This window comes from Diplotaxodon limnothrissa, linkage group LG1, assembly GCF_057381915.1.
Source record: "Diplotaxodon limnothrissa isolate DT_005_m linkage group LG1, D_limnothrissa_male_GT1.1, whole genome shotgun sequence".
Lineage (NCBI taxonomy): Eukaryota > Metazoa > Chordata > Actinopteri > Cichliformes > Cichlidae > Diplotaxodon > Diplotaxodon limnothrissa.
In genome coordinates, this window is record NC_140596.1 from 12115634 (window position 1) to 12187722 (window position 72089).

At 38.6% G+C, this 72089-nt stretch overlaps 1 protein-coding gene and 1 pseudogene across 3 annotated transcripts; one reads left to right on the plus strand and one right to left on the minus strand.

Moving 5' to 3' along the window:
* Positions 1-6731: 6731 nt before the first annotated feature.
* On the plus strand, positions 6732-59493 carry igdcc4 (immunoglobulin superfamily, DCC subclass, member 4). Of its 3 annotated transcripts, XM_085365633.1 has the most exons (21): positions 6732-7063; positions 29002-29073; positions 32018-32332; positions 37554-37695; positions 38985-39118; positions 44199-44333; positions 45151-45303; positions 46658-47068; positions 47153-47317; positions 48014-48151; positions 48717-48893; positions 49995-50207; positions 50475-50573; positions 50731-50917; positions 52029-52156; positions 54602-54772; positions 54906-55034; positions 56169-56271; positions 56377-56557; positions 56787-56915; positions 57597-59493. In XM_085365633.1, the coding sequence occupies exons 1-21, from the start codon at positions 6997-6999 to the stop codon at positions 58113-58115; spliced, it is 3768 nt and encodes a 1255-aa protein (XP_085221759.1). In that variant the 5' UTR covers positions 6732-6996; the 3' UTR covers positions 58116-59493. The 3 variants fall into 3 exon arrangements, with proteins under 3 accessions (XP_085221759.1, XP_085221835.1, XP_085221916.1); XM_085365709.1 differs by lacking the exon at positions 29002-29073; XM_085365790.1 differs by lacking the exon at positions 29002-29073 and having other exon boundaries at positions 6975-7063; positions 32023-32332.
* Positions 22308-26769, minus strand: LOC146639454 (uncharacterized; annotated as a pseudogene).
* Positions 59494-72089: the final 12596 nt, after the last annotated feature.

The following is a 72089-nucleotide window of genomic DNA, read 5'->3' on the forward strand; positions in this document are numbered from 1 at the left end:
GTTTCAGTCTGTTCACTTCATTTTCAACTCGACATTTTCAGAAGTCATCACATCTTTAGTATAGGCTGCCCCCGACACTGTTTGATACAGACGACTCAGTTTGATACGCTGAACTCAACAGCAAGACTCAGGCAGGTGAAAAGGTGTCCTCCAACAGTATTCAGTAACAGGAAACCAGTCAGCGGAGGCAGACAAAGAAGGAGGCGGACGAAAAAAATGTGTCCTTCAAGTATCTGACATGATGCATCTCGGGTCAGAGTCAACCTTGGTGAGTTGATCACACAATGTACAGTAAATTCAATTTGATTTTTCTCTGTCTGCTTTTTCTTAGGCAAGTGTGGGCCAGAAAATATTTTTTCACAATAAAAAATATGTCAAGGTAGCATACTGTAATGGTAGTTATTTCCAAAAACAGGGCTGATGTAATAGTAATAAATTCTAACCGTAGTGTGTTGTAGATTTAGTCTTTATTTAATTCTTGAGAAGTATAAAACAGAACAAAAGACTGTCTTTGTGTACCTCTATAAAAGGCTTTATTTATTTCCTAATTAAGCAACAAAACCACTAAAGTGATTCAAACAATAATACCAAAGTCATAAAATCAACTGAAGTTAGCTGATACTGAAAAAAATGGCATGATTGCAGTCATGAAATGAGTAAGATTCATAGATGCACTGAAGAGGGACAGGGGGTTGGTGTTACAGAGGAGGATGCTAGGAATAGGGTGAGATGAAGGCAGATGATCCGCTGTAGCGATCTCTAAATGGGAGCAGCTGAGGAGAAAAATAAGACTGCATTTGTAAGAAAGAGACACAGAAACTGCTATAATCTGTCAATCACATGCTGGTGTGCTCCTGATGTCATTTTATAACAAGAAATTTTTACAAAATTGGAAGGAAAATAATTGGTGTGTAGTTTATGACAACTTTTATTCTGAAAATGACAATATAATAATACATTAATGTTTTCCTACAGCACAGTAACTTGTCTTTTGTAAAAGCTGTGGATAATACCACAGATAACTTGTTCATGAGTGTAATAAGTTGTAAAAATGAACACTAAATAAAAAGTGCAGACATCAAATAGAAAACATTCAAAAATCAAGATTTTCTTTTAGATATACAGGATCCAATTTTAAGCTTGTTGTTGTGATGTTATTATTACAAGTGTGTTGTACTGTTGTTATTGGATAATTTACTTCAGAAAATGATACCTATATACTGTTTTCAGCCATGTTGCAGCTAACCCTTTAAAGGAAGCAGTTATATGACACAGAAAGTGCAACGCTGGATTTCCAAATTTAATTTAGGGTATGTCTTGAACTGTAGTAGCTGTGTAAATGAAAACAAATTAGTGTTAGCTGTCAGAGCCAGCAGACAGATCTGCCTTATGCCATAAGAGTCTAAATTAGTGTTCTCTTTGCAACAAAAAAGAACTGCAATATATCACCATATCATTAAAACTAAATTGTAATCAACTGCCATCACTTGTCAAATCAAGCCCGCTAAAGATGTAAAGCTAATAAGCTGTCCCTTCTCACGTCTCTCATCTGACACTGTCACTCTCCACACCTCTGTAATTTTTTGTCCTCTCACTTCATTAATATTAATCTGAAGCAGTTTCAGTCTAGACAAGCTTAGCGAGGGGGTTCTAAGGCCATCATGGTATTGGGCTTTCAAAGAAATGTACAGTATAGTCGACTGTGAGTGGTCTCGTTTTCCTTTTTCTTTGTCTGTTTTTGTCTCTCCATCCCTCACTCTGCCTCAATCATCTTTATTCTAACCCAGGCTCATCCTATTAGTCCTGTCATTAAGATGACATTAATATCATGTCATTAGGATGAGCTTTTTAAGAAACAACCCCCCCCATAATCTTCAGCTGAGATTTTGATTCCGTCTACCTTTTGAGCTAATTAAGAGAGGGGCTGCTTCCTCTATGGAGTGGTGGTCAGATTTCCCTACATGAGATTAGCCAGCGGGATACTGTTGCAACACAGTGGGCAATTTTTGGGGAAGTCATGTTTTGTCATCAACTTGATTAGGGTGTAGATAAAAGGCAGGATATTAACTAGATAATAACAGAGATAGGAGAGAAAAACGTGGATAAGAAGCATAAAAGAGGAAATGAAGGATCCAATGACATGTTATCATAAATGCTTATGTTGAGTGAAAATTTCTTCTCTGCTTCCTATATTTGTAATTAAACCAAAAGAAAACCATAAATATGACAAACATTTGTATGGGTAAATAATAGGTTATATGTTATTCATTTAAAAGTGTGTTTTATTTTCTGGAAAAAAAAAGTAACCTGTTAGACTTTGTTTCAATTTTGTGCTAATATTTCATTTAAAAATGTAACTAAAAGGTGGAAGTATAAGCCTTCACCACCACACACACACACACACACACACACACACACACACACACACACACACACACACACACACACACACACACACACACACACACAGCATAGTGCACTTTAAATTGGGCAAAAATGAGTGTCTGTTGTTTGACACTCAATATCTCTGCTTGATGTTCTCAATTGCAACTCAGCGCCAGTGCACCCTGGTGTCATTGTCCTCCAAAAGAAAAACCATTTGCCCAGTCAGCCTCTAAGCCCATGTGCCACCGTTGTCTTAGTTTCTATGGAGACACTTTCCTCCAGACCAAGCATGTGGAGGGCACCCCTCCAGTGGAAGGAGGTGGAATAGCATTGTGGTAAGGCAGTCATACAGCAACCTCATTTACAAACATGAACCATGGACTGTAACATACAGTGTTTGTTCTCTAAACATTTCACTGTAGTTGATTAAACCCAACTTGAAGTGGAAGACATACTTGCATGTACAATTTCGTTAGTTGTACAAATAATATAAAGGTTTAGTTGAATCTAAAAATTATATGAAGGCAAAGTTAATCGGAGAAAAAGGCAGGAGAAGTCACAGACAACTGTAGTTTTTGAAATGTAAAAAACACTACATATATATGTACTATTGACATGGACCATGCAGTAAAAGTCTGGGACTGACGTGATCATTTGCCAGGAAACTCCAGATGGGGGCACTGTCTGTCAGTCTTTCTCTGGTATTTCCTTACCTATTCAGGAGACTCTCTGCTGTCAGATGGAACTGAGTGTTTCTGACCTTGAAGACGATGACAGACAGTCACTGTGGGGGCAACTGTACTCAGCATTTAAATACACAAACCACACAGCCTCAAGACTCCAGCCATAGTGGTCTAGAGACAAGGACATGAACAATGTGGGAAAGAAGCAAAGTAATGTTTTTGTCATAATTGTTCTAACTTAATTAAAACTGCTTTCATTTCCTTACTACTTTCTTTAATACTGGCATGGTTAAATAAAACTAAACAGAGCCTTGCTGTAGAAAACAGGATCATTTTCTGGCCTTTTTAAATACTTCTTTGATCAAATGACTCCTAATTAATACTACTACTACTACTACTACTACTACTACTACTACTACTACTACTAATGATAATAATAATAATAATAATAATAATAATAATAATAATAATAATAATAATAATAATAGAAGCAAAAAAGCAATTGTGGCGGTAACTGACTGCTACACAGTCTTATTGATTGCTGTATATAATGAACCACAAAACAGCATAGCTCACCCTGGTAAAAAAAAAATGACAGTAATAAAATAAGCATTTGAAATAACTGAAATAGTAGTTTCCAAATCTTTTACTTGGTCATATAAATGCATTTTCATAAAGACCAAAATACATATTTATCACACAATAATTACTTGTAATGGTGCATACATCATCTTGGCATATGAATAGTTTACAACCACATTAGCTACTCTGGACCACAGAGTAGCTAATGAACCTTGTGATGATATCAGTATACATTTCTTTGAAAAACACTGAAGGAAGTGTATTTTTTTCCCTAAAGTAAAAAATACACTTATCTTATGTTCACACAGACTGGATATGGGTACCTATAATGGACATGCAACAGCGGTAAATTGAGCAGTATTTTTTTCTTAATAAATAATAAACAGGTTGTCATCATGAGGCAGGCTGCATAAATAAGCCTGTAGCTCATAGACAGAAAAGAGAAAGCCCCCATTGTTTTATTTTGACTTTTGCTCTAATACACATTTAGGATGATATATTTAGTATATTTGTCAGGCAACATTAATATACTGGTAGAAAGCAAATTAAAAAGAAATCCTAAATATACCATACATAAAGTATAAGCATATATATAGAACCTTATTTTAATGGTGACTACAATACTAATGTTAATATTACAAAAAAAACCCACCAAACAAACAGCATTGAGGTAGTTTGATTAAAAAAAATGCCAACCTGGAGGCAGTGTGCGTGGACTACCTATTAAAAACAAAAAAGGTTTTCCAATAATGTAAAAAGAGCAGTTAACAAGATGAACATATTGTGGAGTTCAGCGCAGTTGCTCAGCTCCTCACCAACCAATTACAACACTGTCTGTAGTAGAAAAACCTAATTTGCTTTCGCAGAAACACAGCAAAGGCAGCCTACCTCTACTGCCAAGATAAACTACTGAAACCTCTTGTTGTTGACTTAAGCCAGACAAATTTACTGTCCTAATTGGTCTCAGTGGGCAACGCATCAAAAGTGTAAATAATTTCATCAGCAGCTGGCCTGCTCTGTCTTTTGGTATCCTGGCTTTTATTTCATAGTGAAAACTAACTTGTGCCTGCTGGAACGACATTCTGTAATAATTCCCAGAGCACACAATTTTCGCATCAGATAAAACTACTTAATGAGAGGATGACGTTCAATCACAGAGTAACTAGTCTCAGTCTGAGTGCGTGACCAGCTGTGTCTGTTGGGTAACAAGTTGCAGATGATGTTTCAGTTGTTGCTGCTGCATGTTCTTTTGGTTTTGTGGTTTAAGGGAATCAGGTTAAACTTAAGGAAAAAGAAAAAGCAAAAACATAGGTTAAAGCAAAGGGGATCATCCCTTCCACCAGGTAAGACTTATGAATGTTGAATTATGCAACAAACAGGTGTATTGTATAATCATGTTTTGCTAAGCACACACACACTGCTTTCATTTGATAAGAGGTCCACATTCAGCACACATACACAGTGTCACTGATGGAGGCACATATCCAAAACTCTTAATTAGCAAGAAGCTGGTAGTTTGTGTTCATCATTTCAGAGCAGCTGGGAAGGAAAAGGGAAAAGCAGGGAAATTGCAGCTTGACCACAATCACAGAGGACACAGCGGTGCTATTAGTTTTCCAGTGCAATCACATAATCCGATGGCCCAGACATTTGCTTTAATCAGACACCTGGGAAATACATCCATCCCATTTCATTTCATCAGCTCAAATCAATCTCCCATCAGTATTAAATGAATACACTGAGAGCAGAAATCTGGCTGGGCAAGATATTATTACCAAAGGGAAGTCCTTCATTACAGCCTTTTATGATTGCTTGTCTTTCCTCTATAGAAAGAATCCTTTGTATATATATTGTAGATCCTGTTTGAGAGTCAACTATATCTTTGAAAGCACACATTATGGAATAAGCTGAACCCACAATGAATCACGGTGGTATTTCTTTTTCATTCAAGCAAGCAATTTAGCAGTTTATGTCACATCAAATGTTACATGTGGCGCTATGGATTTTTACAGTGTAATTAGCAGCTATAGCGTGAACTCGGACTGCTGTATAGCCACATGTAACAGGTAAAGCATGTGCTTTTTATTTATGTTTTTCCTTCAGCGCTTCTCTGTATGGTAGTGTATGTGCGGATGCTGCTGGTGTCAGTGATGCTGAGCGCGCTGCACGAGGCGAGTCTTTGTCTGCTCCGGGAAGGCTGGGCTCCAGCTGGCTCCTGCTATGTGTTTGCATGCAGAAGTCAGTGGTTCCCCCAGTACCCGGAGCAGGAGGCGAGCTGTTTGATTGATTGGGATGCACACCACCAACGCCCCCTCCTCCTCCTCACCTCCTCCTCCTGGCTGCACTTGCTTTGGGTGCACATTTGTCTCTCCAGCTCTCCATTTTTTCTTTACACTGACCAGCTTTATCACACACGGGCGTTCATTCAGTAGGTAACAAAGGTGCACGCGCACACACACACACACACACACACACACACACACACACACACACACACACACACACACACACACACACACACACAAGAAATGGAGAAAAATAATTAAAAACGAAGAAATACTGCGTGCATGAATGACTGAGTGTAGATGTTGCATGATTAAGGTTACCGTTTGATGTGTATTTTGATGTATGAGCGCACATAAACATCCCAAGTGGCTCCGACATCGGGTTCATTCAGGGCAACGCATTAGCAGTCATTACAGATAACCACTTAGCCAGACCATTCTCCACACTTGGTGTTTCTCTTGCAGAGACTGTGGCATAACTCTAACGAATTCATCATTTTAGACAGAAAGAGAGAGAGAGAGAGAGAGAGAGAGAGAGAGAGAGAGAGAGAGAGAGAACGCCTGGAATAAACATGTATTTCGAAAGATTTGATGTTTCAGGTGCTTTTCACAACGCATTCGCTCCGGACCAATAAAGTCTTAGTGGAAAGCATGGGGCTGAAAAAAGGACGAAGTAAGGGTGTGTTAAAATCACCGACAGCTTTTCAGGACTCCAGCGACGACCAGCCAGCCAGTGTCTGGTGAACGTGTGTGTGCGTGAAAGTGCGCGCACGTGTGTGTGTGTGTGCTGTGTTAGGACCCGCAGCCAACACACACTTAACATTCGTTCGCAACATGGCGTTGAAGCGCCGAGAGACACGACGGCTCTCCCCCGACTAATGCAACCTTATTGTTAGGAAAACCAGGGAGACTGTTAACCAAAGAACCCTAAACATTCTCAGAGACTCCTTTACGCACCGGCGGAGACAATAGCGGATTCCAGCATATGAATGTCGCTATAACGGTATAGCTGTTGTATAGACTCAAGCTGCTACCCCACTGGTGGAAATCAAAGGCTGTACATGGCGGTGGAGAGTACAATTTGGCTGTTCTGTCTTCTTTCGCTGTTTTGTGGTCCATCCAAGCAAGGTAAAGCGCTCACTTAAATCTTCTTCTTCTTTTTTTCTTTTTTTCTTGTATGGTGCATGTGTGAGCCAGCGGACCTCTCGTATTACTCTGAAGTGCAGTTACTCAGAACATAAGTAGACTGCGATAACAGATATGATCTACTGGGTGAATCTGCACCTTGCACAGTTTGTGCAATATCCCCTCCGTATTCAGTGTTCACCTCATTTTGGCCTCTCTAATCCCCACGATGTAGGGGTGTTTTGTTAGGGTACTTCATTGGTATCTCTCTCAGGACGCGCTGGAAAGCTTTGGCGATGGGAAGTTGCAGCACATTGCCCAAGGAGTAGCCACAGTGTTGTTGAATGTTGCCACAGGGCGGCCAGGGGCTTTGAAGCGACCGTGGGAAGTTTGGGATCCAAACCAGGGAATCGGACTCACAATAACAACATGTGTGATGGGCTTGTGCGTTCAGAAATAGAATTATGTCCTGCAGCACACCACTATTTCATGTTCTGCTGCTGGGGGGGGGGTAACTTTTTCTGTTACGGTGCACTGATGTGCGCAAGGGACGTTATGGTTTTCCCCTCTGCATGGCTCAGAAAAGTTGAGGGAGAGGTTTTTGAAGACAGTGTAACATCATCAAAAGTATTCTACATATTTATAGATTGCCGTATGATGTATAGAAATCTAAAGATGGATGCATCATAATGAATATGATAGCTGTACAGCAAAAAGTTTATTTCCTAATAACTGCTGTGGCTGGTTGAAGAGGAAAATGCTAACAGTGGTGGCGATGAGCCGGTGAGAGACTGTCTGGTCACCGGATTTACATGACAAAAGACCAGCGCAGAACACGAGTGGCTCTTATAAAGTAAAATGCTTACCAGTGGTCAGGAAACAAAAAAGATAGAACATTTGATTTCCTTAAAACCTTTTATTCCAAAGCCCAACTTTCTGATTTTTGTCTAATGACTGTCTAACATGTCAGAACATTTCTGTATGAAATCACTGAGGCAACATTCAGCTCAAGAAGAGCATCATATCAGAATTTCATAATCTGTTTCCATCTTGTTCATCAGAGAGTTTGGATTATAAGATAAACACATGGACTGAAACTGAAATTCTTGCAGAGGATTGGAAATCAGTGGGTACTGTAACTCCTAGTCAGACATGAGAAAGTATGTAACTCCTGCCATGTATGTATGTGCGTGGCAGTGTGGACAGATTAAACATTTTGGGAGCAGGTTAGAGTGGCATGTGAAAGTTTTTTTTTTACAATTAGTCAAATCTATAAAAATGCCAAAGACAACACAGATTGATAGGCAGAAAATTGTATTTTTGCAACAGCAAAGTGATTCTGAAAGTGTTATTTGCCACAAAATAGGCATGTCTCAGCATATTGTGGATGCTGTGAAAGAGAAAAAAAGGAGAAGAGGCTGAAGCATCCCAAATTACAGAAGAACTCATATGAAAATTGTTGGTAACAGGTGTTAGGGAGGAAAAACTTTGGTTCGAGTCATCATCATGAATATGTACAGAAGAGGTCAGGAGAGAGGTGTAGCAGTAAGTGTCTACAATCATCACTGTGCAAAACACAGTGGAGGCTCTGTTATGCTTTGAGGCTGCATTCAGTCTCCATGTTGGGGTATTTTGATCCACCATAAAGTTCCATCTGGAAAGTGGCACTAATACACAAGCTATTAATATCACCGTAAACTTACATGAAAACTATGCCTCTTTCTTTACTTTAGTCTCAGCTTGTGTAGTTTATCCTTTGGTGGGAGTTGCAGAAAGGTTTCCTGTTGCTGCTGTGGTATGTTATGGCCTGCAGTGATTGCTACCAACAGTGATGAGAAATAAGGCAGTTTGGTGCTTGGTGGATTGGTGTGGCAGTGAAAAGTCAAGTGTAATGGAATGCATGTATATGAGAACCATGCTTGTATCCAGGCAGACATCACTTACCTCTGAGATACTGTAGTTTCAACACACAAGCTCCATTACTCATTCTTCAATTATGTACACGATGGCCTTAAGAAGCAGGCCACTTAGAGGTGTGCCTCCTTGACTTCCATCTGATATAGCAGTAAGAGGTCAGAGGGTACAAATGCTATAGAGCTAGATTACCAAGCCTCGAAGATTCCAGAATATACAGAATAAGGAATAACTTCTGTTGAGATCTTCTTGACAAGAGAGTGAGTGCCACACTTGTGGGCAGTCACAGTGAGATGATGAAATCTTTTGCAAGTAAATACTGATTGGTGTGGAGGTTATGTATGATAAGAGTTGGGAAAAGGTTGATTTATTTGTACAGTGATATCAGCAAAGTTATGAGTTTGGACATTTTGGGATTAGGCAGTTCAAACATTTCAATAAAATCATACATTTGTAAGTTTTTTGCATCAATTGCATCAACAAAAACCTCACATTTAAAGATCCATTGTGATATTTAACATTTGTCATCAAATCCTACAATTGTAATTATTAGCACTGCTGATAGCAACATGCTTTAAAACAGCGGTCCCCAACCCCCGGGCCTCGGACCGGTACTGGTCCGTGACTCGTTTGGTACCGGGCCGCGAGAGTTGAGGTTCAGGTGCGAAATGTATGGTTTTCAGGGTTTTTATCGGTTTTCAGCGTTATTTTGTTATCGTTTTTATTGTTTACTCGGTTTTCCTCGGTCTTTTCACATGTGTTATGAATAAATTTTCTTTTTTTCGGTACAGGTATTAGTTTTATTTTGTTGTATTTATCCGCGACACCTTAAAGGCCGGTCCATGAAAATATTGTCGGGCATAAACCGGTCCGTAGCGCAAAAAAGGTTGGGGACCGCTGCTTTAAAAGGTTTCTTATTATGTGTTATTACCAAATAATTATACTTTTTGTCATCAAGATAAGTAAACAACTCCGTCATTTTCCCCTCTGTGTGAATTTTGCTATGTTTAGGAAGTACATTACTGTATACATTACTGTTGTGGATGATGGTGTTTATGGGACCTGAGGTTGTTCCTGAATAGAGGTTAGTGTTAATTCTGGGCCATGGATAGAATGACAGAAGCTAAAGGGGTATGCTTGAGGGCAAGGGCCATGTCTGCATGTACAAATTAATTGTTTTGTACTTTCTAAAGATCAAAGGCAAATCTGTCAGCTTCACTTAACACATCAGAAGCAAATGAATGAAGCCAGATTGCCCATGTGTCTGTGTGTTCACAGTCATAGAATACTGCACAGTTATTAATAGACACAATTAAACAACATCCACAGTCCTGAAAGACTTTATGAGCAAATGAATCTGACTATTGTAATGCATTTACCCTTTTTTATAAGCACTTGATGAATATAAACACAGTGAAAAGGGCATAATGAAGCCTAGGCACTGACTAAGAATGACATTTGAGTTAATTTACCATTTTACAGGTCCTATTAAATGGAAATCTTTGCACTAGGAAGTTTTGTAATGCTTCTCCACTTTGTCATATGTAGTTAGACATCCTACATCAGTCCCCTGCACTTGTTACAGAGTAGCATAAGCCTTGATTAGGCAGGAAAGTTGTTTTTTTTTTTTACATGTTCTCTTCTTATATCAATCACCATTATTCTTTAAACTGCTTGTCCTGATTTTTATGGGTGAAAGCCAGTGTGCCTGCAGGACAGAAGTCAGCACATACCAAGCAAATGTGTAAACACAGAGGTAGACACAGTACATTCACAGTACAAACTGTATCACTGATTTGGATACATTGACCAGAAATGTTCTAAAATTTTGCTGAAGTATGCTAGAGAATTGTTTCCTAACTGCTGGACCCAAAGTAGATTGTGAGTGGCTCATGAGTTTTGGTTCAAATGAGTTCCAAGATTTAAAAAAGTTGTAGGGCTTTTATTTTGAAGCACTGTTTTGTGTATATCTAGAAGACTTAAGGCTAATCAAAACAAGGTGTATTTACATCATGTACTGTATCATACCCATTAAACTACCCAGTCAGATTAATTTAATGATTTAATTCATTTGACACAATTTATGGAGCAACTTTATCATTTGAAGTTGCATCATCTGGTGAATGTAAGCCCAACTTTTAGTCTCTTTTAGTTTAGTTTTTAGTTTCCACTCACTCAAGAAGAAAATGTTCCTCTTTGTTCACCAAACCACGTGTCTGCTGTTTGGTGCTGACAAGGTTTTTAGTGCTTTCTTGTCAAATCCAAGGATGTGCTTCAGCTGAAAACAATTCTGTGAGAGCAGTAGAAACAAAGTTAAGCAATAGAAATGTTGACTCGACAGCTAAACAATAAAGTTAAACTTGCTGTAAAGCCTGTAAATTGAAGCCTAGGGGAGCTGTAGTTTTAGCTGTTAATTCCTACTGACTGCATAGCTCCTATGACAGCTCGGCACCCTATAATGTCAATTAATACATTTAAAAAAATGATTGGTTAGAGTAATTTTTTTCAACAAACAAGTTGGCCAAGCTATAGTTGTTGGGCAAACGGTCCCACATTTAACTCTATATTACTTTGGTATACAGAGAAGTTTGTGGTTAACTCAATGAATGTTAGGTGCCCCCAGGTCCTGTGGCTGCAGAACAAGCTCAAATGATCACCGGCACCATGCTTGACAGATGGTATGAGGTGTTTGTGTTGATAAACTGTGCTTGGTTTTTATCACACATAGCATTTTGATTATGGTGAAACTTTGGTCTCCACTTTGGTTTCATCTGTCTAAAGAACACATTTCCAGAAGTCTTGTGGTTTGTTCAGATGCAGCTTTTCAGACCTAAGCTGTGCTTTTCTTATTTTTAGAGGCAAATATTGAAAGCAAGTCATACTTGTTCAGTGTTTTTCTAATTATACCATCATGAAAGTTAACATTTAACCTGATGAGGCTTGTATAGACTCTTTGTTTTATTTTAAAACAACCTGATTTTTTATTACAAATAAGTTCAATCAAAGAAGATAAAAGAGCCTAGGTTATTTATGACTGACTAAGAAATATGAACCCTGAGGTTACGGAACCACTGACCTAAAGTTTACAGTGAAAAGCTGCAGGCTTCTCCACTTATTAGACTTTGCCAAAACTGGCAGTAATTAATGTGTGTGGTTATTTTATAGTTACCACAGCTTTCTCATCCCTGTATTAACCTAATGTTACCTTATATAGAAAGCTACAGTAGTAATGTTGACCTTACTAGTGCTCATAAAGGAGCCCCCAAAACAACCGTGTAAGGAGTCGTGTAAGAAAAACTGTACAAATAAGCAAACATCTCTGATATGCTCTTGGCATACCTTTGAAGGCTCCAAGCCAGCCCACCAGCACTTCCTCATTGTAGATGTCTTATTTTTGGCTTAGTTCAAAAATCTCTGTAGACTACCTGAATGAGCAATCTTTAGAAGAACCTCGTATGCTGAAACAGAGGATGGATTTATTTCTCTAGGAATCATTTGAATTGTCAGTTTCACAGTTTCAAACCCCCCCCAAAACAAATAACAGATTTTTTCCACCAATATGCTCAGGTCAGACAGAGTCATCTCAGCAGCTTGTTACAAAGTTAATATTTTCACGATAGAAATTTTACTGCAAAACTCTTATTGCTTAAATGAGTTTGCGGTGCTAAGAATAGTGGTGGGAGGGATTTTTTTTTTAAGTCAACAGTTTATTTCACACACTGCAACAGGGTACTGTGGTGCAAAGTCCATTGTCTAGCTTAAATGTCATGGTGATGTAAAGTTACACAAAGGGGAGAGATTTTCAGCTTGGCACTGACTCACAGTAAGAAGTCTGTTATGAAGTTTGCAGAGTACAGATTGGGGTTTTTTTTTAGATATAAAATTCACATTATAACTCCAATCACAAAGTTCCATTTCCTGCACAGGGAAGTCATCACCGTCACAGATGTTACATCACTGACTGTGATGAAGTTGAATGACATTTTTCATGACAGTCCGGGTATCATGAAACAACACACAAAATTCTTGCCAACTCAGATTAAAAAAAGGAGACAGTTTCATTATTTCTTTAAAAGATTATCCTGAGTTTGCTGTTAGGTTGAGCAGCTCACAAAGATTTGGCTGTCAGACACACACAAACACAGGATCTCTAGGTCTTTCTTCAGTTCTAGGTCATTTTTTATTTATCACTGCACTATTTGTCGCACTTTTGAGTTGAATCTGGAGTTTTTTTGTATCCAACTTCTATCACAACTTTAGCTGAAGTGGATGATTTAACGTACGTACTTCAAAAAAACATAAAACTTTAAGAAACCCATGATTTATTTCCTGCAAGGTTGTTTTATGATGGAGTCGATGCTGACCTGCACTTTTAGGTCTCCTAGGGATGTTCACCTATGCCTCTCCTAAACTCTAGCATCATCTTTAATGTATAGAGTGCATTCACCTCTGTTTTGTTGTAAGGACACCTTAGAGACAGTTGTTAAACCTGCAGTATAATGGCACCTACAAAATATTAAGCACTGGTTTTGGAGATGGATGCAAGCCATCTGGAGAAGGACTTTAGCAATTTGCTGCACTGTTACTGCTATGGGTGGAACAGCTTTAACATTATTATAAATGTCTGTGCATACACAATCTTGTATATACAATCTTTCTTAAAACATCACTGTTGTGCCTTCATGTAATTGCATGAAGTTGCAATTTCTGATTTAATTGTAAATTATGTAAAATAGTACTTTTAAGGACAAATGTTCTGGTTTTCTCTTTCAATATTTCTGTGAATATATGTATGCAGTTCTCTTGAGAGGTACAAATCTAAGCATGTTGGACAGCAGTGCTTGCTGAGACTACCTAATTATACATTAGCGTTAAATTAAGTATCTGCGCGTGTGTGTGTTTGCTAAAGGTACATAAAGTGCACCCGGTGTGTAAGCGTGGGTGTGTCAGCTGCGATTTGTGTGTGCATCCTGATCCCGTCCCCAGAGAGCACATGCTAAATTAGGATGCATATTATTTAAAGATGCCCTGGGCTGGGTTTCAGCTGGGTATATTTGTGTAGTGAATATGTTGATTTTTTTTATTTGTGCTGCCCTGTGTGTGCCTATTCATGCTGCCAGAAAAGCAATCTTAAGCACAGAAATCTTTGCATGAAAGGAGAGGAAGCCTTGAGCTTGATTTTGTCTGCTATGCATTCAAATGATTTGCTCTTTTGGGTTGGGTTGTTATTGTGAGAATGTATTTTGTTTTTGCTTTTGCTCAGTTATGAATAGCGTGACCTCTTAAAACATCTAATAACAAGACCTTGTAAACTAATGAGGTGTTAATTTCACCAAGAATACATATGTGTATTATAAAAGAACAGTTTATAGATCAAATAATATTTGCTTTCTCTATCTTGAGCCTGCAACAGACATCAACGTGTGAGATGAAATTATATGATTTTACTTTAAGTGTCCATAGTTTCTCTGTCTTTTTCCATTTCTGGCTTACGTTACAATATGGTTAAACCTAATTTTAGATAGTAACCATTTAGGTTATAGAATATTTTCTTTCATCATCTGAAGTAGAACATACAGTATTTGTTTTATTATATTTAGTCATGTAAAAAAATTCACAACTTACAGTAAAACATATATTGTGAAGAGCTCAAAGTAATTTTCTCTTATATAAGCTTTTCCAGTGAGTTTTACCTCCGTTACATATGGAAATCAAATCTAAGTAAATCAGGCTCTTTCTGATTTGTTGTCCAGCAACACTACTACCTACGGAGCCCCCCAGGGGACATGGGAGAAAAAAAAATTACGGAGGAAAAAAAAAAAATTAGGGAGAAAAAAAAAAATTAAGACGGACTTTTGCGAGATCTCGCAAAAGTATTGCGAGCGCTCGCAAAAGTATTGCGAGATCTCGCAATAAGTATTGCGAGCGCTCGCAAAAGTATTGCGAGATCTCGCAATAAGTATTGCGAGCGCTCGCAAAAGTATTGCGAGATCTCGCAAAACTCCAACAATGGCGGCAGCTACTTAGTTGTAATATTACTCTTTCTGGGTCACAAAATACACTTTTAAGATATTTTGAGGCGTGAATGTAGTTGTGTAAACGTCAGATACCTGCTCGGTTTACAAGACATCACATATTTGCAAAAGAGCTCCGACGTTTTTGGAGATCTGACACCCACTAGCTCGAAGCTAACGGGCGGTCGAGACCTACTACAGCCGGGAGGAACACCGCTTTCCCGGCACATCGTGCCTCGACCTCCCGGTCGGCTTCGAGCTGGCGGCCACTAGCTCGAAGCTAACGGGAAGTCGAGACCTACTACAGCCGGGAGGAACACTGCTTTCCCGGCACATCGTGCCTCGACCTCCCGGTCGGCTTCGAGCTGGCGGCCTCCGAAGAATGCGGCTAAAACTTTTGCGAGATCTCGCAATACTTTTGCGAGCGCTCGCAATACTTATTGCGAGATCTCGCAATACTTTTGCGAGCGCTCGCAATACTTTTGCGAGATCTCGCAAAAGTCCGTCTTAATTTTTTTTTTTCTCCCTAATTTTTTTATTTTCCTCCCTAATTTTTTTTTTTCTCCCATGTCCCCTGGGGGGCTCCGTAACTACCTGTTATTATAGAGACTTTACTGCAATGCTATATAGAACTGGTAATTTTATCCTGTTAGCTTACTAGGTCACTGAGGTTTACCTCATAGTGTAATTGATATACATAATGGAATACGAGCTACTCAGGTCAAAGTAAGTGACTTAAGGTGTTGTGCAAACTTGAACCTTTAGCCACACTAAATGATGACCACTAGATCGTAGTTCTACTTATCACACTGGCAAGCTTCTTTTTATTCCTGTGCTCATTTTTATGACAGTGTCAGTGGTCGCGTTGTGCTCACTTGATTAACCAACCTGCATTCACATTCCTTCCATTCCTCCCGGCTGTATGCTTGGTCACATGAGAGTGGAGGAGTTACACTAAAGGTGGCCATGTAGGTGGGAAGATGCTGGTTTATCTGTAGAGTTATAGTGATACTGAGTGCCTACCACGGTGGGAAAAGCTCCACTAGAAATTCAAAGCAGGGCTGAACTTTAGTTCCTAGATTACTCAATAATATATTCTGCCATCACACAATAGAGAGCATACATTTAGGAATCTCTTGAACAGTCATTTGTGAATTCATACTGAGTATTCACACCCTTTAGTTCTCATTCAAATGCACTATATTATTTAAAGATCACAGCACATCTCTTCTGTGACGGAGATGTCATTGCTGAGAATCCTGGTGCGAGCGTAATCCGTGACGCTTGCTCAGTGCAGTCTGTCCTTCTTCAGTGCGTGTATCAGGTAGCGCCACATAACAGTCTCATTCATCATCATGACATAGTGTGAGATGCTCAACCCTGATCCTTGTGCATGAGCATTTTAATGTAACATGTGCTTCACTTGAAAAAGAAGCATCAAAGAAAGAGTTAGTTTTTTCGTGGTTGTGTTTTTTTTTAACTACCTTGCAGGTGTATCATCTCCTGTCTGCATTTAGTCTGTTTTCATACCATCACCACGGATGTTACCATGAAGTCCTCTCCTGTAAGTTTACTGTCTGCTGTGTGAATAAATAGATCCCGACTTGGATCTCCCGTGTTACTCCCATGTTGGTTTTATTGCTTGCTTTGTTGACTCATGCAAGAGGGTCTGGCACTTGACATAGCCATGTGGAGGCCCCACGCTGCTGGGAGGCCCCACATGCAAGAAAGCTGCTTTGTGATTGGAGGAAGCCAGAATGGGATGAATGAGCACTGTACATAGAGCAGGAGGCATGAGGGACTGCACCGATACGCCCCCTCTCTCATTCTTTATCCTTTATTCTCTGTTCTGCTCCCATGTTCGTCTCTTTTCCCTTTCAATTGTCGTTACACTGGTTGTGAGAATATGTGCACAGCAAACTATTTTTAAAAAGTATACATGTTAAGCTTCATAGCTCATCACTTTATAAAAATTTCAGTGCTCCTCAGTTACCGCATGAGGTGCAAAGAAGTTGACAAATAGAGAAAGAGGTGTTAACTTAGAAGTTTTGAAACCATTTAGAGTTGAAATGATTAGGTGATTAATTACTTAGCCAAATGATGGTTTTGTGATTTTTTTTAAACAAAAATCACAAAATCTCATCAGCTTTTAAGTTTCTGATTATATTTAATGTGGTTTTTTTTTAAATAAAATTGGAGAAAAGCACTAAGAAAGTCTCTATTTTGATTAGGACGTTCTGAAGGACATTGCTTGGTGTTTGTTTTTTAGCACAAACAACTAATCTTATTAACTGAATAGAAACTCATTAGTCATTACATAACATACCAACTTCCAGGTGCTGGTTTAGCTCACTTGGTTTAACAGGTGGCACATATGCAATTAAAGTAATGAAGAAACCTGGGTTTGAATTGGCCCCGAGGCCATTTAACGTGTCTTCCACTTAGATAGTTGGCTCTGAGTTAAATAATTATACAATTCAAACTGAGCAGAAATCCAGAGTTCCCTATGGAGCATCAGAATATACTTTACTGAGTTAGATTTGTGTGTCTGCTTGTCTTAATTCTTTAATTCACTGTATCTGCTTTTCAACAGTGAAGTGACCATGTATCTGTGCCCATGATTGGGTGTGAGAAGAACTTTAGTGTATCGTCTTGGGAGGAAACACAGCTGGAACAGTTAACACTTGACACGGCAGCTGTTCACATTGCTGAATGACTCGTGACCTCACTATGGGTTCAGTGAAATACTGAGCCCTCTATACGTACAATTGCTTACCTAATAAATAGTTTCAATTCGAGAAACGAGCAGATCAGCGGTCTCAACGACAATGGATTGTATACCATGATCCAGATGCAGTCTGTTCTCACAGTACAAACCTAATATAGCCAAAGCAGTTTTTTCGAATTACACTATACCAAAATAAAAGCCTAAATATTTAGACAGCACTAAAGTGCATCTGTCAGTGAGATTTTCTGTTTTTGCTATTACACAAGCATTTCTACTTGCACACTGAAACCTGAGAATGTCTGTCTCCCTGCAGGGTTTATCACTGGCTGCTTCTCCGCTCAGATGATCTCTCAAGCTGCGGCTTCAAAATATTGATTTCTTCATATGCTGGATATTTTTTCGCCAGAAACAAAGCAAGTGGTGGGGGTATTGTTTGTACCTCGTATCTATTGATGGAAGTTAATTGAATTGGCAAAATAAGGTACCACTGAAACTAAACACTAGTATAAAGGAAAACCAGCTTGGTTTGAGGTTTGGGTTCAGCCATCCAGGCTTACCACACAAACACACATACTTAGTTCTACTCACTGAAGCCTGCTCAGTGTTATTGTTATTACACCAGGTTCCCAGTGCACTCAGCCTGTATTTATTATTCAGTGCACAGTAATGTCCTACAAATCATTACCATGTATTGGGTTTCCAACACAAGTACTACCCAGTTGCACATTATATATAAACATCACTAACCAATCGTATCAATTATCTACTGGTTTGGTACAAAGAAAAGTGGCTATCGTTGTTTTTTGTGCTGTGGTTGTCTGTCTTCACAAACGTGTCTTAAATCCTATTTAGCTGCTCTGTGTCACTTTACTCTCAAAGCTAAAATAACGTCTGGTGAAGAAAAGTGGGTAAAACTTCTCTCAACTTCGAGGCAGGCAACTGAAGCAACTACCAATGAGAGCCAAAGACGCCGCTGACTGACATATAAGAGTGTGGCAAGTACTTTAGAGAGTTACCTAGGCAACAGGACTCTGAGATGACAGTGACTGATCTTCAGTGAGAAAGCAGTGAGTGACTTCCTAACATGCGCCTTTATGGGCACTAATTTAGTCCTTCATTTCATTTTGAAATTGTGGGTTTCATATACTCTCATTCTTTGTATCTTATTCTTTATATGCTGGATTTTTTATTGCTTCCCATCATCACAGCTTTGACGTCATGAATTAAATAACACAGTGAAATTATATTTTGTTGACTTGGCTTGCTGTGGGTTTTTTGGTATTGTGAAACTCTCTCTCTCTCTCTCTCTCTCTCTGTGTGTGTGTGTGTGTGTGTGACAGAACACTGAAAGATAATAATTACAGATTATTCAGAGGTTATGTATCATTGCTAGGTTAGGTTGTAGCAGTGATGTAAGAGAGAGACATTGCAGTGAAAGGATTCTGAATCCTGAAACCTTTAAGTGATTTATAAATAAGCATTGCCCTAAAAATGTAAAGAACAAATTTTATTAGTCGTTTTCTGAGTAAAAATAAAAATGTCAAAAAAAAATTTGACCTTGCTGATCTCTTGATCTCAAAGCACATTAAAGGCAGGGATAAAACAACAACAAAATGCCAGTCTTTTAAAAGTGGAAATTAATGGAAATTAAAAATTGTAAGTGCTACAATAACATACAAGGATTTTTTTTTAAATTGTTATTGTTTTTTTTTTTTACAATTTTAGGCGGTCATTTACTATTTTAAATAATTCCAACAGTTTTTTTTTTAAAGAAGACAACAGCTTTTAACCACCAATGGTTTCTTGTGAACCACATGAGCACACAAATGAACATGTCATTATTTTTCTTCTTGAAGTCCTCATAAGTGGTTATCAGAACTTTTAGTGTGGGTTTGTCTTGTACTTCTTTAACGGAGCTCCAAGTGAAAAACTCCACAAATTTATCCTTCAAACACTCCTGAAATTCAAAATATCTTTTAAATTCCTGAAATGTACTGGGGATACTTGAAGGTAGAACCAGTTTGTGAGTGTCGTAATCTCTTAAAATAAACTTTTGCTCTGTTGGGGTATTCACCACAAAAGTGTAAGTGGCATGAGAAGTACAGGCATGAGGAATTTTGCAACTTGAAATATATTCTGCAGCACAGCACAACAACTTTAACCTTGTGTTATCTAAGAGGGGAGGCACATGGGGTGCCTCAAGGTTTCCAGCTTTCTTCCTACTAGAATGTAGACAGCCAGAGCATAAAAATCTGTAAGATCTCTTTGCTCAACGAACTGCAGATTCCATGTTTTCTGCAACTCATAGCTCCTGAGGCTCAAGGTACAGTTTGTTTTGTAGTCTGACAAAAAGGGAGTTTGTCACAAATCAACATTAACTGTCACACTTCTGCAAAAGTCAGGCAATTTTGCTATATAACCACAATCCACTAACATTTCAACTGCATGGTGCCCAAAAAGCACACATTAATAACATGCATAGTGACAGCTGGGAATGTGGTGTTCAACAAGTTCTCCAGTCATACTTTGAAAGTACATTTGAAGAGATTTCTTTCATTTTTGTGACTTTTAAATCATGAATGCCTTTTCTGCAACTTTTCTGGTGTTGGTTAAATTCTTTGTTAATACTAGAAAACCCCCATGCTACATGTGGGAAACAGGGAACATACAACCATAGAAACATTATAGTGTGAGGCTACAATTCATTATGTTGTGACACACCTTGTAATGTGACATTCCACTCTGTGCTCAACTGAAATTTCAAATGAAGAAATATTTATGATTATGGAGTTTGGATAAAATATTTGTATACAGAGTTTAGATGTTGACCATCACAGTGCCATAGGCAATGTTTATACAAAGTTTCATCAAGATGGTGCACTCATCTTGGAGGAGACAGGGAATATACAAATATATATAAGACATTATTAATATTATTATTATCCTCCCACATTGCTTGACACAGAGACATCATTCTTGCACCAAACTGATTAGCTCGGGGGTGGGATGACTTACTTTTTCAGACACATGTAAATTATTTTCAAATTGTTGCCAAAAAAATAAATCCCTCTCCATTCAAGTGGATGAGAGAGCTATTTGTGGACTAATTAATAAACAGAATGGCAGAAGCAGAAAAATTCTAATGGAAAAATTCTCTTTAACCTGTCGGTGAGGTGAAAATTTATACTCTATGACAATAATTTTACCCACAAATCATTGGAAAAAATTGTTTTCTTTCAGACGTGGTTTCTCTGGAAGCCAATAGATGTAAATTTTGGGATATAGAAGATTTGAGTAGGAGGAGGGCAATTTAAGTTTTCCATATACTTACGTAATAATTTGAGCAATAACTTTTGGAGAAAAGAAGAAACAATCTATTTTTTTCATAGCACACCTGAGCACATTTTTTTTTAAATCACAGCTAAATAGAGCAGCTTTAAAGCAGGTGGATACAATAGACAGTTTGGATTTTATAAGGCATTTTGTGAGTGCCAAGCCCATTTTCGAGACAGTCGGTTACAGTGCACACACTGAATGCCATCACCATGGAAACTTTAACTGCTGCTCCCCTGACACAGGTGCAAACCAGTGACAGTTGATGATCTGATTCATTTGAATATTATCATTTGATTTGCTTGAATCTGCTCTCTCTGTCTCTTTCAGTTAGAAACCGTAGTCCAGCTCCCTCCCTGCACAATTTGTCCTGTGATATTGCTTAGCAGAGCATCATAACAACTTGGTAACACTGTCCTAAGTGTACTACTGTGAATGACCAGCAGTAAAATATATTTTGGCTAACAAAATCATGTTTAACTTTAGGGTGTATTTCAATTGTTTTCAGGTCTGCTGTTGAACAGATTTTGTGAAGAGAAACTGAAGCAATTCTTTTGATCAAAGCCACCAGACTCCACTGAAAACAACAACAACATGTTGCTGCCTCAGTGCATTGTTTTGTTTGTGTGACTGGTGTTTTAAAACAATAATTCTAAGTCAGACTAATGTGTGAAAGAAAGTCACAGAGCCGCACATCTTCTGATGTAAAGTTTGCCCTTGTTTTCAGTTCAGTCGTGTCTGGTGCGTTTAACTGAAACACAACGGCTCTATAAAAATACCAACAAGGGTTTTCTGAGAGCAACTAACGCAATGAAAGTATTCTTAATAAATGCCACAAATTTCAGTTTCTCTCCGTCTGAGACAAATGGTTAGGCAGTGCCTGAAATGGACTTCTACACAGTTTCAGAATTAAAGTAAGCTAAGTAATTCTAGCTAAGATCAAACTACAGTTTACAGGAAAATTAAGATGAATCAACATAATTTCAAGTATTTAAGCTAAATCCTAGCTGCTCCTGTCTGCCTCTTTCTCATGCACATCCATGGATGGACGTCAGCTAATATTACATTACATAACATTACAAAGACACAAAGCATGTTTTTAAGAAAGGCAAATTTTAAACCCCAAACTGCACTATACAATACAGCAGATAATGGCAGTACCAATAATCTTACCACAATAAACTGTATTTCCCAAGAAACTGCAGAGCTTAGTTGCATTTTAATCTTCTAAAACTTTTTTTTAGCAGAGCCCTTGATGCTAGTGACGATAACAGCTGGAACAGTAGGGCCTTAGTTCTGAGGATTTAACGCGCAAATGTCTATATCTTATGCTATGGACGGGATTATTTATTTATTAACCTTTATTTAACCAGGAAAATCCCATTGAGATTAAAAACCTCTTTTTCAAGGGAGACCTGGCCAAGATAGGCAGCAGCAGGTGTCTCACAGTTACAGAAATTACTCAAACACAGGCAACAACAACACACATGCAACAATAAGTGAAAGAATACAAATAAAATAAAATAAAATTCAATAAAATTCAAATAAAAAATAAATAAATAAATAAATAAATCAGTTAAAATGACAATCAATCTAATTGAAACAGTTGCATGTTATGGACTTGGCCTCAAGGATTCGTAGTTTAGATTTAAAAGCACTTAATGAAATAAATTCAGTCATTTTCCATTCCTTCTGCAGTTTGTTCCAAGCCGAGGGTGCTAAATGGACAAAAGCTCTTTTACCAAGTTCAGTTCAGGCAAATGGAACAGAAAGCAACAAGTAACCATGCGGACGAAGAGAATACCGACCAGCATGTTTCATTACAAGCAGGGAACATAGATAAGAAGGCAGCAACCCAAGTATCGCCTTATATATAAAACTGTATAAATGAGAGTTCCTCCGACTTACCAAAGTAGGCCATCCTACCTGAGAGTATAACTCACAGTAGTGAGTCTGAAATTTACGGTTAGTGATGAACCTCAGAGAAGCATGATACACAGAATCAACCATTCAAAGACATTGAGCAGAAGCATTCATATATAGAATATCACCATAATCCAGCACAGGCAAGAATGTTGCAGCAACAAGCCGCTTCTTTGTATTAAAAGAGAAACACAACTTATTTTGAAAATAAAATCTCCGTTTTAACTTCAGGTTTTTCACAAGATTCTCTACATGTGGTTTGAAGGTAAGCGAGTCATCAATTAGGATTCCCAGATATTTATAGGTGTGAACCAACTCTATTTTATTACCTTCAAGAGTGGTTACTGATGGGATTGTTTGGGCTCGTCTCCTTGATTTGGAAAACAACATGAGCTTTGTTTTGTCTGCGTTGAGAACAAGTTTATGCTGAAGTAATGAGTGCTGGACAGCAAAAAAGGATTTCTGCAAGGAGTCAATGGCTTGGACAAGAGTTGAACCACAGCTATAAATAACTGCATCATCAGCATAGAAGTGCAAGTTTGCATCTGGCACATGTAGACTAAGATTGTTTACGTAAATGATAAATAGAAGGGGACCTAATACAGAACCCTGTGGCACTCCGTTGTGCACTGTAACAAAGTCAGAACATAGACCGTCAGATTTAATGCACTGAGTCCTGTTACTGAAGATGTGAAAAATGTTGGTATAGGTTTTCAGCAGGTATATCTGGTGCTCCAAAAACTGACCTGCTCAAGGCTGTACCCTGAGCAGTTTGTTGTTGTATTGGTTTAACTTTTACTCTGTCTTTCTATAGAACCTTTTTATGTCTGCTTTTTTTCAGTGTTAACAGGTAATACTCCCCTTTCTGCCTTTCTCCAGTTTCTTTTTTTTTTTTTTCTTTTTTTTTTTTTTGGCCTGTCCCGTTTGGCTCTTTTGCCATCAGAATTGTTGTCTAAAGGCAAAGAAAGATGCCCAACGGATTTACTTTACCAAACTGACCATCCCAGCCTTGCCGTAATGGTCCATTTGATTCACCTTTTATTGTTTATTTTATTTTCACTTACTGAATACGGGACAGACTTGACTGGGGGAAAGAAGGGGAGAAAGAAAGAGGGAAAGAGAAACAGCTGAGAAGAGGGACGGGGGAGAAGGGCAAAAGACAAAAACCAACAGAACGGGCAGAGAAAAAAAAATGCATATATCTCCAGTTTCTTTGTTTGGTGGTGGTATCGGCTGACGGATTTCTGGTATTTTCTTGACTTCATTAGTTGTCACATTACTGCATTGCTGAGCCCTCACTGCAGACACCCTGTGTGTTTGGATGGCCTTCCCAGTCTTGCATCACTGGGAGGTGGTGTTGGATGCATGGGAGGATATCCTTCCGCTGATGTTTCTTTTATTGACACATTTCACATCAAGAACTCCACCGACTTCACCGACAAGGTACAGAAACTTACCCTGGACCCAGATGAAACCATGGTGTCCTTTGATGTAGTCTCTCTCTTCACTTGCATACCCACCACGGAGGCAGTGGAGACTGTCAGAAAACAACTACAAGAAGACAGCTCCTTAGAAGACAGGACCAACTTCACACCCGAACAGATCTGCACACTGTTAGACCTCTGCCTCACCACTACATATTTCAAATACAACGAAGGCTTCTACAGACAAAAACATGGCTGTGCCATGGGCTCCCCCGTGTCACCTATTGTAGCCAACCTTTACATGGAGGAAGTGGAAAGGAGGGCTCTTGGCTCTTTTAAAGGGAGAGTACCCAGCCACTGGTAGAGATATGTAGACGACACCTGGGTCAAAATCAAGACACAAGAAGTGGAATCCTTCACTGCACACATTAACGCTGTGGATAAAAACATCAAGTTCACCAGGGAAGACACAAAGACACAAACTGTTTGCCTTTCCTGGACTGCGCCGTGCACATTGAAGAGAATGGCAAACTCAACATTGAAGTTTACCGTAAGCCCACACACACGGACCAGTACCACCTCTTTGACTCCCATCACCCTCTGGAACACAAACTTGGGGTAATCAGGACCCTACACCACCGGGCAGAACATGTTCCCTCTAAGCCTGAAGGGAAAAAGAAGGAACACACACATGTAAAGGAAGCACTTAAAACATGCGGTTATCCTAATTGGGCGTTCATAAAGTCAGCAAAGATGCACAGAAAAGAAGATCAGACACCAGCGAGGGAGGATAAGAAAGACAGACGCAACAACATTGTCATCCCCTATGTAGCCGGTGTATTAGAGAAACTCCGGAGAGTTTTCTCCAAGCACGACATCCCAGTTTACTTCAGACCCAGCAACACACTCAGACAAAAACTGGTTCACCGGAAAGACAAAACTCCAAAATACAGACTTAACAATGTGGTGTATGCTGTACAGTGCAGCATGGAATGCCCAGACCTCTACATCGGAGAGACCAAACAGCCACTTTTCAAGCGCATGGCACAACATAGAAGAGCCACCTCCACGGGACAAGACTCAGCAGTTCATCTGCAAGTTCACTCTTTCGAGGATGCCAATGTTCACATTTTGGACAGAGAGGACAGATGGTTTGAAAGAGGAGTGAAAGAAACCATCTATGTCCACTGTGAGCGACCATCGTTGAACAGAGGCGGGGGTTTACGACACCAACTCTCTGCCATCTATAATCCGGTTTTGAGTTCCCTCCCCAGACGCCTTAACGCCCACTCACATCCTGGGCCATCTGACCTCGGGAAATCGCATGATAAGGTGGGGCCAGGTTTCACAATAAGCTCACCCGAAACCCTGGCTGATTGGGACCCACACCCGTTTTCACACCTTGGCTCATGTGATTAGGTAGAGGATCATCAGGGGGTCCTTTTGTCCCTCTTTGGGGGAATACTCCCACTGGGTTTAAATCTGGGACTCTCCGCCATTTGACCTTAGAACTGAAGAAGCTTCTCGGATGAGAGGTGAAACGTCTTCAAGCAACTTAAAGAAGTCCAGACGCTTTTCTTTGCAAGCTCCTTTGACTACGATGACCTGGATGACTGAGAACCTTCACAGACACATTTCTTTTGACTTTTTCTGACCACTTTTTCTTCAGTGGAAGGCGCCAAATGGGAAAGCATCTTCTTTAAAGCTCCCTGCCTCGGATGGAACCTGTGCTGGAAGCACATCATTTGTCTCTGTCATCCACGTCTTGCCTCTGAAAAAATTGGTCTCTGTAAGAAGACCATTTGAGAAAATATAACGTTAGTACACCAGACAATTTACCCAAATAAAAATCAATAGTAAAGTTTTATTATTTTAAGTGATGCCCTAATATTGTCTTTATTCCTGATAACTTCACGTTAGACTTATTTTTAAAACCAACATTGAAATGACATTTTTTGTTGTGTTTGATTGATGATGAAGAAGAAGCTTTACTTTTTCATTTTCCATTATATTGAAATAAGGTATTATTGGGCTGAGAATGTGTCTGAAAACAGTAAATGCAGATATTTAAAATATTCAGATGTTCACTGAAAGATGCAATCTTAAGAAGATTTTTATACCAGATTCTAAAATGTCAGGCACATAAGTATGGGAAAATACTGATCGATCTGATTAAAAATTAAAAAAGGCTTTGGAAGTTGCACGTTGGAAGTGGAACAAAAAATTTTCGGGGTTAGTTTCAGGGAAAGACTTTGCAAAACTAAGTAGCTCCAACCAATACTGTTTTATAATTTCAGTAATTTCGGCAGATTGTGAAAGGAGTGCTACTCTGGAAATGCACTCCAGCAAGTGTCTCAGTCCATATGGACACATGATCAATGACTTCATTCTAAAGCTGGTTACGGTTACTATCTATGGTTACTAAAGACTTTTAGTCCGTGTGACTTAAGTTTATGAGTTCTTAGATCCCCAAATGTGTTGAAGTCCCTTCAAAGATTTTATGTCAGGAATCTCACTTGGAATTTTTTCATGATGTCACTGAATTCTTTTGATTTTATCATTTTCTTTGCACCCTAGGTTAAAAAACAAAACAAAACAAAAAAACCCCAGAAAGAATGAGGAGGGGAAAATGTCAGTGGCCTCCATATATAAAACCATTCCTGTTTTTGAGGCACGCCTCTAGTTCATCTGTTGTTTATTTCATTCATTCATCTACATCCCTAGATGTCACCACTTGCAGATACAAGTGGTGGAAATGGGCTTTCTCCAAAGGCTGTCTGGCCTTTAGACATAGGGTGAGGAGTTCAGCCAAGTGAGAAGGGCTCAGCATAGAGCCACTACTCCCCCACATGGAAATGAGCCAGTTTGGGCATCTGGCAAAGATGCCTCCTATGTGAGGTGTTTTTGGAGATGTCCCTCCAGATGAAAACCGAGGACACGCTGGAGAGATTATATCTCTCACTGGCCTGGGATTGCCTCTGTGTTCCGCTGTAGAAGCTGGAGGAGGCGGTTGGGGAGAGAGAAGCCTGGGAATCCTTGCATAGGCTCCTGCCCCTGATACGCAGCCCCAGATAAGCAAAAGAAAATGAATGGATGACTGGACAAAATCAGAAAATCTGTTTACATTAAGCCTGATCACATCTTACAAGTAAAAGAATGAATAAATTAATGTTACAATGCATATTTATTTATTTATTTAATAATCATGTAATTATAATTTTCCTGACAGTTATTGTTTATTGGCTTAACACCAAAGCAAAGACCTGTACATAGAGCTTAGGGTTTGTTACTATTCCATAAAGACAAGTGTAATATAACAGGTGTTTGGATATGGACAGCATTATACACGCAGCATTATTTTGTTCATTTTCATTCCAGTCTCTTTGTTGGTATCTCTGAGTTCCTGAACAGCCTTGGGTATTGTGTAGCTTGAATTTAGAAGCTGTGGAAACCTGAGCTGCGGCCTCAGGGTCATTGGGTGTCCAGTCTCTGTTGACAGTGAGCTGGGCTGAGTGAAATATTCGGAGTGTTGGGTCACTCTCCTCCCCTTGTTGCTTTCATGCTTTCTCCTTCTGTTCTTCCAAACATTTTGTGAATAGGTGATCCATTAACAGAAATGGGCCAATGGGATAAATACTGTGGACTGCCCTTCTAACGTCTCCATTTCCTCTGCCTTTTATTTCTTTTCTCTCACTGAATGATAGTCTTTGTCAGTGTGTCTCTCGTTTCTCTTCTTTCTTCTTTGTGCATCTGATTCTTAACAGGATTACAAATCAGCCTTTAGCCTAGCAATTTCTCTGTTTATCGTAGTGACACTTTATGTCACATTATCCAAATTACAGTATCTTGCTGTTGCAATTAAAAAGGCATACAAAATTCAGGCGTGGTGTCAAAAGGGCAGTGTATCATTTATGGCCAATAGTTTGCATCACTATTTCTTTTCACCGTGTTTGTCTCATTTATCTGTCTCAGTTTCATTCCCTCTCAAACTGTTGTCCTCTCTCCATTTAGCTATGAACATCTTGGCTTGTTGCCATCACAATCCATTCACTACAGCTCAGCGAGACTGCACAGCCGCTACTATATCCCAGAGTGCACCCTGTTCTTTCCAACAGCTCCCACTTGTACAGTAAAATGGCAGAATGGCCACTTCACAGATCCCCCCCCCCCCCCCCCCCCCCCCTCCTCACTACATTGTGTCCTCATGAGACACACACAGTTACTGAGTTACTGAGCAGAAGCGCATACATGTGTGAGTGTGTTGTGGGGCAAATACATGTTAGTTTGTCTGTGTTTATGACACATGGGCACATATCTAGGACATGATGAGGTTTCTAGTGCAACTGTGTTGTTTTATTCCCATATGAAATATCATTTTTTTGAAATATAGAATAACTGTTTACTGTGCCTACTTCTTTAAAGGATAGTAGGTCATGCTAATTCTTTGTTATGCAATTGCTACAGCTACCTTTTGAGATTAGGCAGCTATTGAAATAATTTTATGATACAAAATGTTTTAAAATGTTAAAGATAGCTAAACATTTTTAAAATGAATTTCCTTTCTTTCTTGCATATTCCTCATCATACCTCAAATCCATTTTTTAGGGACCAGTGGGATAATATCTGAACATCTATATCTGAAACATCCTCACCTTGCACCAAGTGAAACCATTGGCGGTGAGCTGGAAAATGGTTGCTAACATTTTAATGACTTAATGAGACCTAATTAGTTGAAATGGGATAGGGAAAGCAAGGGGCCACGGAGGTGATCTGTGACTGTGCATGCTGACTTGCACACATGTGAGTGCACGACACACAACAATATGTTGATCTTTTTGAGTTGTTTGCATGTGGTTCCTGCATGTGTTTTGGGTGCATGGTTGTGCATGCATGTTAATGTCGTCTCAATGGCAGATGTGTGTGTATCAGAGTGCTGTGCAACAACCTTTCTCAGCATTACCCAGCCTCTTCATCAGGAAGTGTCTGTGGGGGGTCAGGCCTCATTTAATCAAAGAAAAATTCCATCTCCCATTAACTTAATTAATCCAACAGCAGAGAAAGACAAGCTGAAAGAAACCTGACTGTGTGTGAGTGAGGGAGAGAGTCTTTTAAGATGAATTCACAAAGCGTGGTAATAAGATCTGCAGAGAAGATGTTTAAATTATATGAAATTACATCAAGACATACATTAAGTCATGTGTCTGGATAAAAATGTAAACATAAATATTTATTTATAGCATTCATTTATATATTCATTTGCTAGTTTGAAACCACTTACATAGACAGAGCTTAGAAAAAATGCTTGTGTGAATAGGTGTGAATCAGTGAACGCGGCAAGTTGAGCAAAATGCTTTGAGTGCTGAGATAGAGTAGGAAAGCACTATATAAGAACCAGTTCATTTACCATTTGCCATTCAAAAGAGAATGAGTCAAATAAAAGTAGCCATCGTACTGTAATGATCACAGTATATGTATTTATGTTTGTATGGTCCCCACCTTCTGATAGAGAAGTGGATCAGTCTTGATCAAACTTTGCATTAACATTGCCTAAGGCACTGTGTTCACAGTGCACACATTTGTTGATGTTTAGAGTGCGCATGCTACTTTTGTTTTATTTATGCATTTTTGGGAATGTTGTGTACTTTAACAGTCAGGCAATTTTTTTTTTACTCTTCCCAAGTGACTGAGTGTCTGCTGATTATCGATCAAGTTACTGAAATAACCATAAAAACCACTATAAAAATGCTTACAGTCTAGAAAGTTTTTATCATTTATCCAATGATAAAAAGACTAAGTGAGGACGGGTGAGCACCATCATGTCATGGAGACACTTCATCAAGCAACCCATTGGATATTAAATTATTTATAGCCATGATTCAAAATTGATGTTTCGATATTTATTTATTTATTCTTCATTTTATATATTGATATTGTTCAAAATATGACATCTCGCAAATTTGTCATATTTGTCAGTTACTGACTCTTAAGTCTTTATTTTTTTTAAATGGAAAAATGTTTAATTTGCCAACATTTTACCTAACACCCAGACAAAGACCTGTATGCACTTGTGGCGTTTGGTCCCTTTGTCTCTGAGCTGTATATACATCTTCCTTCATGGGGTTATGTGATATTGACTGTAGGGATGGAACAATGGCTTGACATGAAAAATGTAATTACATGCAGCAATAAAATCGTTAAACTTAAAATGTCTGTCACATTTTTAATGATCAACAACTACTGCTGCCCTAGTAAACTAGTATGCAACAGTCAACTTAGTGACCTAGCCATCACAATCTAGTCCTTATCGAAATCTCTCAGATCCTTCTGCTTGTCCATTTTTCCTGCTTCCAACTCATTGACTTCCAATACAGCCTGACAGGTGCTCCTGTAGTAAGATGATGAATGCTGTTTAATTTTATTAGGCTTTTTTGTGGTTGGTTTGTGAATATGTATGTTCTCTTTTCTTTTCAATTATTAAAAACAAGCAATTAAAAAAAAAGAACAAAACATGTTTAAATGTGACCATTTTGGATACTTATACTACTATGGAAGTTTCACTTGCTCCACTAAATGCTGTGCAGTATTGCTCTACTGAAGACATAAATGTCATCTTGCTACTTCTTCACGGAAGCAATGTGTTTCAGCATTATTGACCCTTGCATTTTTTGGTTTTCTCTGTATGTTTCTAATGCACTCCGTCTACCTCATAAATGATAATTATGTGCTATCATTTCTTGCAAAAGCTGATATTCCTTGAATCTTCCATCTCCAGATCTCTTGACCTTCGTCTCTTTAATTCTTTTTCTCCTTAGATAGCTTTTCTGTTTTGTTTTTTTTTGTCTTGATCTTGTTATTTATACAAGTATTTCAAAGGACAGGTTTTTGTGCCTACCCTCTCCCCTCCTTTCTCTATAATGAGGGGGTGTGTTGGGTGAGTGGATGGTGCTGGAGGTGGTGGGGTGAGGCAATAAAGAAAGGCCATAAAGTAAACCATGCTGATGCACAATGGAGGGGGAAAAATGTTCTATGAGAATATTTATTTACTTTCACCGTTATCTGAAGCTTTTCTCTGATAAGTATGTAGTGTTTCACATTAAATCATTGTTTCATGACAATTTGTTTTGCATGGAAAATTTATCATCATTTAACATTCCTTTGACTACAGTTTATACAGCATTCAGCTGCTCACTCTGACCTCTCACTCCAGGACTTCCCCTCTCTCACTGACTTTAATGTCCTGCTGCTGACATACAAATCCCTTCATGCCCTATGCGCCCATTTCATTTGCAGAGTTTCTCCCCCTCCTCCTCTGGGCTTCTCTCTGTCCCCAAAACACCCTACTTCTGGTATGCACTACCCTACTCCATCTGTGCTGCCAGTGCTATCAACTCTTTTGAAGTTATGGTGAGGGACTACGCTATAAAACGACTTTGCCTTTTTAGAAAGTAAAACTAATCAGATCAGTGAGTATAGTTAATGTTGTTCATAGCATAGCTGTGATGATGTTCACAGAGCAATAAAAATACAAGAATGCCATTTATTTATTAGAATAAAAACACATTGAGGTTTACTAAAAGTACAGAGCAAAGTTAACAACCTTGTCTTCCTTTGTTCTGCATAGAAAAGCTGGTTTCCGTGGAGCTGAGCTGCGGCGCTGGACCCAGCCATGTAGTGTTGGAACCAGGTTTGCCCCTCTTGCTGGACTGCAATCTGGGGGCCAGTGATACACCCTTCAATGTCTCCTGGCTAAAGGATGGACAGCCACTACTTCCAGAGGGGAATGACTACCTTCAGTATTTGGTCAATGGATCCGTTCTCCTGATGCCAACGTCTAGGGATGGCCAGTCTCCCCATGGTGTGGCGGGGGCTTACAGCTGTGTGACTGGCAGCAGCCTTGGAGCGCTGATGAGCCGGACTGTGAATGTGCTCCTAGCAAGTAGGTATCCCTGGTTACTTTTAAGGGCTATGGTCAAGTTAGTTAAGATAGTTAAGTTTGCTGAAGACTCAGAATTTTCATTTGGTACATTGTGAGAGAATTGTGATCTCTGTGTCTGTACATTTTGTAGAAAGTTTGTTAATAGTTTACTTTTTCTTACCAGTAAGACTATTTTGATTAAAAAATATATTAGCCATAGTGTCTGTCACATCCTAGATATTCTAAAGACTGAAATCAGAGACAAGCAAAGATGCAGAAGTCGAGTTTCTTCTCAGACTGATTTAATGACACACTGCAGCGTGCTAAAAAAAGACTCTTGTGAAATTTTGCTCATTTATGCCAAGATTTACTTCCTACCTGAGTATTAATTAGTGAATTGTAGTGACATCTGTTTCCAGTCTTTAATCTAAACCAACATGACCTATTGTAGCTTCAAAATCATCCTAATTATGTGACAGCACAGTCTCACAAAGGCATGCACATGTCTGACCACTTCTGACTATACCTGAGAAATGGTGAAATGATTACACAAGTGTTGTTGTTTGTCTGCGAGTGTTTGAATGGTCAACATGTTTAATGCTGCAGTATATTCAATAAAACAAAATAAGAATATTGGTATCCTTTATGCATCTGCTTGCTGTAGAATACATGGATACACATGTATATTGAAGAATAGCAACTGAATTTTTCTGTTTTATCAAGGGAATTTCTTTTGCATGGATGGGCATTGACTTGCTTCTCTTCGGCCTCAGATAGGAAGTAACAAGTGTCTTGGGATGAGGTATACTCTGCAACAGAGTAAATGAGGGGGAAAGGATGGAAATAAAAAAAGGAAGAAGAGAAATATGGGGGTATGAAAAATGAGAGTACAGGCTGTAGTTTTTAATCGCCCCTCCAAAGAGGCCTCTTTCTCTCACTCTCCTAAGTGGTAGTCTTTATTTAGCCATTAGCTTTGTATAAAATGAGACAGTATCCTCTGTGGATGCCCCTTCTTTTGTCAGCTGTCACATGCCTATTTATAAGGATCTCTTGTTTGACAGACAATGAGGACTAAAGGGAAGGGAGGGGGTATGTTGGATGAATGGTGGGAAGGCAGACAAGGCTGAAGAGAGTTTGTGATGATGGTGAAAGGAAAGGCTTCTGAGACCATTAAGAATGACCTTCAGTTTGCACGCATGTGTGTATAGGTGTGTGGTGTCTTTATTAAATTACTTGCGAGAGGCTATGAGATAGATGTGACCACTGGGAAGGAGGATGAAGCCGAAATGCCTCAGCACTAACATTGAGTGGATATTCTTAGATCTTACAGTACGGGCCTACATTGGTAGGAATGACACTGAAAAACTGACTGTAGCTGAGACTGCATCTGTGAAAAAACATTAAGAAAACCAGCTGCTTCGGCGTTCCTGCCGAAATATATGATGTGTGTTGTTAAGGCAGACACAGTAAAAGAGATTTCCTTCTCTGTACATACAAATCAATGTCACATACAAATCAGCCTCTAATTCCGTCTTCTTTAAATGACAGAGGCAGCATACTGAGTGCAAATCACATTTTTCAAATCCATTCACAGGTAAATTATGATGATGGTTAAAAAAGCTGCTTTTTGTCTTAATTTGAGCAATTAACCTTTCTTATTATGAGACTTCTGCGGGGAATGTCAATATTTTCTAACTCTAGCTTCTGCAACCCATTTCAAAAAACAGTTGATGTCTTAACAAGGAAAAAAAACACACACAATTTTATGTCTTGTTGCAGGCTTCAGTTGTGGATAATGTCTATGAATGTTTTTCGTATTTAGTATTTTTCCTGCCTGTAATTGCATGATTTTAAAAGGTGTCTTATCATAAGTCGACTCGGTATTAATGCAGACACCCCATGCCAATATGAGCAGTGAAAGAGAATGTGGAGAATAGCTTTTCAAAGCTCGATAAGAAATACTAGTTCAAAGACATCTAGCATTACAACAAGAACTCTACATTGAAAGGCTTCTACTTAATGAAAGTCATTGCAGAAATACTGTAAAGGGCTTCCTTTTGTCACTACTAGTGCAGTACCTGCTTTCAAAGGCATGTTAGAATCAGCAAAAGTAGATAACACCGTCATTTGAGTTTTCTTTGGAGCAAATAATGCTATCTAAACTTCAAAAGCGTCAAAGAGAAGTCTGACATCATCTCATCTCTGAGATCACATGTCAGGTGACCTATCTATGGCCATTTCATAGATGATGTTGCAGAACAGGAAAGCCCCAAACGACTTCAAACACAACACAGCACTTACTATTGTCCCTCAATGCACCCACCAAGTCTGAAGTGGATCAGATGGACAGCTGTTGCAACGGACAAAGAATACTCACACGTACAAATACACAGACTTCTTCATTTATCAGAGAGGTTGAAGGACATTTCTGCCTATTTGTTAAAACAGACAGAAATGCACATGTTTTACAGCAGCTATTGCAAATATCTGTTGAAGCAGGAAGGGTGGCATGCTTGTTGAGTTGTGGTAATCAGATTTAAAGTTGGGAAGCACACAGGTCACAGGTTGAATTATCTGGTTTCACAAGGGGAGGAGGAAAATACTGCAATCTGATAGCTCTGGGGCCAAAGGGTAGGGCAGGGATAGAGGGATGGACAAAGACAGAGTTGGGGTAAAATCACCAGCAGCAGTGACAAAAAAAAAAAGCCAAGTACTGAGATGAGATAAATGAGAGTGAGAGAGCAAAGAAATGTGAGATTTTTTTTCTCTATTTTTACCACGCACATTGAGGGGTTAAAGTTTACATAGAGCAATGCCCAAGGATTTGCCTGAAAATGTTACTTATATAGAAAGACTTGGTCATATTTCGACCCTATGATTTGGTATACCACCTTTAGCTGGGAACGTTACAATGAAAAATTTCCCAGTGTGTCAGGACAAGTCCTTTCAGTGTTAACTCCGCAGCATCTGACTCTGTGATCTGTATGTAACTGGATGGATCTGCCTTGGAATTTCATCACAGGTGTCAGGACACTCATGGAGCTCTGGGGAAAAAAGGCTAATATGAATATACTCTGACACAATGGACGTAGAAGCCCAGCAAGTCGCCATTGTTCGATCCCAGCATGAGTAAAGTGTCGTCTCTAAACACTCGTCTCCCCCCCCCCTTGCATTAATGTTGAATGGCTAATGCACATTCGCTTATCAGCTGTTGTTCACCGCTCTGCAGAAACCCTCCTGTGCACACATACACTTGTGAACATGGCTGCATACAGTGCTTCAGAAATGTAATCATAAGCTGTCCGTGTGCAGGCATTAGAGAACAAGTAGCAGGGCACACCGGCACTTAAATTTACAAATGTACACACACCCACGCACGCTCATTGAGCGTGTCATCCTATCAGGCTGTCTGGCAGTGTTACAGGTTGTGTGTGTTTACATGAGAGAATCATGCTGTAATGGCTGGAAGTGGCAGAGGTTAATCATCAACGGCTCTTCCATGACTTGCTACGCAACAGTCAGTGTGAGATTTTCTGAAATGAATCAAATCCATTTTGCTACTATGACCAAGCATCTCTGTCAGCCTGTGTGTACTCATTGAGAAACTTTGTTCCCTCAGCACAGTGGGAAAACACAGATGGACAGTTTGTTGACATGACTAACAGTTGGAGTGATAGGGCCTAGGGTGATTTTGGATAGCCTGTCCAGTGTCTCCTCCTCAGCTTACAGTGGTTTGGAGAAAATCTTGTACAAAAAATCAGGATGGTGTGAGTTTACAAATCTTGAGCCTACCATGTGATTGGCTGCAGCTATGGCTATGGTTTAAGCTTAGTGATTTTGGTCATTTCTCTACATTTAGTTAGCAGACTTATGTTAACTTATGTTTCTCAACTGATACTGGAAAGGTTACAATGCTAAAATCCATCTAGTCTACTAAATAGTTTAATTTGGGTTTGTACGAAGACCTTTGTTATTCCTAGATAATTTAATGAATCTACTGAACACAACAATAGACCTGTCATGTCGAAATTTTGGGGTTTGAATTTAATTTCTTAATATTTATTAGATGGCCTGGCATTTGCCTTTCATGTGATAAGTAGCAGAAATTCTATTTTTAAATACACAGTGGAGGGGATAAATGTAGGACGTCTATCTTCAGAATATTTCAGAAAACTTTATTAATAGCTGCTGTTTCACACATTCACACATTTATGTTTGTGACACTTTTGGGTGATGTTTACATGTTTTGAGGCTGTGCAAATCCAGTTTGGCAATTAGTTCCACAAGGAGAAAGTGTTTTATGTAAACCAGAAAGACTGGCTGATTAGATGCCTCTGCTTATTTAACATTCAAAGAAACACATATGATATTATTATGATATTACAGTAAATTTTTACAGCCTATTATGTGGTTAATGTAATTACACACTGGATTTTCTAGCCATTTTATGTTTTGGGCATTTTTATTGTCCCTTGTGCTTATTTCTTTGTTTCTTACTTTTCTCCTCTTAGAGTTGCCTTCCCCGACTTCTTTCTCTGCACTTTCCTTTGATCCACCCCCACTCCCCTACTTCTCAGTCAGGGCTACAAACTAAGAGGCTGGGACAGCCAGTCTGTTTTGTTCTCTCTTCCAACAGCCTGTTGGGGTCAGAGGTTAGAGGCCCTCAGACGGTACTCACTGCTGCCCCCTGGTGCTCAGCTTTACATTCAGAGGGAAGCATTCCCGTGTCTGTGATTGTATAAAGACTGAAAACTGGAGTCCTGCCAAGAGTCGACCTGGACAGACAAATAGAGCCAAGCCTGATTAAGTCCCTAAATTTCTCCTAATCAGGACATTCAAGGGCATTTAAACGGCCTCAACAAGTCTTTAATCAAATTACAAAAATTAAAACAGCACCACTGAAAGCCCTACAATGGGTGTAATACAAACACTGGAAGTCTTAAATACAGACTGCAGAAGTGACATTCACGTACAATTCACATTCACTGGGTTGTCTGAACAAAGCTGTAAATAGAATAAATGATGAGGTTAGTACTGTTTGTATTAAGTTACGACTTGAGCTATCAAGTGTGAGCTATCGAGTGTGTAGATCCCTTGCACTGGTTTTGCAGCCATGGATAAGTGCACTAGGTATGCTGAAGATATGCTGGAGAAATTGTGGACCATGGCCAGATGTAATACCAGGTGTGGGCAGACGCTTTGATCAATAACCCTCTGAACTATATCATTACTGTACCTGCAGGTCTGTCGAAGTTCCGTCTGGAGCCATCTCCACAAAAAGTGCCCACAGGAGGGGCTGCCCGCTTTGAATGCCAAATTGAAGGAATACCAACCCCTGTTATTACCTGGGAAAAAGATGAAGTAGCGATTCCTGAGGGAACAAGGTAACTATGGAGTTCTGCTTTGGCTTTTTATTGTATGTTAAATATTCCCAATGATCTGCATTTTGTATATGATTTCATATTGATTTACTCACTATAACTGTGTACAAGAGTGTTTGGATGTTGCCCTCCATTTGAATTCTTTGAGTTTGGATGTTGCTGCTAGTTACTAAAGACATGTCAGTCTTTTGTTCAAAACAAGAATGCGAATTTTGTTTGTCCCTGAATGTAGCTGCTTCAGTTTTTAATGGAAATGCAGAATGGTATGGTAATCATAAAGGAACAGCCACATCATGATAGCCACATCCTTGAACAGTCTCTCTCCCAGTTTTCTCACACATATATTCCCATTTAATGGATCACTTAACAATATCGACATTTCTCCTGACCCTGGAATTTGTTTCCAGCCTTATTACGTCAGGCAAAGTGTTAATGGCTGCTGTAGCCTTGCTTGACCCACAACCAGCTTGCTCCTCATAAGGTCTTATTGGTGGGACATGGCTCTTCCACCTCAGGCTCTAATAATGTCGTTAAACTAAAATCAACCAAAAAATGGTTCAAGCATCACTAGCTTTTCTCTTTCATAATATGTGTGTTTAATGTTATTTATCTATCCAAATTTTCTCATTATAAATGATGCTTTCTCTTATTACCGCTTTCTTTTTGGATCCTTTGTTTTCTGGTACCTCTTATTATTCTCCTTGTCTCCTCTTCTTATCTCCTTTACACTCGCCTGCTCTTTTATCCTTCATGAACAGACTACCGCTGGTCACATTATGGTCAGATTAATAGCCTATGATAACAGCTATAAGAGGTGGTGTGATGGCTTTATATTGCCTGGGTTCCACTGGTCTGGTTTGCCTGTCTGAAGTAATGACCTCTGTAGGGGAGGGAGAGGCAATGATATAAAATATGGGAAGTATTAACAGTGCAGAGAGATTCTGTATGCAAAACACATGTTACACATATTACAGTGTAGCCATTAAAACAGCCTTCATTTGGGGTATTTTGTGATACTATGAAAAGCTTACATCCCAAAGTTCTAGAATTGCAGTTATTTTGTGTTGTCTGACTCATCTCTAAAGTGGTTGTACACAAAGGTACTTTCTCCTGAACAAAGATGGTGTCTTATGGGGACTCAGGAGCAGCAACCTACAAAGCTGATCACCTGAATGCTTCATCCTATGGGGCACTAAGCCATTTATATAACCTTATCTTTCATTCTCTCTGCTATTCCTTCTAAATCCTTCTTTCTCTGTCATCTCTGTCTCTATTTTTATTGTGTGCAACAGATTCATTTCCCTTCCTAATGGGGTGCTCCAGATTCTGGAGGTGACCAAGGATGATGAGGGTGTCTACCGCTGTGTTGCATCCAATTCTGCCGGGAAGGACATCAGTCATGAAGCCAGACTCTCTGTCACCACAGGTAAGGCCTGTTGCAGTCCTTTATAGTGTTTGGATTGACAGGCAGGTACCACTGAGAACTCCTATCTTTCCATTCTTATGAGTTTTGGCTTAAAATTCATTGGATATATTTACAGCTAACAAAATGACACTTGAGGAGTTTTCATGTCATGTGAGTTTATAGCTGTAGTGAGTTTTAAAGCACATTTTGAATTATTATATTAATTATAATTATTTTTTTACATTTCTTTTTTCTGCCCAAAAGTCAATTTGATGTATTTAAAGTCTTCAGCTTACGCTTGTGTGAAATGGATATGCATATTGGGACATGATTGGCTTCTGACATGACAGGCTCAGAAATCATAATGGTACATCATGCTGATGTCTCAAGGTGATCACAGAGAAACTTGTCACCTTCAGCAGATGAATTAGCAAACAGCCTTCTAGTTTCAAACTGCACCAACATCAATCTGTAGAGTGAAGGTCACACATCCGAGTGATGCACTTTCTATGGCAGCAGCTTTACACTGTAATGGAATGCATTACAAGAAAGTACAGTGCATCTGTTGGTGTTGAAAATACATTTCTAAATGATATTTTTACTCTGATTATTTCAGGACTGTGGTCACTTTAAATCTAGGAACAGCTGATACTATACATATACAGTAAACCAACTAATGTCAGTGAATAGAGACTGCACATCATATAGCTCTGTGCATTAATTTTTTACACGATGTTTCCAACCTATTTTCGAACCATGATCTACTTTTAAAATTACCAATCTGCCAAGATATGTCAATCCAATCAGAGAGCCCTAACCAATACTGATTGCCTACCAACATGTTTAACATGCACACAGTAAATTTGAAAGCAGCACAGATACAGTTAAGTCTATAATATGTTTGACAAGAACAGCTTCACTTGAGTCATAATCATTATTTGATTGCAGAGAGTCCTCCATTTTCAGAGGCTCAAAATTAATGCCGACAAGCAATTTCATGGCCAGGTGTAGCCTGTTACTTTGTTATTTCATGAGAAATGAAGCAGTAATTCTAATATGAGGTCCAGAGAGATGTGCAAGTGAGGAACGCTATTGTAAAAACAAACAAAATCAACCTATCAGAAAGATTCTAAAAACTTTAGAGAGGCCGAATCAATGATCTGGAGGAATGCAAAGCCCAGTTCTGGTCTTTCAGACAAGAACTCAGTTTCACAATGAGTTGATATGAAACTGGATTCACAACAAGGTGCAAACTACTGATTACACTCAAGCACATAATGGCCAGATTAGACTTTGCCATAAAAAAACATCTTAAAGAGTCAAAACTATGGTTGGACAGAAAAAAAATAACCTGTGCCAGAATGATGGGAAAGGAAAAGTATGCAGAAGGAAAGGAGCAGCCAATGATCCGAAGAATACCGCAGGATCTGCCAAATATGTGGTAGGTAATGCTATAGCATGGGGATGCATGGCTGCCAGTGGAATTGGGTCATTAGTGTTTATTAATGATGTGACTGCTGAAGGAAGAAGTAGGATGAATTCTGAAGTGCACAGGGCTATACTCTCTGCTCAGATTAAGCCAAACTGATAGAACAGTGCTTCACAATGGATAATGACCCAAAGCATAATGCCAAAGCAACTCAGGGGTTTCTCCGTCATTAAATATGAGACTTAATGCAGAAAGACCCACAAATAAGCAGTAACTGAAGGTGGCTCCAGTAAAGGCCAAGCAGACCATCTCAAGTGAAGAAACACAGTATTTGGTGATGTTCATGTGTCGTAATCTTCAGGTGGTCGTTGACTGGAAAAGCTTTTAAAAAAAATCTTTTCGGTTTACAACGAAGCTATTTTGAGCCTCTGAAAATGGATAATTGCATAAAATTGTATAAAATGGCTGTAGTTCTGAAATAATTGAGGTCATTTTTTGAGTGGAGTGGTCAGTGCGCCCCAGGGTGGCTGTGGCTACAATGTAGCTTGCCATCACCAGTGTGTGAATGGGTGGATGACTGGTTGTGCTTTGGGGTCCTTAGGGACAAGTAAAGCGCTATTCAAATACAGGCCATTTACCATTAATGTTTTCTTAAATGCTTGTTCTCTAAGTTCTCTAAATGGAATGTAAATATATTTCTCTGTCTTACTTGAATCCCCGGTACTGAGAGGAGGCAACTACTCACTTGTAGTCTGGATAGGTGCTCTTCCATCATTGTGAAACTGCATGAGTTGATGCTCTTCTTGGAAGATACAGCATATTTACACAAATGTGTTGATCAAAACCGATTTCAAATTCAAGGCACATCTTCTAAGGTTGGAATACTTTTTCTCTTGAAGTAGATTCTAGAACTTTCCATTAATACCAGCTGACCCGAGTGTTATTTTGCAGTGTGAGAATCTCATTCTCAGCAGAATTACCCAGTTAGAAGGGTGATACTGCTTTGCAGGTAATGCAACATCAGAACCTGCACCACTCTGAAAAGGCAAATAACTGTTTTCAAACCAACTAGGCTGGGTGCATAGTCAGTAAATTACTTCTTAGATTCAGGTAAAATGTTCTGAACTTGACTCTTCATATTATGTATTTTGTCCTGATATTAAAGCTACACAGGCAACAGCACTGCAGCCCACTTGAAATCAATTGTAGCTTGCTTTCAGATTTGTTTACTGAGCTGATCATGCTGATTACATATTTATCCTCACCCTGCCACTCTAACTTGAACTCACTGAGTAGGGCAATAAGATCTTGCAGGAACGCTATATTCGAAAGCAACTAGTATCTGCCTAGAAGTGCATATTACGCATGTGTTGAAAGATTAAGAATTCTTGGATTTAAGGCAAGAGCTCAGTTCTTGGCTAAATCATTGCCAAAAACTGACCTCTGCTCATCCATCTGACATGTACAGTAGTAGCTCCGTATGCCTCTTTCAACTTAACTCCAAGTGACGTTCAAAACAACCCTGTCGCTCCAACACAGCGTCTGGTATAATTCTGTTGAATTATACAACTCTAATCAAGGAAGTCTGGGGAAAAAAAACACTGTGATGTTTGTTGAAAAGAACATTACTGCACTGGCACAGTCTAATCAAAAAGCATGTTTAAATGTGAAGATAAATGCTGTTTTATTATTCTTGGGACTGTTTTATAATTCTTGTTTTTTGTTTTTTTGTTTTTTTGACTTTATCTTCATTATTTTCAGTAACTAATCTTCAGTGGGTCAAAGCAAAATGGTTGTTCTGAACTGATGTCTAAGACTAAGCTTTTGTGTATAATGTCAAGCACTTTAAGCTTATGTTGTGTATGAAATTGCATGCATTTGCCTTGCCTGACCCATCTGTTAAGGTGAAGATGGGTATATCTTAGGTCTGTGAGTTTAACCATCCTATTGCCTGACCCATTTACTGTGTGTTCTCCTTTTTCTTTGGATAGTAAGTCTCTTTATCGTTTACAAACCCAATTCCTAACAAGTTTGGGTGTTGTATAAAATGTAAATAAAAGAACAGAATGCAATGATTTACAAATTTTATAAAGCCATATTTTATTCACATAATAATGTAGAAAACACATTAAATGCTTAAACTGAGAGTATGTACCATTTAAGAAAAAAAAAATATATATATATAATTTTTTTTTCTTTTTTTTTTTCAATCTCATTTTGAATTTAAAGAGAGCAACACATGTCAAAAAAGTTGGGAGAGGGTCATCTTTATCATTGTGTAGCATCTCCTCTTCTTTTAACCACAGCCCATAAACATCTGGTAACTGAGGAGACCAGTTACTGGACTTCTGGGAGAGGAATGTGGTTTATTATTGTCTGATTATGTTGCTATAAAAACCACACCTTTCAGCACAGATGGTGCCTTTCTACATGTGCAAACTTCCAGTTCCTTTGGCAGTGATGCACCATCATGCCAGCAGACATGCAGGCTTCTGAACAGAGCATTGATAAGATGCTGGATTGTCACTCTCCTCTAGTTTAGAAAATGTGGGTGTGAGGCCATAACAGAACCATGTCTGTTTTTAATGGAATGCCCCCTCAGGGCCCGAAGATCATGGGCAACCAGTATTCCTTTTTTGCCTCGTCCTAGATATTTCATCAGATTCTTTTTATGATGATATTATATGCTGTAAATAATAAGGCATGAGTCTTAAGAATTTTACCCTGAGAACCATAATTCTGAAATTGTTCCATAATTCATAGAAAGATTTTCGCAGATTGCTGAATGTCTGCCATCTTTAGTTCTGGGAGAATTTTCCTCTCCCAAGATGTTCTTTTTATACCCAATTGCATTACCGATCTGTTGCAAAGCAAATGAGCTATTCAAATATATTTCATAAAGTAAGAAACTGCCTCTGTTTTATCATTCAATATGTTTTTATGTGCTTTTGGGAATTAAATGCGGGTTTATGAGATTTGCGCCCAACCTTTTCAGAAATTGGTTTGTAGAAGCATCACTTATGTTCTCCCCTCAGTCAAGCATTCTGTGTAGGCTTGATTTCTGGTGTATGTCCAAAATCTGTTAGTGAAGGTTCACATTGCTCCATGTAAATAATAACATTCCAGTGTCCATCCTACCAAATGCTTAATGTCAAACACTTTCTGGTCATATCTACATCCACCATTTTAATGAGTCTGGAGGACTCAAATGTTTCAATGCAAGCCTCTAAAGGTTGATTCTGTTCATCTGGACGTAGCATTTTCAGTGGGAGAAACATCCAGATGAACAGAATCAACCTTTGGAGATTTACTTACCTGGATGATTGAGAATGCATCAAGACGTTTCAATGCAAGCTGTATGAATTTCTCTGAATACAGCTTCAAACCTCTCTGCAGTTTAGCCTGAAGGCAGGGTAGGATTTAAATGAAATACAGAACACAATTTTTCTAAATACTTGATAATGATTTTATTTGTATATATGCAAATCTGACTGATGCAAAACTGCTGTGACAGCTACTTGGTTTAAAAAGTGTGTATTTGAATTGCTAACAGAGCTGTAAATCTTGGCAGCAACCCTGAAGAGCGAGATCAGGATCAATGGGTTCACCACTGTCTAATGTGATATTTACTGGTCCAGACTGCCAAAGCTTACATTTCTTTCGCTGACATAGGCTCGACCGAAGCCCTGAACAGAGTTGTGATTGTGGCACCACCTCAGAATGCTTCAGTTGTGCTTGGACATCCTGCCGTGATGGAGTGTATGGCTCAAGGCCAGCCGAAACCACTGGTGTCCTGGAGCAGACAAGGTAATACTGGCAAATTATCTTACACTTTTCTCTCTGTGCCTCTTAGCCTATTGTTTTTGTACTCTACTGCATCTGTCTGTCATTATCAGTGCCTCACTCGCCGTTTATCTGCCAAACACACGCAAAGAACAAACATCAGCAAGTGAGGATCAGATTTGCAGTAGCTGCAGGTGTAAAGTTGATATTAGCTGTCTCTTGTCAACTGCTTTATCCTGCATTGAGTCATGCTTTACATAAGGTGATTTGTCACATCAATTCATTCGCACCTCCACCATTTGTCCACACCCACCCATACACACACATGAAATGTTAATGGGGAAAAAATCCTTTCACATCCTGTGACTCAGCAACATTTGAATTTGCAAAGAATCATTGTTAGAATCAATTCTTAGAAGACTATATATGCATTGGTCATTCTGGTTATCATTTGCAACGTGGCCGTTGGAGCTTAAATACTGACCATTTCTTTTTCACCTCGTATTTTTTAGTTGGTGGCCATAAATCCTCCTCAAAATGGCGGACAAAGTAAATAAGGGTCTATATAGTGAATAGGGAATGATTTCACACAGAGCCTAGGAGTGTGCCAATGCAGAGAGCTCAGTGATCCCAGACTGAAAAGTCACAGAGCCACCTGTTGGTCAGTTTTTGTGATTACAGGTCAAATCCCTCCATGCTCAAAGCAACATCTCTGTCTTTTGTGCTGTTTCTCAGGCAACTGAAAGCCTGCGAAATGAGCTAAATTTTTCTCAAGGCCAGTGTCCTTTTTCTCCCATCAGCACGATCTCCTTTGTTCTCTCTTGCTTTCTTCTTTGATCAGACGGAAAGCCCATGTCTACTGATGTGGTCGTCCTTGCAACAAACCTGGTGATTAGAGACACAAGGCGTCACCATGCTGGTGTTTATGTCTGCCGAGCCAACAAGCCCAGGACCAGAGAGTTTGTCATTGCTGCTGCTGAGCTGCAAGTACCCGGTAGGAGTTGTGTTATGTTCTCTATATTAAGATTAAAGCTTTTTCATGGAGACACCAATGTCAAAAGGTTGGTTCTCAATTTAAGGCATTTCTGAAGGAGCACTGGCTTTCACATAGACCTCTGTTCATTAATCAGAAGGAGGAGAAAGAAAATAAGGAATCATACATAAACCACAGTCTCTTAAATCTTCAATAAATATAACACTCTCCGTTATGGAATTGTTCGTCTAACTGCTAATGTTAATGTCAAAGAGCTCTTTTAAAAAGATGGGCATGCCTAGCTGGTGTCTGTTAAATTAGATGAATTAATATATTATATTAAAGATGGACTATTAAAAACCAAAACTAGCAAAGCTCATTTTGATTTTAAATTGAAAATGTGTTTTACTTAGCAATTTTAACTTTGGCTTGAAACATTTAACATAAATGTGTCTGGCCTTCTCACTTGCTGGTGAATATCTATAAACTGACATTCGGTTTGATTTTTGGTACAGGAAGTTCTTCACTCTCTGGTTCATGCTTCTTCTCATTTTTTGACAATAATTAAGTAGTTATTATTAATATTATTATTATTATTACTAATAGTAGTTGTAGTAGTAGTAGGATTAGCAGTATATTGTTTTGTAAGACATGTCATTCACAATGCAAGTAAAGGAGGCAAAAAGACTTCTGCATTGCATATTGGGAGGTGTAGGCTAAAACTTAGAGTTGTGATAGCTTCATGTTACTTTAAAAAACATGTCTATAATAAAACTGAAAGATGCACTTCTTGCAAATTCCATGCACCTACTGTTATTAGTTTTCTCAAAAATGTTTTATTAGATGTTTTCTCTTCTTTTTCTAAGGGTCCACATTAAAATCTCATTATCATGAAAAAAGTACAAGCGCTAGGTCCCTCCAGTTTTTTCATGGTGAAGATCTGGTACTCTGGCTCTATGAATTTTCATTAAAGTATGCTTTTCCTCAAGTATGACAACATGTACCAAATCCAAATGAGCATTTTTAGAGAAAGCCTCTTAAGGAAACAAGGCTATAAAAATGCCTACAAGCCTACATCTGTTGAAATACTTGACAGTAGGGACCTGAAATGTTCCATAGTTCCTATTAACCCACTTAATCCCAAATTTTTCCTTGCAAAATAAGTGCATGCATTTTACATGCACTTTACATGCACTACACACAATATGTGCAATTGTAATAGGGGGGTTAAAACGGCAACAATTGTCGCCGGTGGGATTAAAAGGGTTACGAAGTGTATCTTTCAATTTTTTCAGGCAAAGCTGAGGTGTTTAGATGGTAGCCACTTCATGAACTGACATGGAATGACCTCAGACTTTTTCTTCTAATTCTCCAGCCCCCCCAGTGATTCTTCAGGGCCCAGAGACAGTGTCCCTCTCCCGGGGAAACACAGCCAGGTTTTTGTGTAACAGCTCTGGAGAACCTCCTCCAGTGTTGCACTGGTTGAAGAATGGCCAGCCTATAAAGTCATTCAGACGAGTAAAGACCCAAAGCCCCGGAGTCCTGCTAATTAACCAGCTGGCTCTGGAAGATGCAGGCTACTACCAGTGCATAGCAGAGAACTGGCTTGGCACAGCCTGTGCGACTGCCAGGCTGACGGTCATTGTGAGGGAAGGTCTGCCCAGCCCTCCTCGCCACCTTTCTGCTACACCATACTCCAGCACAACTGCCCTGCTCAGCTGGGAGAAACCTGAGTACAACTCAGATCAAATCATTGGCTACTCGGTGCACTGCCACAGCACTGCAGGTCTGTCTTTGTGTCACAAATCTGTGTATGTGAGGCCACATGGCAAGCATGCTTACATTTGATTTGAACGTTTTCAACTTTCAGGCTCTGATAACGGGGAATATGAATTTGCAATGAACAATGACACCACTGAATATCTCTTCAGAGAGCTTCTGCCCCATACTACCTACACATTATTTGTGGTGGCTTACTCTCCCATGGGTGCTAGCAGCCCGTCTCTGCCTATCACTGTAGAGATGCTGGAGGATGGTGAGTAATCACACTGATATACAGATAAAATAGAGCTGCAAAGGTATAGTAAGAACAGCCTGAGTTGCTTCAGTCACTCAAAGAAGATATATTATAAGCTTGTCAACCTTGCAACTACTCAGGACATTTAAGCGCTCATGAGTCATTACTATTGTTGCACGCGTCAGATTCCATTCAGTCTTTTAAATCACGTTTAAAAACGTATTTGTTTGATCTGGCATTTAAGGCGAATTAGGGTAATTTACATCTGGCTCTGTATTTAGATTATGTAATTATCTTATATTTTATATATTTGTAATTTATATTTTATTGTGATTTTATTTGTACTGCGATTTTACTGGAAAGCACTTTGGTGTACTTTGGTCTTAAAAATGTGCTATATAAATAAATTTTGATTGATTGATTGATTGATTGACTATTAGTGGTATCACTGAAAAAGACGTAGTATGTAAACTCAATTGAGCATTTTCCTTTCAACTGTTATTCAAAGTGCAATTCAAATTTCCATACCATTGCCACATAAATGCAGTACACATTTAATTAAACATTAAAAAAAATCTTGTGATGCTTAAAGTTTGACAAAATATGAATTGGACAACTTGTGTTTTTCTTCTGTCCAGTAACCATGCACATCTATAGCATAGGTTTCTTATATGTGTCAGAAATCTCACTTGATTCTTTTTTTCCTTCTTGAAGTGCCAAGTGCCCCTCCTCAGCTGTATATAGCTAGCACTTCCCGCACAGACGTCAAGGTGAAGTGGCATCCGTTGTCCTCAGAGCAGAGTCGTGGAGTTGTTACCCACTACCGCATTGAGTACAGCATTTTAGATCAGCGTAAGTGTCCTAACATAAGCTGCACAGAGAAAACAAGAAATACTAGCAGCTGACTCGTCGCACCTGTTGCCCAATAGCACTTTGGTTAATGTTCTTACATTTCTGTTGCTTTCTTGTTTGCCACTTTAATGACTTTTAATATAATACCTTTTTGTTTCTCAATACTTTTCATTTTCCATTGATTTATACATTAAAGTTTCTTTAGGTTGCATTTACTCAGTTCTTGAATGACAGTGCAAGTTGCCAAAACAAAATGCGAAAACCTTTGACGCATCTCTTATTCTTTGTATGTTATTAATGTAAATTATTTTTAGTGTGTAAGTTATTAAATGCAGAATAGTTCAAATAATTATTAAAACAACTTAATAGGAGTAATGTTAATCATATTTATGAAAAATAGAGCCCACATTCCATAGAACATAAAGAGAACATTTACATTTTATATGTCTAACAGTCTGCTCATAGAAGAATATTTTTTAATCATCAAATATCTTTATCAGTCTTAAAAATCCTATAATAGTCGTGCTCTATTCATGGCTCACATCATTGGTATGTGTTCCCACAGCGGACTCTGTGTTTTCCATGGAGGTGGGGGGGAATGAGACACATTTTACACTGAGAGGGCTGCAACCCAGCCAGACTTACCTACTGAGAATAGCTGCTGGAACTGCCATTGGCTTTGGGGTTCCTTCCGAGTGGGTTCAGCACAAGACACCTCCCATTGATAGCGATGACAGCATGGGTAAGAAAGACATTAGATAATAGTTTGCTAGTGAAATGTTAAATATTTTCTACATGATTAAAATAAACTGAAATAAACTTCCCTAAAGTAAGGCAATAAACTGCATCTTTCTTCTTGAAGGCACAGTTCATCTTGAATTTCTTCTCTTACCAGTAGAACTCTTTATCCAGATTGTTCTGGTGCAATTTGAACTGGCTCACTATCAGTACAAAATGATGGGTTGATTTTCAGGGCAAACTGCCAGGATATCTTCATATTAACTACTTTTAACACCATCTTCAAATACAATATAAGTTATATCTAGTGTGCTAGCTCACCTACCAATGTGTTAGCTAACACTGAAGCTTTGCAAAGGACGATGCCATTAAATATTTATATCCTGTCATACTGTCACAAGCCTCTCATCACAGATAGATGCAAGCTTAATTCTGCACATTCTGACATCATTGGCAGGTTTAGTTCACCACAAAACCATTCTTGCACAAAATTGCTCACAACAAGGATGTTTTTTGGGTTTTTTTAGTTTTTTTTTTAGTTTGGTCATCATTTCATGAAAGAACCGAGGCTGCTGAATTTTTCAAGCTGAGCCATTTAATTCCATCATAATAGAGAGAGGACAGACATCTCAATACAGACAATAGCTCCAAAATCAAGTAAATCACACCTAAATAATCTAGATCAATGATGGGAAATTAATTTTCCAATGGAGCTAAATAAGAAACTGGGCCTGTGTTGGAGAGCCGCACCAATAAGCCATCAACAACAGTCCCAGATAGATAATATTAGATGCCTGAAAAATAATATTGGACTGAAAAATCCCTCTGTAACATGTCTCACAACATTAACAACTCTAAGTAATTAGATCCATGCATGGGCACACCCTTCACTCTCCTTTCTCCTGGTTTTGGAACTCACATAACTTCACACTATACTATAAAACACAGAATAGATGAACTGCCTACTGTACTCATGGGATATCAGGTAGCAGCACTATAAGCATCTTATGAAATTATAGCTGTCATGAAAGTCTGATGGTTCATTTAAATAATACATGTATCTGGAATTAATTCCTTTTTTTTTTTCATTTTTTGTTTTTTCAAGTGATCTTTGCTCCTAATGAGCTGAAAGTTAGAGCCAGTGTGAACACACTTAATGTCACATGGCAGCCCTCACCCAATCACACGTTGGTCTCTGGTTACAAGCTGTCCTGTCGAGAAGTCGAGGCTGAAGAGACGGCCAATGGGGAAAGGACAACACAGACACACACCATCAGGCTCCGTAAGAAGGCTAGATATCATCTCCTCACTGGGCTGGGTACGTTTTTGGAATGTTTGATTCAAGGCAGATGACTGCTGGGTTTTTTATTTACCCCTGTCCTTGGCAGAAAAGTAAAATGAAAAGTAAAAAAACAAAAAACAAATTCAACATTTCTTTGAAAAATATCATTCACGTTAGAGCATTTGGCTACAGGTACCACCACAAATGCCCATTGTTGTTAGCATGCACCATCCTTAGAGATCTCTAGTTGTGCATAATAGGAATATCATTGTGTCTCCTTCTGTTCCTGTATATTGGTATCAGGCCCTGACCGACAGTTTGAGGTGAGGCTATGGGCATTCAATAAACAGACAGATGGAGCAGCTGCAGTGTGGAAGGGAAAGACAGAAAAGCCTCATGCACGTAAGCCTTCTTTTTGAATCTGTACATGCACAAATAAATGAATGAATGCAACACATTTATGTCTTGACCTTCATCACCTCTATGGTGTGATGAAAAAGAAAACAAAAATTACACTTTCCAAGAATCAAAGAAAGTAAAGCTCACTTCCATGTTAAAGCACCAACAACGCCTGGGCCACCACCTCCATTGCCCCCGAGCAATATCCAAGCCACAGCCAACAGCTCTACTTCCATCTGGCTGCGATGGGAGAAACCGCGGTTCAACAATGTACACATCATCGACTACACAGTGCGCTGCAGCCCAGCAGGAACCACCAACGCATCCATGGTTTCCTATTACACCAGGTCAGAATACCAGGCTACACATGTGAAATTCAATGATGTTTGCAATATGTAAGCCATATTGCACCTGAATGGCGCAAATCCTGATAAAGTCACTTTGACTAAGCCTATTTAAAAGTGGTCTTAGTAACTATAAAAAGGACTTTAATAAGAACTCTAATACTCAGATAAACATCTTTAGAAATAACGTATAACCTCAAGAGATGTAATATTGTTAGAATGAAATTGGCCCTAAGAATTACAGATTCCTGTGTTTTTTTGTACACTCTTGGTATTTGAACTGATTAACCCTCTCCCCTTGAAAACCGCTTTAAAAACACCTGTTTGCTTGCTTTCTTTTCTAAGAGCAGCTTGGATTCATTTCTTAAAAGAAACTGTTTTCTATTCACTAGCAGACAGTGTATTTTCATTATCAGTCTTCAGAGTATATAATTAAATGTCATATTAAAAATAATATGACATTTAATTCTAAAAGTTCTTAGATGTATTTCTACAAGTTTTCGTCTATATTGACATGATAGCAGCACATCGTTGCTGCAGATTTGTCAGGTGCACATGTGAGATGAGACTCTCTCATTCTATCACATATCAAAGGTTGTCTGTTGGTAACTATGAAGGCCATTTGAGTACAGCGAGCTTATGTTCAGGACCAGAATGATTTGAGCTTTGTGGCATGGCACGTTATCCTGCTGGAAGTAGCCATCGAAAGATGAGCACACTGAGGTCAATAATTGACAAACAGTATCTGCAACAATACTCGGGTAGACTATGAGATTGAAGCCATTATGCCTCCGCCAGGCTGAACTATCGACATTGTCAAACTATCTTTTTGTTTACTTCAGATTTTGACCCTACCATCTTCTGTTGCAGCAGAAATAAAAACTCATCACACCAGACAATAGATGTCCAATCTTCTATTGTCCAATTTTGGTGAGACTGTGCAAATTATATCCTCAGTTTCCTCTTCTTAGGCAGGAGTGACACCTGGTGTGGTCTTCTGCTGTTGTAGCAGAAGACCACTGTCATTTAAGACAGCACATGTGTGTTTTTCCATGTGATTTCGACATAACCTATACTACTACCCATTCAGGACTCTCATCTTTGTATATTCCAGCTCTGCACAAGAGATTTTGCTTGGGGCACTGAAACCCTTCACTCGCTATGAGCTGGCAGTGCAGTCTAATGGAGCAAATGTGGTAGGACCCTTTAGCGGCACTGTGGAAGAGTCCACTCTCACTGACCGTAAGTTTTCAGCTTCAACCTGGATATTTCAGAGTTGGTTTTCTGTATGCTGTTGATGAAAAAAAAAACAAGCACTAAATCTACTGTAGATGGTTCTTGACACATATTTGGTTCAAGAACTCATATTAAATATGCACTTCAAGTGAATCCTCCAGCCATCAGGTCTTCTTTCATGTATGTGAAGCAGAGAAATGAAAAATCCTTTCTTTCATATTGTTTGCGGTCCACTTGAGCAAGTCACTTAACCTTAACATCTCATGAAGAACTACTCTGAGCCAAAAGAGAAAATGTGCTTTTAAATGCATATCGATGTGTGGGACCCTGTTTCCTGCAGAAATAGAGAGTACATGACAAGGAAACTACAATATTTCTTTCTTTCTTTTAAGTGGCCAAATAAAAAAAAGGAATTGTGTATATTTTAAGCCCTCCGTAATAAATTCATCTCAAAATAGAGTTATAAAATCTCCTTCCTACCCTTTAACAGGTGGCAGACGAAGTTCACTCTCATTCATTTCTAAGGTTTTACACATGAGAGCAGAATTTAAAACAAAAATCTAGCCCTTTAAAATGATTTAAACACAACCTCAGATGAACAACACATGACATACTACATGATGTCAGCCAAAATGCAGAAGCAGTGTATGATAAACTAAGTACACTCCATGGTTCAGTAACGTTTAAAACCACCTTTAGCAACAATAAATTCAAGTAACTTGAAGTAATTATTTACTGTTTAAACTAATCAGTCTCTCACATTGTTGCGGAGGAATTTTGGCCCACTCTTCTTTACACTGTTGCTTCAGTTCTTTAAGGTTTGTGAGAATATATTTATGCACGGCTTAAGGTCTTGCCACAGCATTTCAATCTGATTGAGGTCATGACTTTAACAGAAACTTGCTGCACCTTATGTTTTTGCAATCCTGTTGTAGATTTGCAGATTGACCTGTGATGTCCCTTTTCAGCCAGGTTTTAGCTGGCAGACGGCCTAACATTTGACAAAGGTTTTGTAAAGATATGCTCGGTTTGGTGTTCTATAGATATAATGGTGTGCATTATTTGCTGTGCATAAACAGAAATCTGTTCATATTTTTCTTTTACCCTTTTTGGACATTATTTACTGTTTGCTACAGCAGCAAAAGTCAAGAAATATTCAGAATTACCTCTAAATAATAATAATTAAAAAATTGCATCTAAAGAAAATAACATAATGAAAATGTGCAAGATTTAACCTTTTGATTTAAACATATTCCAAAAGGCACTATCTTAGTAGGAAACTACTAAAACCCCTGCTTTTATACTTACACTTGCTGACTGATCATCAGTAGCAACCAGGTGCTGCTAATCAAGTGTGTTTGATTAGCAGCAAGGGTGCACCTCACACACTGCTTCTGCTAGCAAACCTATACAAACAAACATACATACCCTACGATCATTATTGTTTGATGCCGATATGTTATATTGTGCCATACTATTATATATTATGACATTTCATTTAGTGTTTAATTGAGCCTTCAAATGTACAAATACGTACGATTGCAGGATTTGTTTAAAATATTTGTATATAACATGTCCTAGGGAAGGCTTATGCAAAGTTTCATCAAGACTGATCCACCTATCTTGGAGGAGATGGGGAACATACAAACATGCATGCATATATGCTCCGATCATTATAGCATAATGATGATATTGCCTTGGTGTATTATGTTACGTGTTGTCGTTCATCTTTCAGGTCATGTTTAAATAATTTTAGAACCTGCTAAGGACCAGATGGTTTTTTTTCTGTGTCCTGATAAACAAAAACACAGAACTGAAAAATAGTGCACTTTTTTCATATGACTGTACCAACACACCCCTTTATAAAAGTTGAGCTTTTTGTTGGATTAACTTATGATTATTATGCCAGTTTTATTAAATTGTGTCAATGTTCTTCTCCAGCTAGCAAGGTAATTGTATGCAGTTCATCCTCAGATGGTGCAGCTTATGGGTATGAAGGTGTGCGCTTGTGGATGCAAGTGAGTGTGTGCTCATTCATGTAAAAATCAGCATGTTGGCTGGCTAGTGGTTTGCAAACATAGAAATAAGCAGGCGGTGATAATGACTGACAGCTCTAATAAAACACCCAAGTGTAGTAGTAGCTCTCACTCTGGCCAACAACTTCTCTCCCAGATGTGAGTGATAAGTGCTGAGTGGGCCACTTTTAATAATAACATTGACACCAGTAACCCCATCATGCTCTCCACTACTGTGTGTGATCACCTGGGCCCCTTGTCCTTTCTCCTATTGCCCTGCACGTCCCTCTCTCCTGTACCCAGGTGGTAGGGACATGAGGACACAGATGGTTGTCACACAAATATCAAATCCCCCACAATGACAATATACATTCTCCAGCTGTGAGGCCTCATTTCTGGGCTCTAATTACTGACCTGACCCTCCCTTCCCCTCCAGGGCCTTCCACACCTCCCGAGGAGCTGCAGCTGACTACGCTGGACTCCTCGTCGGTGCTGGTGAGCTGGCACCCTCCACTGGAGCCTAATGGTATCATCATCAGCTACTGGATTTTGTACAGTGGCAACCTCAGTGAGCCAGAGCATTTATGGAAGAACGTCTCCCAGGATGGTGGGTGTTTCTTTTCACGACACATAAACAGCATTAAATGTATATTTTATTTTTATATTTACAGTAATATTTGCTCTCTCTATGAGAGAACACATTATTTTGCCTTTTTTAAGATTTGTTTTCTCTCTCACAGGGAGTATTACCAGTGTAGAGGTCCAGGGATTGGCCAGTGGCACTAGATATTTTTTTAAGGTGGGGGCATCTACTGAGGTGGGGCCAGGGCCTTACTCACCTATAAAGGAAGTTCACACAAGCCATCAAGGTATGTGTCAAGCAGAGGTTATATGGGTTATATAAAACTGCAGTTTTGCAAACCATGAAAATGCATTATTTTCATGGTACTGTAAAAGATTTAATGTCGTTTTATATAGTCCTGTGGGAAAGCAGAAGTTACCGGTTTCCTCTGTTTTGTTTTCTAATCTTTCTCGCTGTGTTACAAGCACACATACACTCTTAATGATAGTCTCACACTTCCTGTATATGCACATAGTCCTTCTAATTAAAATAAGTAATTTGTCTCAGCTGGCAGAGAAAGACTAGCTTTCCATAAGCTTGTTATTTCTCTTCTCCTAGTCTGCATCTTAAATATATTAAAATGTCAGATATCAAAGGGTGGCTTCATCAGTGACCCCAGGGTTAATTTTCAATTACTGCTTTGTGTACATAACAGAATTTGCTATGAATGTACTTTCTTTACTCTCATGTCAATTTGTGATTAGGCTTGCAGTCTCACTACATACTTTTTAATTCCATCAGTCAGCGTTTTAGCTTTCGTAATTATTAAATGCCCTGCTTTTCTTTAAACACAGAGCCATTAACTTCCCCAAGAACTATTAAGGATTAAAGCACGAGTTAGGAGTTATGCTGAGGACATGCTATCTGGAATATTTTTTATCAGTGCTAGAAGCAGCAAAATGCTTTTTTGTTTTGTTTTTTCTTTTCAGGCAATTGTCCTAATAAAGAAAGGTAGAGTAACAGTCTTTTTTTGTTCATATGGGCTTTAATAGTGTTTGCAAATAGCAGTGGAAGTGGGACTCAGGTAGCTAGTCGGCTGGGAAAGAGAACTCCTGCCATCTGTTTCCTCTCCTCTTCTAATCTAAACTGCCAAAAACACGCAGCATAAATTCATTTTAATGAAGGTCTGCTCTTAAATGTTGCCCATCGCTTTGCTGCTATAAGCTTGACTTACCTGAAGAAATCAGTGCATTTTAGCAGGCCTTATATAACAGACCTGCACAAGTTTTACAAATAATAGTATTTTTGTACAATTCATGAATCTCAGGTAGCAGATCAAATATCAAAAGTTATAGTCAGTATATCTGGAAGAGCAAAAAAGCCCTGTTGTTTATACTAATAGATTTTTTTTCTATTTCCATGTTATCTCAATTTTTAACAGAGCTGGACATCCATGCAGTGACAGGCATTATAGTGGGTGTGTGCCTAGGACTGATATGCATCCTCCTTTGCATGTGTTTCAGCTTTCGTAACAGCAAATCCAGGTATGAGTTTTAGCACTCATACAGTGGCTTACTTGTTTTACTGCTTATGAACAAAAGGACACGTAAAATAGAATGTATCTGTGTGTTAATGTTTGCTCTAAATAGGGAGCTATCTGGGGTTCTGGACTCTACAGCTGTGATACCTCAGTATAAGAGAGGAGGCTGCCCCATTCCCTCCAACATACCAGAGTGCAGCAACAGCTATGAGTTGGAGACATTGATGCCAGCAGGTAGCCAAGAGTCTGGTCAACCGCCAGCAGAGGCCCCAGAAGAGCAGAGTCTGATGGCAAGTGATAATCCATTGAATGGGGAAGGTGATGCCCTTGCACCTGAACCCAAGGTCTACATCTTCAAGGGGAAAGTTTATTTTTAGATGGGCATTGGATATTTTCTCTCTATGTGTTGTATATATAGAAACTTTCCCCTTTTTTCATTTTTTTTTTCTTTATAACTCTCACATTTTGTTGAGGGAAAATACTGATTCTGGTGTTTCAACTATGTTGTTCATTTTATAGGCTGCCTGGAACGGCTCTGTAAGCCATAACTGGGCCAACAGAATCACAAGATACAAAGACACCCTAATAGAAGATTCTCCAACACTCGTGAATGGAGCTCTCAACATGCTAATCACTGATAATGGCATGGTAATTTATTGAACAAAATATGACTTACATTGTATATAAGGCAACAACCCAGCCGCACATCACATGTTGCTAAATCTTTCATGCTTACACCCTATTAAACTTTTAAATCAACGAATAATACATTTCAGAATGAGGTTAACAAAATTTGTAACTGGTGATTGATTTTACCACCTGAAATCATTATTTTCACTGCCAGATGCTATCATAAACATCAGGCTAATTAAGCTAAATTTAGCTGCGACAATTGACTTTTTAATGCATCCAGTCTCTAAATGAGGACTTTAATGTGCATTGGATGGCTTTAAACAGTAGATAATATTGTTTTTATAAAGTAAAATATTGTTTTCAAAGACTATGTCCCAAGTTGCACATCACCAGGGCAGCATATTCACCTCTTTGAGCTATAAAAAAAGAGGGGAAAAAAGCATATTTTTTGCATTTAATCTCAGCGCTAGTTAATTCCAACATTAATAATTTGTTTATTAAATGTAGTTAGTTAAGTACTTTGTTTTTAGCTGATGAAGCTAGTTAGCTGGGTATGCTAAGAAAAGTAACATCCTACATTAGCACAGGCATTGTGGGTAAATGAACAAATGAAGAACTGTCAGAGAATTCATTTGTTCGGGGTGATAAACTAATAAAAAGAAAATCTCATGTAACAGTGACACTGTTTCATTGCAGGAAGAAGATAATTTGAGTACATCCATGTGCAGTAACCAGGTTGAGGCAGAAGTCATTGTTCATTCTGAGCTTTTGGACACAGGGAGGGAGAAAGAAGAGGAGGGCTATCAAAACACAGATTCTAACACCACCTTGGGACCCTCATTGTCAGAGGAAAAGTATTCCTCTTTGAGCCAGCCGAGTTCGCAAGAAGAAGAGGAACATCTAGAAAAACTGTCACTATCCCAAAGCTCCTCAAATCTTCCCTCAGTAAAGCTGGTGGCTACTTACAATGGGGAAATTGAAGATACAGGACACCAGCTGACTGCAGACACAGCACCACATCAGGAAATGGGTCTAACCAATGGTTTCCATTCTCCTAAGATTGTGCTGAGGTCAGAGCGTCTGGAAAATGGGGACTCTAGACACTGTCCATCTGCAGCAGGGAAAGCCATCTCTCCTGGCCTGTCCCCTTCCCCCTTTGTCAGCACCGGACTTGTCCACTCTACCTCAGCAGCACACAGTTATCTGTGCCCATAGCCTCTGCATGCAGGGCATCAACCCCATATGGATTTTCTTTTATGTACCCAGGAAAAAAAAACCCAAGGATTATTTTTATGCACCTCATTATTAGCTTTCTTTCTCTTCCTTGCAAAGTTTTATAGGTACTTTGAATCCATTGTTTCATACTTGTGTATATAGAGTAAACATATACGGTATATTTTTAGTGGTAGAGTACTGTATATGGGTATGCATTCTCTATCATTGCAACCACAGTTTCCTCTGGGTCTTTCCTATCCATAGGAAGGAAAAAGATTTAACCAAGCAGACGGACATGAATTGGAGAAGGTATTTCTCACTGTGTCGTAAATGGCTCTGTTCCACTCAGGAATGAGAAAAGGCCAGGAATTTTCCGTGAGTGAGTGCTTGGACAGGTTATCATCACTGATGAATGGATTGGAAGCACAGGGTCTCCCTGGGTTTGGTAGTGTGGATGCTACTTTAGTGTGGCACTTAGGAATAAGCCTTAAAGAGTATCTTCACACTCTGCAAGTGCAGAACACCTGTGCCTCTCTCCAGCCACCTGCTGTCTCAGGGTCCACAGCCACACACACACACACATACACACACATACAAACACACAGAAAGCTAAAAACCTCGCTAATTCCTCGATATTGCATGTAAAATTCAAACAGTCATGTGTAAACACACATTTAGATACATTTCATGACTGGAATGTGGGGGTCTTAGGTGCCTAATTATTCTAGGTGCATTTATAACCTCTGTATATTTCTAAATATTACATTGAGTCCAAGTACAAAAAATGTCAATTGGAAACATATGAAGTATACAGATGTGGAACGTGAAGTATTCTTTTCCAAAATGCCATATATCCCTGTGGTGTGATTTTGTAATCCAGGGACAATTGAAAAGTAAAACATGTTTTCTTTTGGTTTTTATATGTCATTTATGGAATTATAGTATTTAGATGTTTATTTTGGTATTGGTTTGTGTTGATGGGAGTACTAGAGGAGGTGTTACAACTGTACATCTGTAGTCCACTCTCCTTTCTTTAGCTCCTAAATGGGGATGCACCATTGTCCCTACTATTGTCAAGATACTGTGCCATTGTGTCAAGATACTTTTTTCCCCTCTGTAAATGTATTTTTAATATGAAATACTTGCCACAATTCAAAGTATATAGTGTATTTGACTTGATTCTGCCTGACTCGAAATGTCCACAACTCTTTGCATTGATTTTGACAGACATCAACAAGATCAGCTAGAAAGGAAGGAAAAAATATACAGTGCTTAACAAATTTATTAGTCAGCCAAAAGTGTGGTTTATGCCATTGCTGAACCTGACTAACAGTACTGATACCTACCCAAATCTTTTTTTTCTGTAACGGACAGTATGTACAATCTCTAATTGAAATCATATTTCTTATGTTAAATTATAAATATTGTTGTTAGCAATGAATTTTCAAATTTACTATTATACAAAAAAAAAAAGCTGAAGAATAGTAAAGCCAAATTACAGTTATCTAGCCTTCATGAACACAAAAAAATAGTTTTAGTGGTTGGATGTTATAATATGCTTTATAAATTTCTGATTTCTCAGAGATGTTCAGTGAGCTGGTCGACATTTGGGTATAAAAATACAAAAATTATATATTTAGTTTTCAATGTGTATCTAACAGACTTCTAAAATATTTCTGTTTTCTTGTTTTTATGACAGGTCATCTAATAAATTTGTTCAGCACTATATGGGATCCATTTTTTAATGGGTTTTTTTATCTTTGAAATTGTTCCTTTTATATTCAATCAGTCATTTTCAAAATTAAAACGTTCATATTACAAGCAGTGATTCAGCATCGGTTCAAGGAGGGTAGAGACTGGTGCATCCCTACTTCTTATCAACAGCACTACCTCATTTATTTTCAGGACGGTTTCCAGTGTGATTTAAGTAGTTTTATGTAACTAGCACCTTTTGAGATCTTATTCTTAACTTGTCTGATTTTACAGCATTTAATATTTGAAGGAATAATCGTCCTGCAGTGACTGTATGTGTTATGTCAAACTGGAAATTATGTCTCTTTAGTGCGTTGCAGCTTCCTCTCAGATTTCAAATAGATTGTGTCTGTCAGTGTAAAGTTACCCTTTCCTGCAACATTGCTCTACTGAAAAAAAAAATACATAACCCTATGGCTTTGATGTGATGCATCTGAAACTCATCCACCCAGTGGCATGTGGTTTCAGAACTATACTTCCAGTCAAAGTAGAACCAAATACAGGAACGTTCTACCAGTTTCTGTAATCCGGTCATTCAATCCAATGTTAGGGTTTTTATTGGGTTCTAATGATAAACAAAATGTTGGATTATGACTTTTTTGAATTCAAGTTGCCCTAAATATAAGGTAAAATTGTGAAAATACTTGAAGCAGGCTATCAAATTGGGTGTTTTTTCTTGCCTGCTTCAGGTCACTAATGTATAATAAGAGTTCTGGCCTGGATACTTAGTGCATGATGACAAGGACGTGCGACACTCATTACTCATCAGACAAAGTAATTCATAGCTACAGATGGCTCAAGTCTTTGCATACCTTTTACAACTTACATTTTCAAAAGGCTTTATCAGGTGCTTCACTTCAAAAAGAGAGTTTTTAAAATGATAATACTGTTCTGGGGGGACTTTTCTTTTTTTTTTTTTCTTTTTTTTTCTGTAGATTCAACTCTAAAACAATAGCAGGTCCGCAGAGCTTGTGAGCAGTAATAATAATGTCATCTATCTCAAAATATAATCTTAGCATTGAGTCAAGCCCTGTTTATGATGTCTCATCTTCTCTCAGGTTGTTTTTCTAGCAGTGATAAAGGAGCTCAAATACTTCAGCAGCAGAAAGGTAAATTGTTGTTTGTTGACATTAATGAAAAAAGCTCAGTGTGTTCAGTGTTCCTGCTAAAAATGCTTTCCTTGCCAAAATTTCTCAAAAAATTTTTTTGCCTTGACCTTTATCTACCCAACATCAAAGTATGACTGCCATTTATTTATTTATTTATTTTTCACATACAATAGCAGTCATTTACAGACAGAAATGAATGTGTGGAAACCCTGTGTGAAACATTGATTGGAAATTAATTAAGAAAGAAAGTGATATTTGTTGCATCTGGATGATTCACTGCCAGTTACAGAAATTATTATTACACATCTTCAAAATGCCACATTAAAAAGGTCTGGCACTCAGTTTAAGGTTTGTCTAACCCACTTAAGTGGTCCATAGAAGGCAAATCAACCAAATGCTCACATGGTAAAAAATTGCTGCTGCACTATTGTGCACACAAGTCTAAACTGGTAAGCATGTTTTACATGTGACCATTTTCCAAACAGTGATTTCCAAGCAGGTTTCCTTTTGCTAGTAAAGTAGCATACCTGCTATGATATACAATTTAAAGGTTTAGTGAACAATGCAGCCACAGCTTTCTGACTCGTGCTTTAAGATTTGCCTTTTATAAAAGTTAAAGCAAAGCACCAACTTTTTTTAAATTTTATTTTACACGCGAAATTCACTGTTACTGATCTCTACTTAGCGCCTACTCTAAGTAGGTATCCTTAAAAGGCATGTATGTCCTGAATACTGGCAGAAACATTCTCAAAAGCATTCCAGTTTGATATCTTCAGCATACCTCTCTCAGTCCAAGTCAGCCATGATGAGCCATGCTCAGAAAAGAAGTACTAATTCACTCATAATGTGCAACTTCTGTTTGGATAAGCTTTGTGTTTGGATGGAAATCACTGAATCAAGGCAATGTTAGAAAATCACAGTGAAAACGTACAATGACAAAAAAAAATCTTATGAGCAAAGATTTAATGAAGCTCACAACTATCATTTTCATTTTCAAAACACTGCACTGAATGTAGGTGCTGTTCTTTCAGACTCTATTGTCACTGCACATAAAGTGTAGCCATAGAGATGGTATATTCTCTATACCAATGCACCATTTTTTGTCATGGACAATTTAAAACAATTGAAAATTAGTTAGTTTGTGCTTGGGAGTTAATCAAGTAAAGACACCATCAGATCCACCATGAAGGAATTTAATTTCATGACGTTGCAGTTGCCAAAATCTTAGGTAGACATAGTTTAATGCCCCCCCCCCAACTGATATTTCACTTCTATCTGGTTGTTTCACTTATGTATTAAGTCTTGATGCAGTAGTGAATTATTATGGTGTGTGGAGGTGACAGAGGATATGAAATGGCGATTAGCATAACCCTGCCTGCAGCATAAATGATGTATACTCTCCTAATAGGAGCTCTGTTAACACTATTAGCCACTCTTTTGAGTATATGTATAAAACCTTGGTTTCTTTGTACACCTTTTTGTTGGCTAGAACAATCACATTTCTAAAGAAAAATTGACTCATTCTCTCATTTTGTAGAGAAGATAATTACTTTGATAATTATGTTGATTTCGTCTTCTTTTTGTAAGGGTTAATTAAAACACTATACCTCATGTTGGTAACTTCATTTGATTCTGATCAGTCTCTTGATACTGCACATTTTGTAAACAAGTAGAACATTAAAGGTAAGAATACTGTTGTTTTGTTAGCCAAGTGTTTTCACAGAGGATGGGACTTGTGATTCATTTTACCTCAGTGTGAGTTTTTACTCATTATAGTGACTTGGATTGTCTAGTCCTGCACTGAGGAGTTCAACACATGAGAGGAGGGATTAAAGGAAACCATTCAAATGTTGTTTATTATTTGGCAATATGAGTAATTACCAAGATTTTCTAAAAGTTTAAAGGCAAAAATCATAAAAAAGGAAAAAAAATGACTAAATCTGCTAAACTGTAAACTAAAGTATTTTTTTTCCTAGGGAGAAGGGCTAAAGAGAACCCCTCCTGAGGCAGGTTATACCTCTCAGTGCAGACAGATTTCTATAGAAATAAAAGTCTCTTCTCAACTCAGGTCTCCCATCTTTGCATAAAAGGATCATGCCTGCATATTCAATTCAGATACATGTCATGTGTTGTCAAACAAAGCCTCATTTTGTCTTTTTGGGAATTAAATCAAGGAAAATCTTATGCACAGATGATACGTTGTTTTGTACAAATCACTCAGTGCATTTCTATCTCTAGCTTTTCTTTGTACGTTCTGGTGCTTTGTGGTGAGCTGCTTTGTCCAGTGATGTCACAATGTTGTACTTTTTTTGTGGTACATTATCTCTAGTTTTGTGTTTACCCACCCAGTTCTGCCTCTTTTATTATGTATGCACAGACTATAGTCATGTGCCACCAGCGATGCTCTGCAGCTACTCAGACACCTTTGTAATCATTGCGTGTCGAGCAAAATGTCATTAATCGCATATGCTAATGTAGAAGCAAATTGTAGGAGCACTTAATAGATTAGCATTTCATCTTTGGCCACGAGCAAATCTGGTCTGTCATCTTTACATTTCTAGAAGTGCAATTTTCTTAGTGTGTAAAACAAGAGATGGATTACTCAGTGTTAGTCATGGTGATGCTGGCCATGTGATAGATGCATTGCTATTTCAAAGGAATCAGTCACAGAATAGGTATTACTTGTGGTTTGTAGAAATATTTCCGCTGTGTTACCATATGTGAAAATGTCGAAACTCACAGCAACTGTGAGGACTTCTCTTCTGTAAATAAACATTTAAAAAAATACATATATAAACAACACTCAGTGTGATTCTGTGTCTATGCCAAATTGCATAAGGATTTTTTTTCCTATAACTTTTGTCAGTCAATTTTACTCTGTCTGATTTCTATTTCTGGCATTTGCATTCTGTAAAATGACTTTTAAGAAATTAGGGGAGCTCGCAGCATGTGAGCATGTGTTACACTCAGAGGTTAAAATTTATCCTATCTCCTAATGTTTGAGAGATGTAAAAAATAAGCTCAGCAGATGACTATGTGAATAAGGATGTAGCTAATTAACAATACTAAAATGTCTGTTCAGAACAAATGCATTAAAAAAACATCTACTTTTTTTATACTAGGTACAGTAGTACACTTATAACAGCAAAAGAAATCTGAAAGCAACACTTTCAAAGCTACTGCTACTGCCAATTTGTTTAGCTGACAGGACATATCCTTTTTTTCCTTTTTTTTAAAAAAGTCCCCTAAAGAGTTTTAACATTCAATAATTATGAGGTGCCGTAATAGAGTGGATTTTTTAAAAAATCTTGACATGAAGCAGGTGGCCCACCTGTAATTCTTTATGCTAATCTATCAAGAAACCTTTTGGATTTAGCTTAGTATTTAAATGCACAGTATGCAGTTTTAAGGATCTTCAATTAAACTAAGACATGTAAGACAATGCGATTCCAAATTTTAATGAAAAATGTAAAATTAACATAATGTAACACATTAAAATGGAGTTAAACTTATAGACATGTGTCTGTCATGTTGTGTGCTGTGGCAGGCAGAATGTAGGACTCAAACACAGGACTCAGAGACTGAAGGATTAACTTAAAGCAACAGCCTTTATTGCTGGGAGAACTTTCCACAAAATAAACTCACAAAAACAAACCAAAACCTTGAACATGGAAACTAGAATTAAACTAGACTCAAGAAACTAAGAAACATGAACTAGAATGAATCTAGAACACTAAGGGGACAAAACACAACACGGAGAGGGTACGAAACGACAGGGGAAAGACTGAGGACTAAGATACACAGGTAGGATCACGAGGGGATGGGGACCAGGAGGAAACACAGCTGGGACTAATCAGAAATAATGAGACGAGGGAAAGCAAAACTAGATACACTGATGTAGGACGAGGACCATCAAAATAAAACAGGAAACACACAGACCGAAACTCAGACTCAGGACACCCAAGCTTAGCACAGTAACTGGGGAGACATAGGGAACATAGCGACAAGGGTGACTAGACATGAAACATGGGATACAGTAAAAGCATAGAGTAGACAGAGACTAAACACAGGCTAAGATAACTACTAAGGGAGGAAAGACTACAATCACTAAGAACTAAAGAAAACCAAAACTATGAACAACAATAATCAAAAAATATAATTACAGAGTCAGAAAAACAAATACTGTTTGTTTCCCACAGATGCTCGATTGGATTGACTGAGATCTAGTCAATTTGGAGGCCAAGTCAGCCATCAGAGAATACCGATTCCATGAACCGGTATATGTCCAAGGAAGATCCACATGGATGTTTTCCCAGGAGAACATGGCCTGTAGCATCACACTGCCTCTGTCGGCTTGCCTTCTTGGCTAATTGAAGGCTGGGTAGTCCTGATCCACAACGATCCCCAGAAGGGACAAGTCCCATCCAACCAATCATCTCCCTTGGCACCACATGGAAGGTCCTATTAGGCATCATAGCGGCTAAGATGAACAGGTACAAAGCTCAGTCCATCCCACAAATGAACAGTCAAAAATGCCACTGGGGAAACACACCAGCTACTGGTAGACTAAGGTAGTCCCACCACCTGGATTGACAACAAGACAGCCTATAGCTCAATACCTCACACATGGATCCTGGAATGCTTAAAACTATACAAGTGTGGACTGAATTTAGGAAGTCACCATCAAGTGTGGGATGTTTTCTTTCCACCCAGAGTGATTTTTATACTGAGAGTGAATTTTAAGGTATTCACTCTCAGTACATAGAGAAGTGTCATCAACCAAAACCAGCTTATGACCTATTGTATTAAATGCTCCACTTAGATCAAGTAAAACAACAAATGGCATTATCTATTGTAATATTTACAATATAAAATGTAACTATTGTCACCCATTTGTTTTTAGACTTCATATCACTGAGTTTGTCGTACAGGCTGCCACCTCCTTTTTTCATCTATTTTTAGGCAGACATTTGGGCAAAAGGGTATATCTGGAGAGACATTGGCTCATACAAGCATCACTTAACTTACTTTAATAGTAGGATGCATTTATTATTCACTGTAATATTAAGGTGGGTGATAACTATTTCTAGTGAAAATTAGGCTCTGAACAAAATTGAATTACCGGAGAAACAGAGCTGACTATGGTAGAACAAATTAATGCGATAAAATGGCACGCACCTGTCAGTCATTTGGAAACTTATTTGATGGCATAGTGCAGCACTGTTATCCATCTGTACATGAGTAACAGTGCTGAAAAATACAAGGATCTCGCTATTGCCTGAGCCTAATTAAAGAAAAACCCAGTATATATATATATATATATATATAAAAACATTTCCCTGAATCTATAGTTTACAAAGTGACAATTGGTCTCATAAAATAATATTGTTAATAAATTTAAGCCAGATTAGAACCAGATCAATTGCCCCACCCCATCACAGACTCAGGAATTCGTATTGTTCTGATTTAAAGTTGCAATTTTTAGATTAGCCACTGGAGGGCAGTGTGGTCATTCCTGATAGTTCTTGAAAAGCAGTAAAGTGTGTGCCACTCCCATCACCATGGACTGCTTCCTGAGCACATATGCTGCTGTGACTTCATACCTGGTTTGGCTATATATATATGCTATATATAATGCAAACATTATTGTGCGTTCCTACTGTTTGATTTTATCTTTATACATGGAGAAGAAGAAAAGGAAAAGAAGAAAAACTGGTTTTGGATACTGTACAAAAAGGTAGATATTTAAATAACCAAAGGTGGAGGAACTCTGTGTCTCTACATTTGCACATCTATCTGTGTGGATGGATAATGAGAGTGTGTTTGTGTGTGTGTGCACAGCAGAGAAAGAGTTAAACAATAAAAAGGCAAAGATGGAGGTGATAGAGATAATAGGGTGAGATGAGGGCACGAGAGTTAAGACAGGAGCACTGAGGCAACATCACGTGGCAGAATCCCCTGAAGGGTTAGATAAAAGCCTTCACTTAGTGACAGAGGGGTCTGGTCTCACTATCTCTCCAGCCACTCATCACTGCTAATCAGAGGGCTGGGTTCCTTTGCAGAGGTCTGAAAGGTGGGAAGGTTCAATTAAACATAGAGACACATATGAACACAATAGATCACACTGCCCTGTGAATAGGCAAACATACGTGGATGCATTTTCATTCTATGTTGTACTTATCAATGCAGCATATTGTGTTTCTGTCCTCCAGCAGTGGCATAGTCTCCAGGCTACTTCAGCATACCTCATATCATCAGCGAGTCAGGCAAGTGGAGCGCAGAGAGTCAGGTGAGGGCTTTACTAACGAGGTAAAGCTCAGTGCCTGTGGGGAAATACCTGTGTGAAGTTCTTGAATCAGCCCATTCATTCTGCCTCTTCTTGCCCCTGCTACTGTTCTACTACAAGACTACTACACTGTATTTCAGCACCACTCCAGCTCAGTTCACCTCTAAATTGTGTGGGCTCTGCCAGTTCAAAGTATACAACAGAAGGCATCCTGGGTTGGCAAGCATTTGCAAAGTAATCTTTTTGTTTGCAGACACTGGGAATACAAGAAAAACAGCTTCAGACACTAAGACCATAACACAAACTACAAAATACCTTTTTATAAGAAACAAATACCAAATGTTTATTTATTTATTACATGTCATTTCAGCTATGATAACAAATCAGCTGTTTTTATTGTGTTGTTAATAGCTCTGTCAATTGAATAACTACCAGTAGCATCTAGTCAGTACAGGCACTCACTGGACTCTTTGTAGGTACACTTCTTCACCTGCTTGTTAACACAACTATTTAATCACACAGTAGCAACTCAGTACATTTAAGCATGTAGACATGTTCAAGATGACCTATTGAAGTTCAAACAAAGCATCATAGTGAGGGGAAAAAAGGTGCTTTAAGTGAATTTGAATGTGGCATAGTTGGGCATGGTTAGTGTCAGATGAGGTGGTCTGGGTATTTTAGAAACTGCGGACCAACTGGGATTTTCTTGCACAACCATCAAGCGGAGAATGGTCTGAAAAAGCAAAAAGATGCAGTTAGTGGCATTTCTTTGGAAAAAATGTCTTGACGATGCCATAGATCAGAAGAGAGGAGAATGACCAGACTGCTTCAAGCTGGTAGGAAGACAACTCTGAATGCTCAACTTTTTGTCAAAAATATTTCTGATCTGATGAGTCTCGAGTTCATCTGGAACATTTAGGGTCAGAATTTTCTGTAAACAACATGAATCAATTCATCCTCCAAAGATATGGCCCCATGACTTCAGCTGAATGTCACTCTATGTCTGCTGTCTTTCTTGGCATTCACCAATAAATAGACTGGAGGCAACAGGAGTCTTGAAATAAATCCCACATTGTGCATAGGATTACATATGTTGCGGTGTATACTAAATAGTTATTTCTTCCTGTGGATGAGGATACATGTAAGATCTTTCTTCTAGTATTTAAGTAAAAACATAAAGCTGACCACAAAGCTGCAAACCAGCCCAAGGAGTATTTCACATCAATTTCACTGCAGAAAATGATACAGAGAGGTTACAGATCTACGAGTCTCACTGCTCATCACTGCATACTGCTGAAGATCAACCTTTGGTTGCTTTGTTTTTGATTTGCACTTACTCAGTTTTAAAGAGATTTCCATAAGTTTTGTGTTAGCATGATCTCTGCAAATTCTTGCAAAGAGCCAACACTGCATTTGCAGCAGAGAATAGTTGATTCTGTCCTCGATGCACTTTGCACTTTTTCATCATAATTTCTCTCAATTTTGTGCAATAAAAATACCACTAACACACTTTTATTCCAATAATAAATAATAATAACATAAAAATAAGAAAAACCTTTGTCACACAAGTAAATATAAATATAATGGAATTAGGGAATTAGGGAGTGGTATACTGTGTTACACAAAAAGGTAATGTGATTTCAGTAACATATTATTGTAATCATCCAGCACTGAAGCTGTACATAAGAATTAACACTACTTGCAGACAGGACATTTTCTCAATGTGAGCCATCCTGAGAGGATATCACCTGCCAATCAAATATTCCCCTAACTAAACAGAGGATGAGGAGAAAGAGAATGAAGAACGATGAAGTGGAAGATTTTGGAATGAAGTCAGGGAGGGGTGAATATAAGAGGACGAGAGCAACATAGATTATTTGGACTACATATATCTGAAATGATAGTCAGTCCTGTACACTTTGCAGTAAGCTTTAAAAGACACTATAAAGTAGCTGTCAAAGGTAACTCCACAGGGCATGTTATAACCAAAGAAGATGTGGTGAGCTATCAGTAATAGGTATGGACTGTTTTGCCCCAGGTTCTTCTGTTTTTGCGTTCTATGTGCCACTATCCATTCACTGTTGGCTGCCCCCAGCTGGACCCCAAGGAGGAGCCGTTATAAAAAGCAGTGTATGCCAATTTTCTACACTACAAGCAGAGGCAAGATTGTATACTCTCCTTTCAAGTTTAGAAAAGAGAGCACATCCTTGGCTTTCTTCTAAGACAAGTGATAAGACTGGGTGGAAAGGTTTTAACACTCTGTGAAAATGTATCAGTAAAAAGTGACAGTGCTGGGTTATGGTTCAGTTATTTTTGTTATTTGCTTCTCTTTCGCTTATTTTCCCATCCTGCTTACAGTCCAAACCATGCACTTCCACAGCCTTGTAGGAAAGTTCCTTACATAAGCCTGTCACACTGGATTTACAATAGCCAAGCTATAGGTGAGAGCCAAATACAGTGAGGAGAACCTCCAGCTTTGCGAGGTGCATGCCGATTAAAACCTGCATTCTGCCTGCCAGTGAGAGCTTGCTGAGAGCAGTGCTGGCTCCTGGCCATCAGTAATCTGACAAGGGTTTTACTCGCCCTTACATTATATCCAACTCTGACCCGATGTCAAAGCTGCAGGAATTAAAATCTCTGCATAGATTACAGCAGATCTGATGGGGTTATATAAAGACACACAGTCCTTAAATGTGACTTCTTCTCACAGTGTTTATGACTGATAACAATAAAATGTTAGGTATTTCAACTATCTTCTTATCAGTAAAAGAGAAAGCCAATTTCATGTGGCTAACTCTATATAAAAATTTTTTTGACTTGAATGCAAACCTAAATATTTTCTTTTATATCTATGACTAAGGCACTGGAACACAGGGAGGATATAATGAAAACACTCACATTTCCAAAAAAAAACAACAACAACAAAAAAAACCCCAAAGAAAAAAGTCACAAAGCTGTTCCTCAGATAAAAAATACAATTTATGTGCAAGCAGTGCATGTTGTGATAAAAACTTCATTGCTAATTAATCACAATGAAAACAGTCACATTCTGATTCAAATTCTGAGTCTTAAAACCAAAATTACAGATTTTGGTTACTTCTTAACATTTATACCTTTGATCATGATTAAATCAATCATTAATTACCGACATGGCATTTTTAGCTCAACGCAGTTTGGAGTAGCATGCACAGCCCTGCCATAAAAACAAAGACATGAAAATGACTGATTGTTTGTGCAGAAGCCTTTAAAGCTGGGTGCTGATTGTGGCAGCGTTTGGTAGTGCAGCCTTGCTGGGCCCATTGCAGAAGACTTATTTCCACATCAGTGAATGGTACAGGCTAACTCTCAGTGGGCTGGGTGACCCGCTTTTACAGCTCTCCAAGTACGTGTAAGCGTTGTGTACTGCAAATCACATAGCACTCGGCCGTTATCTAGAATCACTCACTCTTGTAGCAAAAGGCGAGTTCGATAGCAGGCAGGCCCACCATTAACGTCACAACCCAGAGAGCATCAGAAACACCATTAAAAATAATTTCCTCTACATCTTACATGGACTGTCACGCAGTCCAACCATCACAGCCCTAGTGAAGAAACTTTCTTAGGAACAGATGTGGCTGAAGCAAGAAATCTTTAAACTTGTCTTGCTTAGTACCTTGTGTCTTTCTGCAGCAACTGAATTGATAAATGAAAACACACTACTACTTTGCTATATTTAAATCACAATTATAACATAACATAACATAACATAAGAAATGCATTAATCTATGCAAACCTGTCTGGTCCACTTCCATCTCAACAATTCTTCCTCTGATTCACTTCAAAACTTGCAGCTAAATTTCCTCTCCTTGCTTCTAGGCAATTATAAATGTGAGACTATGTCACAGAATAAGACCTAATTATTACTACTGTTGCTATGCAACACCAACTAAGAATAAGTAAGACCAGGGGTGATGCCTTAATATGCAATGTTGAACTTTTGAACCTTTGTGATGGAATATGATAATAGTATGGACTCTAAGCACTCTAAGTACGGTACTAAAAGGAAGAGTACTTTGTGTGTTCTTGTTGATTATTGATAACAAATTATTTCTTCCTTTGTTGGTTCTGGCAACTATGCCAGAAGCCTCATCAGAACTGATAGTTACACAACAGTTTGATACAACAAATGTAAAAGTGGTAGTGGTATGAAACTAACTGAGAATTGTATAATGCTGCTGGCACTGGTACCAACTACTAAATGTCTAGTATAACAACATCCACAAGCCATGTCAAATTTCTTTGCAAGGCAAGGATGTACAGTATAATCAGGATCCCCGGACCCAGTGAGACTTTTAGCATTGCATCTTGAAACAGTCTGCAGCTAAAACAAACACAAAGTCAGAAACTGACTTTCAATCCTTGTGACAGAGATGACACTATAGGGATCACTGATATCTTGTTTAACTTTATTTAAAAAAAATAAATTAAAAATTCAGATTTTGCAATGAAATCCTAGAAATATTGAAATCCTAGAGTCCCAAATGCTTACCTTTTCATCTAGATGACCAGAGCTGCTGTCTCTGACATGCCGTAGTCAGAAAGTCTTTTTATGGAAGGTGTCTCAGGAAAACTGTTACACACAAAGTTTGTAGGTTTTGGAACTAATGCAGTAGGTACACTCCTATGTGAAAAGATCAGCCCCAAGCTGACTATCACACTCAACATCATTCACAATATGGAACCTCTGGGCCATGATGCTGTAGAACACGTTGCAGAGCCAAATATTTTCTCACATATCTATTGACTCTCAAAGTGAAAGTTTACTGCTAATCTCAGTAAATGAACCGG

Coding starts and splice junctions, on each gene's coding strand:
- igdcc4 (XM_085365633.1), top strand. CDS start 6,997: ATGGCGGTGGAGAGTACAATTTGGCTGTTCTGTCTTCTTTCGCTGTTT. Junction 54,773..54,905: donor GAAGAACGTCTCCCAGGATG/GTGGGTGTTTCT, acceptor TCTCTCTCACAG/GGAGTATTACCAGTGTAGAG. Junction 55,035..56,168: donor AGTTCACACAAGCCATCAAG/GTATGTGTCAAG, acceptor AATTTTTAACAG/AGCTGGACATCCATGCAGTG.